Source organism: Nerophis ophidion, linkage group LG08 (genome assembly GCF_033978795.1).
Source record: "Nerophis ophidion isolate RoL-2023_Sa linkage group LG08, RoL_Noph_v1.0, whole genome shotgun sequence".
NCBI classification, from domain to species: domain Eukaryota; kingdom Metazoa; phylum Chordata; class Actinopteri; order Syngnathiformes; family Syngnathidae; genus Nerophis; species Nerophis ophidion.
Window position 1 is genome coordinate 364404 of NC_084618.1, and position 72089 is coordinate 436492.

General features: G+C 40.0%; 2 protein-coding genes across 2 annotated transcripts in view; both read right to left on the reverse strand.

The window, feature by feature from the left end:
- Positions 1 to 3371: 3371 nt before the first annotated feature.
- On the reverse strand, positions 3372 to 53932 carry ptgdsa (prostaglandin D2 synthase a). The gene is made up of 7 exons (XM_061907283.1): positions 53754 to 53932; positions 24587 to 24726; positions 24209 to 24285; positions 5239 to 5349; positions 3694 to 3795; positions 3596 to 3627; positions 3372 to 3530 (listed from the first exon to the last, which is right to left on the reverse strand). Exons 1-6 carry the CDS (start codon positions 53853 to 53855, stop codon positions 3596 to 3598), a joined length of 564 nt encoding a protein of 187 aa, XP_061763267.1. The 5' UTR covers positions 53856 to 53932; the 3' UTR covers positions 3372 to 3530.
- A 6672-nt stretch (positions 53933 to 60604) lies between these two features.
- LOC133557158 (long-chain fatty acid transport protein 4-like) overlaps positions 60605 to 72089 on the reverse strand; it is a 102557-nt gene continuing 91072 nt past the window's right edge. Inside the window, exons 11-14 of the mRNA XM_061907404.1 lie at positions 70942 to 71079; positions 70716 to 70880; positions 70506 to 70652; positions 60605 to 64800 (exon numbers count right to left, since the gene is read on the reverse strand). Coding sequence (XP_061763388.1) covers positions 64643 to 64800; positions 70506 to 70652; positions 70716 to 70880; positions 70942 to 71079 — 608 coding nt within the window. The 3' untranslated portion in view covers positions 60605 to 64642. The remainder of the gene's footprint in view (positions 64801 to 70505; positions 70653 to 70715; positions 70881 to 70941; positions 71080 to 72089) is intronic.

Consider the following 72089-nt stretch of genomic DNA (forward strand, 5'->3'; position numbering starts at 1 on the left):
TGTATTAGTGAACAAGACATGACTAACTTACACATGTGTGATGGTATGGGGGTGTATTAGTGAACAAGACATGACTAACTTACACATGTGTGATGGTATGGGGGTGTATTAGTGAACAAGACATGACTAACTTACACATGTGTGATGGTATGGGGGTGTATTAGTGAACAAGACATGGGTAACTTACACATGTGTGATGGTATGGGGGTGTATTAGTGAACAAGACATGACTAACTTACACATGTGTGATGGTATGGGGGTGTATTAGTGAACAAGACATGACTAACTTACACATGTGTGATGGTATGGGGGTGTATTAGTGAACAAGACATGACTAACTTACACATGTGTGATGGTTTGGGGGTGTATTAGTGAACAAGACATGACTAACTTACACATGTGTGATGGTATGGGGGTGTATTAGTGAACAAGACATGACTAACTTACACATGTGTGATGGTATGGGGGTGTATTAGTGAACAAGACATGACTAACTTACACATGTGTGATGGTATGGGGGTGTATTAGTGAACAAGACATGGGTAACTTACACATGTGTGATGGTATGGGGGTGTATTAGTGAACAAGACATGACTAACTTACACATGTGTGATGGTATGGGGGTGTATTAGTGAACAAGACATGACTAACTTACACATGTGTGATGGTATGGGGGTGTATTAGTGAACAAGACATGACTAACTTACACATGTGTGATGGTATGGGGGTGTATTAGTGAACAAGACATGACTAACTTACACATGTGTGATGGTATGGGGGTGTATTAGTGAACAAGACATGGGTAACTTACACATGTGTGATGGTATGGGGGTGCATTAGTGAACAAGACATGACTAACTTACACATGTGTGATGGTATGGGGGTGTATTAGTGAACAAGACATGACTAACTTACACATGTGTGATGGTATGGGGGTGTATTAGTGAACAAGACATGACTAACTTACACATGTGTGATGGTATGGGGGTGTATTAGTGAACTAGACATGGGTAACTTACACATGTGTGATGGTATGGGGGTGCATTAGTGAACAAGACATGACTAACTTACACATGTGTGATGGTATGGGGGTGCATTAGTGAACAAGACATGGGTAACTTACACATGTGTGATGGTATGGGGGTGTATTAGTGAACAAGACATGGGTAACTTACACATGTGTGATGGTATGGGGGTGTATTAGTGAACAAGACATGACTAACTTACACATGTGTGATGGTATGGGGGTGTATTAGTGAACAATACATGACTAACTTACACATGTGTGATGGTATGGGGGTGTATTAGTGAACAAGACATGGGTAACTTACACATGTGTGATGGTATGGGGGTGTACTAGTGAACAAGACATGACTAACTTACACATGTGTGATGGTATGGGGGTGTATTAGTGAACAAGACATGACTAACTTACACATGTGTGATGGTATGGGGGTGTATTAGTGAACAAGACATGGGTAACTTACACATGTGTGATGGTATGGGGGTGTATTAGTGAACAAGACATGACTAACTTACACATGTGTGATGGTATGGGGGTGTATTAGTGAACAAGACATGACTAACTTACACATGTGTGATGGTATGGGGGTGCATTAGTGAACAAGACATGACTAACTTACACATGTGTGATGGTATGGGGGTGTATTAGTGCCCAAGGCATGACTAACTTACACAAGTGTGATGGTATGGGGGTGTATTAGTGAACAAGACATGGGTAACTTACACATCTGTGATGGTATGGGGGTGTATTAGTGAACAAGACATGGGTAACTTACACATGTGTGATGGTATGGGGGTGTATTAGTGAACAAGACATGACTAACCTACACATGTGTGATGGTATGGGGGTGTATTAGTGAACAAGACATGACTAACTTACACATGTGTGATGGTATGGGGGTGTATTAGTGAACAAGACATGACTAACTTACACATGTGTGATGGTATGGGGGTGTATTAGTGCCCAAGACATGGGTAACTTACACATGTGTGATGGTATGGGGGTGTATTAGTGAACAAGACATGACTAACTTACACATGTGTGATGGTATGGGGGTGTATTAGTGAACAAGACATGACTAACTTACACATGTGTGATGGTATGGGGGTGTATTAGTGAACAAGACATGACCAACTTACACATGTGTGATGGTATGGGGGTGTATTAGTGAACAAGACATGACTAACTTACACATGTGTGATGGTATGGGGGTGTATTAGTGAACAAGACATGACTAACTTACACATGTGTGATGGTATGGGGGTGTATTAGTGAACAAGACATGACTAACTTACACATGTGTGATGGTATGGGGGTGCATTAGTGAACAAGACATGACTAACTTACACATGTGTGATGGTATGGGGGTGTATTAGTGAACAAGACATGACTAACTTACACATGTGTGATGGTATGGGGGTGTATTAGTGAACAAGACATGACTAACTTACACATGTGTGATGGTATGGGGGTGTATTAGTGAACAAGACATGACTAACTTACACATGTGTGATGGTATCGGGGTGTATTAGTGAACAAGACATGACTAACTTACACATGTGTGATGGTATGGGGGTGTATTAGTGCCCAAGACATGGGTAACTTACACATGTGTGATGGTATGGGGGTGTATTAGTGAACAAGACATGACTAACTTACACATGTGTGATGGTATGGGGGTGTATTAGTGAACAAGACATGACTAACTTACACATGTGTGATGGTATGGGGGTGTATTAGTGAACAAGACATGACCAACTTACACATGTGTGATGGTATGGGGGTGTATTAGTGAACAAGACATGACTAACTTACACATGTGTGATGGTATGGGGGTGTATTAGTGAACAAGACATGACTAACTTACACATGTGTGATGGTATAGGGGTGTATTAGTGCCCAAGACATGGGTAACTTATACATGTGTGATGGTATGGGGGTGTATTAGTGAACAAGACATGACTAACTTACACATGTGTGATGGTATGGGGGTGTATTAGTGCCCAAGACATGGGTAACTTACACATGTGTGATGGTATGGAGGTGTATTAGTGAACAAGACATGACTAACTTACACATGTGTGATGGTATGGGGGTGTATTAGTGCCCAAGACATGGGTAACTTACACATGTGTGATGGTATGGGGGTGTATTAGTGAACAAGACATGACTAACTTACACATGTGTGATGGTATGGGGGTGTATTAGTGGCCAGGGCATGGGTAACTTACACATATGTGAAGGCACCATTAATGCTGAAAGGTACATACAGAACAGGCACAACACCACTTCTTCCACCCTTGGAATGACGCACACAAGATAACAAGCAAAAGGCTGAGAAGAGACATATTGATGATAGTTTATTAGGCAGAGAAGTGACATATTGATTACAGTTTATCAGGCAGAGAAGTGACATATTGATTATAGTTTATCAGGCAGAGAAGTGACATATTGACCAGCTCTTATTGGCGTGTAAATCAATGGTGGAATATAAAAGGGGAGGGACCTATAAGAGAACACATGCATGAGATGACCTGTCAATCATATCAATAATCATATCAATAAACTCACCTAACGGCCAGATGGTGACGGAGGGCAGTTCTCTGTTGGTTTAAAAACAAAGAAAATGAAGGATTATGCACCAAAAAAAAGTATTTGGATGGCTTTACCTGCTGGAGGTGGCGTGAGAATGGCCTCTCGGGGAAATCCTCGCGACAAAGCAAAGGCTTTAAACTTTTGGATGAGATCACTTCTCAGCCTCTGAGAACGACCTACAGTATACACAGTAAGTACACTACTACGCAATCTGTGTATTATGTACATGGTAAGCACATGGAGAGTAGTACACAGTGTGTATTATGAACACAGTAAGTACAGAAGTACACAAGGTGTGTATTATGTACACAGTAAGTACAGTAGTACACAATCTGTGTATTATATACACAGTAAGTACAGTAGTGCACAATGTATGTATTATGTACACAGTTAGAACATGAATTGTAGAACACAATGTGTGTATTATGTACACAGTAAGTACTGTACATAAATAGTAGTACACAATGTGTGTTTCATGTACACAGTTAGTACATGAACAGTAGTACACAATGTATGTATTATGTACACAGTTAGTACATGAATAGTAGTACACAATGTATGTATTATGTACACAGTTAGTACATGAATAGTAGTACACAATGTGTGTATTATGTACAAAGTTAATACATGAATAGTACTACACAATGTGTGTATTATGTACACATTAGTACATGAATAGTAGTACACAATGTGTGTATTATGTACAAAGTTAATACATGAATAGTACTACACAATGTGTGTATTATGTACACATTAGTACCGTATTTTTCGGAGTATAAGTCCCACCTACCGAAAATGCATAATAAAGAAGGAAAAAAACATACATAAGTCGCACTGGAGTATAAGTTGCATTTTTGGGGTAAATGTATTTGATAAAAGCCAACAGCAAGAATAGACATTTGAAAGGCAATTTAAAATAAATAAAGAATAGTGAAGAACAGGCTGAATAAGTGTAGGTTATATGAGGCATAAATAAGCAGCTGCTATGTTAAGCTAACATATTATGGTAAGAGTCATTCTAATAACTAGAACATATAGAACATGCTATACCTTTACCAAACTATCTCTCACTCCTAATCCATAAATCTTCTTCCTGGATGTGGCTTCTAAACAACTCTGCCAACTCTGAAGGTATGTGTCGCTTCCTCTTGTCCTTTTCTGCTGCATATTTCACTACATCCAGCTTGTCATCTGCACTACATGATCTCCTTTTCAACGCCATTTTTCTTCAGCCCTTCTCACTTTTTATAAGTTACCACCAACCATGAAATAATCCATTTTAATAGCTACGGCAGTAGCATATAGCATATAGCAGTTAGCCTTCCATGACCCACAATGCACTTCTGCCATGACCCTCCCCCGCTGAATTCTTATTGGTTGACGTGTGTGTGACCATTGCTGACATTTTCTTTGTCTCTTCCGCGAATGAGATAAATAATATTATTTGATATTTTACGTTAATGTTTTAATAATTTCACACATAGGTCGTTCCTGAGTATATGTCAGCCAAACTATGAAAAAAACTGTGACTTATAGTCTGAAAAATATGGTGTAAGAATAGTTGTACACAATGTGTGTGTGTGTGTGTGTGTGTGTGTGTGTGTGTGTGTGTGTCTCACCATAGAGCGCCACCTGTGTGTACTCTCTGTTGAAAACTTTGTGTTTGAGCACCAGAGCGTATTCGCTGTAGTTGGTCTCCACAACGGTGATGTCCTTCACCATGTTGTGTCCTGACAGACATAACACTCTTCTTTAATGGGCTGACATAACATAACATAACATAACATAACATAACATAACATAACATAACATAACATAACATAACACTCTTCTTATACAAATGAACAAGCTCATGCTTACTGTTACTTTTTCATCTGCATATCATTATACAACTAAGTCAAAATATATACAAAAAAAATATTTTTATGTATATATGTATGTATATACATATATAAGACATATCTATTTTGTATGTACATATATATGTGATGGTATGGGGGTGTATTAGTGAACAAGACATGACTAACTTACACATGTGTGATGGTATGGGGGTGTATTAGTGAACAAGACATGGGTAACTTACACATGTGTGATGGTATGGGGGTGTATTAGTGAACAAGACATGACTAACTTACACATGTGTGATGGTATGGGGGTGTATTAGTGAACAAGACATGGGTAACTTACACATGTGTGATGGTATGGGGGTGTATTAGTGAACAAGACATGACTAACTTACACATGTGTGATGGTATGGAGGTGTATTAGTGAACAAGACATGACTAACTTACACATGTGTGATGGTATGGGGGTGTATTAGTGAACAAGACATGGGTAACTTACACATGTGTGATGGTATGGGGGTGTATTAGTGAACAAGACATGACTAACTTACACATGTGTGATGGTATGGGGGTGTATTAGTGAACAAGACATGACTAACTTACACATGTGTGATGGTATGGGGGTGTATTAGTGAACAAGACATGGGTAACTTACACATGTGTGATGGTATGGGGGTGTATTAGTGAACAAGACATGGGTAACTTACACATGTGTGATGGTATGGGGGTGTATTAGTGAACAAGACATGACTAACTTACACATGTGTGATGGTATGGGGGTGTATTAGTGAACAAGACATGACTAACTTACACATGTGTGATGGTATGGGGGTGTATTAGTGAACAAGACATGACTAACTTACACATGTGTGATGGTATGGGGGTGTATTAGTGAACAAGACATGACTAACTTACACATGTGTGATGGTATGGGGGTGTATTAGTGAACAAGACATGACTAACTTACACATGTGTGATGGTATGGGGGTGTATTAGTGAACAAGACATGACTAACTTACACATGTGTGATGGTATGGGGGTGTATTAGTGAACAAGACATGACTAACTTACACATGTGTGATGGTATGGGGTGTATTAGTGAACAAGACATGACTAACTTACACATGTGTGATGGTATGGGGGTGTATTAGTGCCCAAGACATGGGTAACTTACACATGTGTGATGGTATGGGGGTGTATTAGTGAACAAGACATGACTAACTTACACATGTGTGATGGTATGGGGGTGTATTAGTGAACAAGACATGACTAACTTACACATGTGTGATGGTATGGGGGTGTATTAGTGAACAAGACATGACCAACTTACACATGTGTGATGGTATGGGGGTGTATTAGTGAACAAGACATGACTAACTTACACATGTGTGATGGTATGGGGGTGTATTAGTGAACAAGACATGACTAACTTACACATGTGTGATGGTATGGAGGTGTATTAGTGAACAAGACATGACTAACTTACACATGTGTGATGGTATGGGGGTGTATTAGTGAACAAGACATGACTAACTTACACATGTGTGATGGTATGGGGGTGTATTAGTGAACAAGACATGACTAACTTACACATGTGTGATGGTATGGGGGTGTATTAGTGAACAAGACATGACTAACTTACACATGTGTGATGGTATGGGGGTGTATTAGTGAACAAGACATGGGTAACTTACACATGTGTGATGGTATGGGGGTGTATTAGTGAACAAGACATGACTAACTTACACATGTGTGATGGTATGGGGGTGCATTAGTGAACAAGACATGACTAACTTACACATGTGTGATGGTATGGGGGTGTATTAGTGAACAAGACATGACTAACTTACACATGTGTGATGGTATGGGGGTGTATTAGTGAACAAGACATGACTAACTTACACATGTGTGATGGTATGGGGGTGTATTAGTGAACAAGACATGGGTAACTTACAGATGTGTGATGGTATGGGGGTGTATTAGTGAACAAGACATGGGTAACTTACACATGTGTGATGGTATGGGGGTGTATTAGTGAACAAGACATGACTAACTTACACATGTGTGATGGTATGGGGGTGTATTAGTGAACAAGACATGACTAACTTACACATGTGTGATGGTATGGGGGTGTATTAGTGAACAAGACATGACTAACTTACACATGTGTGATGGTATGGGGGTGTATTAGTGAACAAGACATGACTAACTTACACATGTGTGATGGTATGGGGGTGTATTAGTGAACAAGACATGACTAACTTACACATGTGTGATGGTATGGGGGTGCATTAGTGAACAAGACATGACTAACTTACACATGTGTGATGGTATGGGGGTGTATTAGTGAACAAGACATGACTAACTTACACATGTGTGATGGTATGGGGGTGTATTAGTGAACAAGACATGACTAACTTACACATGTGTGATGGTATGGGGGTGTATTAGTGAACAAGACATGACTAACTTACACATGTGTGATGGTATGGGGGTGTATTAGTGAACAAGACATGACTAACTTACACATGTGTGATGGTATGGGGGTGTATTAGTGAACAAGACATGGGTAACTTACACATGTGTGATGGTATGGGGGTGTATTAGTGCCCAAGGCATGGGTAACTTACACATGTGTGATGGTATGGGGGTGTATTAGTGAACAAGACATGGGTAACTTACACATGTGTGATGGTATGGGGGTGTATTAGTGAACAAGACATGGGTAACTTACACATGTGTGATGGTATGGGGGTGTATTAGTGAACAAGACATGACTAACTTACACATGTGTGATGGTATGGGGGTGTATTAGTGAACAAGACATGACTAACTTACACATGTGTGATGGTATGGGGGTGTATTAGTGGTCAAGACATGACTAACTTACACATGTGTGATGGTATGGGGGTGTATTAGTGGTCAAGACATGACTAACTTACACATGTGTGATGGTATGGGGGTGTATTAGTGGTCAAGACATGACTAACTTACACATGTGTGATGGTATGGGGGTGTATTAGTGAACAAGACATGACTAACTTACACATGTGTGATGGTATGGGGGTGTATTAGTGGTCAAGACATGACTAACTTACACATGTGTGATGGTATGGGGGTGTATTAGTGGTCAAGACATGACTAACTTACACATGTGTGATGGTATGGGGGTGTATTAGTGGTCAAGACATGACTAACTTACACATGTGTGATGGTATGGGGGTGTATTAGTGGTCAAGACATGACTAACTTACACATGTGTGATGGTATGGGGGTGTATTAGTGAACAAGACATGACTAACTTACACATGTGTGATGGTATGGGGGTGTATTAGTGGTCAAGACATGACTAACTTACACATGTGTGATGGTATGGGGGTGTATTAGTGAACAAGACATGGGTAACTTACACATGTGTGATGGTATGGGGGTGTATTAGTGAACAAGACATGACTAACTTACACATGTGTGATGGTATGGGGGTGTATTAGTGAACAAGACATGGGTAACTTACACATGTGTGATGGTATGGGGGTGTATTGGTGAACAAGACATGGGTAACTTACACATGTGTGATGGTATGGGGGTGTATTAGTGAACAAGACATGACTAACTTACACATGTGTGATGGTATGGGGGTGTATTAGTGAACAAGACATGACTAACTTACACATGTGTGATGGTATGGGGGTGTATTAGTGAACAAGACATGACTAACTTACACATGTGTGATGGTATGGGGGTGTATTAGTGAACAAGACATGACTAACTTACACATGTGTGATGGTATGGGGGTGTATTAGTGAACAAGACATGGGTAACTTACACATGTGTGATGGTATGGGGGTGTATTAGTGAACAAGACATGACTAACTTACACATGTGTGATGGTATGGAGGTGTATTAGTGAACAAGACATGACTAACTTACACATGTGTGATGGTATGGGGGTGTATTAGTGAACAAGACATGGGTAACTTACACATGTGTGATGGTATGGGGGTGTATTAGTGAACAAGACATGACTAACTTACACATGTGTGATGGTATGGGGGTGTATTAGTGAACAAGACATGACTAACTTACACATGTGTGATGGTATGGGGGTGTATTAGTGAACAAGACATGGGTAACTTACACATGTGTGATGGTATGGGGGTGTATTAGTGAACAAGACATGGGTAACTTACACATGTGTGATGGTATGGGGGTGTATTAGTGAACAAGACATGACTAACTTACACATGTGTGATGGTATGGGGGTGTATTAGTGAACAAGACATGACTAACTTACACATGTGTGATGGTATGGGGGTGTATTAGTGAACAAGACATGACTAACTTACACATGTGTGATGGTATGGGGGTGTATTAGTGAACAAGACATGACTAACTTACACATGTGTGATGGTATGGGGGTGTATTAGTGAACAAGACATGACTAACTTACACATGTGTGATGGTATGGGGGTGTATTAGTGAACAAGACATGACTAACTTACACATGTGTGATGGTATGGGGTGTATTAGTGAACAAGACATGACTAACTTACACATGTGTGATGGTATGGGGGTGTATTAGTGCCCAAGACATGGGTAACTTACACATGTGTGATGGTATGGGGGTGTATTAGTGAACAAGACATGGGTAACTTACACATGTGTGATGGTATGGGGGTGTATTAGTGCCCAAGACATGGGTAACTTACACATGTGTGATGGTATGGGGGTGTATTAGTGAACAAGACATGACTAACTTACACATGTGTGATGGTATGGGGGTGTATTAGTGAACAAGACATGACTAACTTACACATGTGTGATGGTATGGGGGTGTATTAGTGAACAAGACATGACCAACTTACACATGTGTGATGGTATGGGGGTGTATTAGTGAACAAGACATGACTAACTTACACATGTGTGATGGTATGGGGGTGTATTAGTGAACAAGACATGACTAACTTACACATGTGTGATGGTATGGAGGTGTATTAGTGAACAAGACATGACTAACTTACACATGTGTGATGGTATGGGGGTGTATTAGTGAACAAGACACGACTAACTTACACATGTGTGATGGTATGGGGGTGTATTAGTGAACAAGACATGACTAACTTACACATGTGTGATGGTATGGGGGTGTATTAGTGAACAAGACATGACTAACTTACACATGTGTGATGGTATGGGGGTGTATTAGTGAACAAGACATGGGTAACTTACACATGTGTGATGGTATGGGGGTGTATTAGTGAACAAGACATGACTAACTTACACATGTGTGATGGTATGGGGGTGCATTAGTGAACAAGACATGACTAACTTACACATGTGTGATGGTATGGGGGTGTATTAGTGAACAAGACATGACTAACTTACACATGTGTGATGGTATGGGGGTGTATTAGTGAACAAGACATGACTAACTTACACATGTGTGATGGTATGGGGGTGTATTAGTGAACAAGACATGACTAACTTACACATGTGTGATGGTATGGGGGTGTATTAGTGAACAAGACATGACTAACTTACACATGTGTGATGGTATGGGGGTGTATTAGTGAACAAGACATGGGTAACTTACAGATGTGTGATGGTATGGGGGTGTATTAGTGAACAAGACATGGGTAACTTACACATGTGTGATGGTATGGGGGTGTATTAGTGAACAAGACATGACTAACTTACACATGTGTGATGGTATGGGGGTGTATTAGTGAACAAGACATGACTAACTTACACATGTGTGATGGTATGGGGGTGTATTAGTGAACAAGACATGACTAACTTACACATGTGTGATGGTATGGGGGTGCATTAGTGAACAAGACATGACTAACTTACACATGTGTGATGGTATGGGGGTGTATTAGTGAACAAGACATGACTAACTTACACATGTGTGATGGTATGGGGGTGTATTAGTGAACAAGACATGACTAACTTACACATGTGTGATGGTATGGGGGTGTATTAGTGAACAAGACATGACTAACTTACACATGTGTGATGGTATGGGGGTGTATTAGTGAACAAGACATGACTAACTTACACATGTGTGATGGTATGGGGGTGTATTAGTGAACAAGACATGGGTAACTTACACATGTGTGATGGTATGGGGGTGTATTAGTGCCCAAGGCATGGGTAACTTACACATGTGTGATGGTATGGGGGTGTATTAGTGAACAAGACATGGGTAACTTACACATGTGTGATGGTATGGGGGTGTATTAGTGAACAAGACATGGGTAACTTACACATGTGTGATGGTATGGGGGTGTATTAGTGAACAAGACATGACTAACTTACACATGTGTGATGGTATGGGGGTGTATTAGTGCCCAAGACATGACTAACTTACACATGTGTGATGGTATGGGGGTGTATTAGTGGTCAAGACATGACTAACTTACACATGTGTGATGGTATGGGGGTGTATTAGTGCCCAAGACATGACTAACTTACACATGTGTGATGGTATGGGGGTGTATTAGTGAACAAGACATGACTAACTTACACATGTGTGATGGTATGGGGGTGTATTAGTGGTCAAGACATGACTAACTTACACATGTGTGACGGTATGGGGGTGTATTAGTGAACAAGACATGACTAACTTACACATGTGTGATGGTATGGGGGTGTATTAGTGGTCAAGACATGACTAACTTACACATGTGTGACGGTATGGGGGTGTATTAGTGAACAAGACATGACTAACTTACACATGTGTGATGGTATGGGGGTGTATTAGTGGTCAAGACATGACTAACTTACACATGTGTGACGGTATGGGGGTGTATTAGTGAACAAGACATGACTAACTTACACATGTGTGATGGTATGGGGGTGTATTAGTGAACAAGACATGGGTAACTTACACATGTGTGATGGTATGGGGGTGTATTAGTGCCCAAGGCATGGGTAACTTACACATGTGTGATGGTATGGGGGTGTATTAGTGAACAAGACATGGGTAACTTACACATGTGTGATGGTATGGGGGTGTATTAGTGAACAAGACATGGGTAACTTACACATGTGTGATGGTATGGGGGTGTATTAGTGAACAAGACATGACTAACTTACACATGTGTGATGGTATGGGGGTGTATTAGTGCCCAAGACATGACTAACTTACACATGTGTGATGGTATGGGGGTGTATTAGTGGTCAAGACATGACTAACTTACACATGTGTGATGGTATGGGGGTGTATTAGTGCCCAAGACATGACTAACTTACACATGTGTGATGGTATGGGGGTGTATTAGTGAACAAGACATGACTAACTTACACATGTGTGATGGTATGGGGGTGTATTAGTGGTCAAGACATGACTAACTTACACATGTGTGACGGTATGGGGGTGTATTAGTGAACAAGACATGACTAACTTACACATGTGTGATGGTATGGGGGTGTATTAGTGGTCAAGACATGACTAACTTACACATGTGTGATGGTATGGGGGTGTATTAGTGGTCAAGACATGACTAACTTACACATGTGTGATGGTATGGGGGTGTATTAGTGGTCAAGACATGACTAACTTACACATGTGTGATGGTATGGGGGTGTATTAGTGAACAAGACATGACTAACTTACACATGTGTGATGGTATGGGGGTGTATTAGTGGTCAAGACATGACTAACTTACACATGTGTGATGGTATGGGGGTGTATTAGTGGTCAAGACATGACTAACTTACACATGTGTGATGGTATGGGGGTGTATTAGTGAACAAGACATGACTAACTTACACATGTGTGATGGTATGGGGGTGTATTAGTGGTCAAGACATGACTAACTTACACATGTGTGATGGTATGGGGGTGTATTAGTGGTCAAGACATGACTAACTTACACATGTGTGATGGTATGGGGGTGTATTAGTGAACAAGACATGACTAACTTACACATGTGTGATGGTATGGGGGTGTATTAGTGGTCAAGACATGACTAACTTACACATGTGTGATGGTATGGGGGTGTATTAGTGGTCAAGACATGACTAACTTACACATGTGTGATGGTATGGGGGTGTATTAGTGGTCAAGACATGACTAACTTACACATGTGTGATGGTATGGGGGTGTATTAGTGGTCAAGACATGACTAACTTACACATGTGTGATGGTATGGGGGTGTATTAGTGGTCAAGACATGACTAACTTACACATGTGTGATGGTATGGGGGTGTATTAGTGAACAAGACATGACTAACTTACACATGTGTGATGGTATGGGGGTGTATTAGTGAACAAGACATGACTAACTTACACATGTGTGATGGTATGGGGGTGTATTAGTGGTCAAGACATGACTAACTTACACATGTGTGATGGTATGGGGGTGTATTAGTGAACAAGACATGGGTAACTTACACATGTGTGATGGTATGGGGGTGTATTAGTGAACAAGACATGACTAACTTACACATGTGTGATGGTATGGGGGTGTATTAGTGAACAAGACATGACCAACTTACACATGTGTGATGGTATGGGGGTGTATTAGTGAACAAGACATGGGTAACTTACACATGTGTGATGGTATGGGGGTGTATTAGTGCCCAAGACATGACTAACTTACACATGTGTGATGGTATGGGGGTGTATTAGTGGTCAAGACATGACTAACTTACACATGTGTGATGGTATGGGGGTGTATTAGTGGTCAAGACATGACTAACTTACACATGTGTGATGGTATGGGGGTGTATTAGTGGTCAAGACATGACTAACTTACACATGTGTGATGGTATGGGGGTGTATTAGTGGTCAAGACATGACTAACTTACACATGTGTGATGGTATGGGGGTGTATTAGTGGTCAAGACATGACTAACTTACACATGTGTGATGGTATGGGGGTGTATTAGTGAACAAGACATGACTAACTTACACATGTGTGATGGTATGGGGGTGTATTAGTGAACAAGACATGACTAACTTACACATGTGTGATGGTATGGGGGTGTATTAGTGGTCAAGACATGACTAACTTACACATGTGTGATGGTATGGGGGTGTATTAGTGAACAAGACATGGGTAACTTACACATGTGTGATGGTATGGGGGTGTATTAGTGAACAAGACATGACTAACTTACACATGTGTGATGGTATGGGGGTGTATTAGTGAACAAGACATGACCAACTTACACATGTGTGATGGTATGGGGGTGTATTAGTGAACAAGACATGGGTAACTTACACATGTGTGATGGTATGGGGGTGTATTAGTGCCCAAGACATGACTAACTTACACATGTGTGATGGTATGGGGGTGTATTAGTGGTCAAGACATGACTAACTTACACATGTGTGATGGTATGGGGGTGTATTAGTGGTCAAGACATGACTAACTTACACATGTGTGATGGTATGGGGGTGTATTAGTGGTCAAGACATGACTAACTTACACATGTGTGATGGTATGGGGGTGTATTAGTGGTCAAGACATGACTAACTTACACATGTGTGATGGTATGGGGGTGTATTAGTGGTCAAGACATGACTAACTTACACATGTGTGATGGTATGGGGGTGTATTAGTGAACAAGACATGACTAACTTACACATGTGTGATGGTATGGGGGTGTATTAGTGAACAAGACATGACTAACTTACACATGTGTGATGGTATGGGGGTGTATTAGTGGTCAAGACATGACTAACTTACACATGTGTGATGGTATGGGGGTGTATTAGTGAACAAGACATGGGTAACTTACACATGTGTGATGGTATGGGGGTGTATTAGTGAACAAGACATGACTAACTTACACATGTGTGATGGTATGGGGGTGTATTAGTGAACAAGACATGACCAACTTACACATGTGTGATGGTATGGGGGTGTATTAGTGAACAAGACATGGGTAACTTACACATGTGTGATGGTATGGGGGTGTATTAGTGCCCAAGACATGACTAACTTACACATGTGTGATGGTATGGGGGTGTATTAGTGAACAAGACATGACTAACTTACACATGTGTGATGGTATGGGGGTGTATTAGTGAACAAGACATGGGTAACTTACACATGTGTGATGGTATGGGGGTGTATTAGTGAACAAGACATGACTAACTTACACATGTGTGATGGTATGGGGGTGTATTAGTGAACAAGTGAAATAAGCAGGGGCGTCCATGATAAGGTTGCTTGGATGACAACATATGTTGTTCCAAAACCTCAATGGACCATTCAGCATTAAAGGTGCCTTCACAGGTGTGTAAGTTACCCATGCCTTGGGCACTAATACACCCCCATACCATCACACATGTGTAAGTTACCCATGCCTTGGGCACTAATACACCCCCATACCATCACACATGCTGGCTTTTCAACTTCGCGCCTATAACAATCCGAAAGGTTATTTTCCTCTTTGTTCCGGAGGACACCACGTCCACAGTTTCCAAATATAACTTGAAATGTGGACTCATCAGACCACAGAACACTTTTCCACTTTGCATCAGTCCCACTTTGCATGAGTCCATCTTAGATGAGCTCGGGCCCAGCCAAGCCGGCGGCGTTCCTGGGTGTTATCATAAATGGCTTTGGCTTTGCATAGTAGAGTTTTAACTTGCACTTACAGATGTAGCAACCAACTGTAGTTACTGACAGTGGTTTTATGAAGTATTCCTGAGCCCATGTGGTGATATCCTTTACACACTGATGTTCATTTTTGATGCAGTACCGCCTGAGGGGTCAACAGTCCGTAATATCATGGCTTACGTGCAGTGATTTCTCCAGATTCTCTGAACCTTCTGATGATTTTACGGAGCGTAGATGGTAAAATCCCTAAATTCCTTGCAATAGCTCGTTGAGAAATGTTGTTGTAAAACTGTTTGACAAGTTGCTTACAAAGTGGTGACCCTCACCCCATCCTTGTTTGTGAATGACTTAGCATTTCATTTAAGCTGCTTTTATAGCCAATCATGGCACCCACCTGTTCCCAATTAGCCTGCACACCTGTGGGATGTTCCAAATAAGTGTTTGATGAGCATTCCTCAACTTTATCAGTATTTATTGCCACCTTTCCCAACTTCTTTGTCACGTGTTGCTGGCATCAAATTCTAAAGTTAATGTTTATTTGCAAAAAAAAAAATTTTTTTATGAGTTTGAACATGAAATATGTTGTCTTTGCAGCATATTCAACTGAATATGGCTTGAAAAGGATTTGCAAATCATTGTATTCTGTTTATATTTACATCTAACACCATTTCCCAACTCACATGGAAACAGGGTTTGTACGTACATATGTATATATATATACACACATACATACATATTTATGTATGTGTGTATATATATATACACACACACAAACATGCATATATACATATATATATATATATATATATATGGCAATGTCAATGGCAATCATTGAAACAATAGAGGAAATCACAAATGCCATAGACAAGAAACAATATGCAATGGGAATATTTATTGATCTAAAAAAAGCATTTGACACAATTAACCATGATATATTAATCAATAAAATGGAAAAGTATGGAATCAGGGGAGTTGTACTAGACTGGCTTAAAAGTTACTTAAATAAGAGACAACAGTTTGTGAAGTTGGGGAATTGCTGTTCATCGTGTTTGGACATTGCTTGTGGTGTCCCCCAGGGGTCAGTGTTGGGGCCAAAATTGTTCATCCTGTATATCAATGATATCTGTAAAGTGTCTACATTATTGAAATTAGTGTTATTTGCTGATGACACTAATATTTTTTGTTCAGGGGATGATTTAAATCAATTACAGGAAGTCATTATGGAAGAAATGAGTAAACTAAAAGCTTGGTTTGACTATAATAAATTGTCATTAAACCTGACTAAGACTAAGTTAATGCTGTTTGGAAAGAGGACACGTGAAACAAGGGTACAGATACAAATAGATGGGGTGGATATTGAAAGGGTTTTTGAATTAAAATTCCTTGGAGTTACAATTGATTATCAAATTAACTGGAAAGCACATATAAAACATGTACAGTCTAAGCTGTCAAGAAGCATCTCAGTAATAAATAAAGCAAAGCAGGTTCTAGATCACAAATCACTCCACATTCTCTACTGTTCATTAGTTTTACCATATTTAACCTACTGTGTGGAAGTTTGGGGGAATAATTATAAAAGCTCATTAAACTCAATAACTATACTTCAGAAAAGAGCTGTACGCATCATCAACAATGTGGGATATCTGGACCATACTCATTCACTATTCTTACAGTCAAAAATATTGAAATTTAATGATATTATTTTGTATCAAACTGCACAAATAATGTATAAAGCCAAAATAAATAAACTCCCAAGAAGCATTCAAAAATTGTTCAGCACACGAGAGGGGGATTATAATTTAAGGGGAAATTTTAATTTCAAAATGCTTAGTTGTAGAACGACCATCAAAAGTTTTTGTATTTCAGTCTGTGGAGTGAAACTATGGAATGGTTTGAATGTGGAGTTAAAGCAATGTCCAAACATAAACCAGTTTAAAAAGAAGTTTAGGTACATGGTATTCCAGAGGTACAGACATGAAGAAGGGCTTTGATATTGGGTTTCTTGTGTTACAAAAGAGTTAGGGGCTGCCCATTGAGGCACTGGTACTGCTGTTTTTTTTGTTTTTTTTGTTTTTTCATGATACTATTTCCATGAGCACTTGTGGTAACGGTGTGGCTATGTATGTGTGTAGTGTGCATATGTATGTATATATTTATCATTTATTTATATACAAGCTCATTAAGTTTGTACGTAGAGTGAACAAGGAAGTTCGAGCTCAGAGTAATTTATGATTTAAAGAAAAGGGGTGGGATTAAATAAGTGTATACTTCTTCTCACTCCTTTTCAAATATGTAAAAAAAAAAAAAAAAAAAAGTCGAATCCTCATTTGTTTTTTTTTTGTTTTTTTATTCTTCATTGTGATAATAGCCGTTAAGGCTACAGCACTGTATTGGATCATGCTTGCTCTTGTTTGTTTTTTGTTTTTGCATATTTGAAATAAAAATATATCAATCAATCAATCAATCAATCAATCAATCAATATATATATACACACATACATATACTGTATATACACACACACACATATACATATAAATACATACATACATATACACACACACATACATAAATGTATATATATATATATATATATATATATATATATATATATATATATATATATATATATATATATATATGAAAATGCTTTGGAGTTTTTTTGGATGAGCAGCTAAATAAAAAGCTAGCATGCTAACTGTCAGAGTTAGTTGTTGACGAACCCCAAGATGCAGAGATGGAGGCCGGCATTGAATAAGGAAACATGGTTTTAATATAAAATACTAGAACAAAACCAAACAAAGAGTACAAACACAAAGCGCCCACGAGGCGGATTACAAACTAAGGGAGCTAGAGAACAACAAGGAATTTAGCATGAAAGCTAGCAAATACAAAACTGAGAACAGAAGTCGTTACGTGTTGTATTAAGACAAATTGGAAGCAGGGAACAAAAAAACAGTAAGCTAAAAACATCTAACAAAATATAGCTTACCACTATGCTGCAAAGATATGACACGACAGGTAGCAACGACCAGAGTGACTTCGACAATTCAATAATCCAGCAGTGACTGGATGGGAAGACAGGTCTAAATAGGAGCGGACTGATTGACACCAGGTGTGGCCAGGTGCCAGTCAGCCGCAGCTGAGGGGGAACACAGCAGACAGGGAGAAAGACAGGAAACCAACAAAATAAGAGTGCTGACAGGAACTTAGGACAGGAAATACTAAACACACAGAGGAAAAACTAAAACACAAACAGACTGTCAGTGGCAAGCCTGACACTAACACGTTAACATTAGCATGGAGTTAGCATATACTGAGGTGTATCACGTAAAAAAAAATTTAAAAGCTTAAAATTTAAAAATGCTAAAAAAGTTCGCATCTTAGCACGCTAATGTTAGCATGCTAGTATGCTAACATTAGCGTGCACCTTTTTTGCCCATTTTGAGACCTTGCACCTCAGTTACATGACATTAGCATTCAAACAAGCTAACATTTTAGCCAATTTTAGCACCATACACCTCAGTCATACCACTTGGTACATGACACATGCTGCCAAGTTAAAGTTAAAGTTCCAACGATTGTCACACACACGCTGGGTGTGGTGAAATGTGTCCAATGCATTTGACCCATCCCCTTTTTCACCCCCTGGGAGGTGAGGGGAGCAGTGAGCAGTAGCGTGCACCGCGCTCTGGACTAATTTGGTGATTTAACCCCCAATTCCAAGCCTTGATGCTGAGTACCAAGCAGGGAGGCAATGGCTCCCATTTTTATAGTCGGCCGGGGTTTGAACTCACAAACTACCCATCTCAGGGCGGACACTCTAACCACTAGGCCACTGTACACCTCCGAGTCATATATATCATTTGGTATGTGACACTTGCTAACTGTTAGTTAACCATTTGGCACTTTACATCCCAGTCATACAACTTTGTACGTGACTCATGCTAAGTTGTATGACTCTGAGGTGTAAGTTGGCCAAATGGGCCAAAAAACTTAACTGCTAGTATGCTAACAGTTAGCAAGTGTCACATACCAAATTATGTATATATATGACTCGGAGGTGGACAGTGGTAAAATGGACAGCAAATGTCACGTATCAATGGTATGACTGAGGTGTATGGCGGTAAAATTGGCTAAAATGTTAGCGTATTAGCATGCTAATGTCATATAACTCTGAAGTGTAAGGTGGCAAAATGGGCTAAAAAAGTGTGCACGCTAATGTTAGCATACTAGCGTGTTAACTGTTAGCATGATAGCAGTAAGTGTCACGTACAAAGTTATTTGACTCTGAGGTGCAAGTTGGCAAAATTGTCTAAAAAAGTTAGCATTCCAATTGTAAGTATTACCATGTAAAAAGGTGTATAGTGGTAAAATTGGCTAAAATGTTGGCATGCTAATGTCATATGACTCTGAGGTGTAAGGTGGCCAAATGGGCTAAAAAGTGTGCATGCTAATGTTAGCATGCTAACAGTAAGTGTCACGTACATGACTGCATGACTCTGAGGTGCAAGTTGGCAACATGGCTTCAAAAAGTGATCATGCTAATTGTAAGTATTCAAATGTCCATTCATCCATCCATCATCCTCCGCTTATCCGAGGTCGGGTCGCGAGGGCAGCAGCCTAAGCAGGGAAGCCCAGACTTCCCTCTCCCCAGCCACTTCGTCTGCTCTTCCCGGGGGATCCCGAGGCGTCCCAGGCCAGCCGGGAGACATAGTCTTCCCAACGTGTCCTGGGTCTTTCCCGTGGCCTCCTACCGGTTGGACGTGCCCTAAACACCTCCCCAGGGAGGCGTTCGGGTGGCATCCTGACCAGATGCCCGAGCCACCTTATCTGGTTCCTTTCCATGTGGAGGAGCAGCGGCTTTACTTTGAGTTCCTCCCGGATGGCAGAGCTTCTCACCCTATCTCTAAGGGAGAGACCCGCCACCCAGCGGAGGAAACTCATTTGGGCCGCTTGTACCCGTGATCTTATCCTTTCGGTCATGACCCAAAGCTCATGACCATAGGTGAGGATGGGAACGTAGATCGACCGGTAAATTGAGAGCTTGGCCTTCCGGCTCAGCTCCTTCTTCGCCACAACGGATCGATACAACATCCGCATTACTGAAGACGCCGCACCGATCCGCCTGTCGATCTCACCATCCACTCTTCCCTCACTCATGAACAAGACTCCTAGGTACTTGAACTCCTCCACTTGGGGCAGGGTCTCCTCCCCAACCCGGAGATGGCACTCCACCCTTTTCCGGGCGAGAACCATGGACTCGGACTTGGACGTGCTGATTTTCATTCCGGTCGCTTCACACTCGGCTGCGAACCGATCCAGTGAGAGTTGAAGATCCGGGTCAGATGAAGCCATCAGGACCACATCATTTGCATAAAGCAGAGACCTAATCCTGCGGCCACCAAACCGGAACCCCTCAATGCCTTGACTGCGCCTAGAAATTCTGTCCATAAAAGTTCTGAACAGAATGGGTGACAAAGGGCAGCCTTGGCGGAGTCCAACCCTCACAAGAAACGTGTCCGACTTACTGCCGGCAATGTGGACCAAGCTCTGACACTGATCATATAGGGAGCGGACCGCCACAATCAGAAAGTCTGATACGCCATACTCTCTGAGCACTCCCCACAGGACTTCCCGAGGGACACGGTCGAATGCCTTCTCCAAGTCCACAAAGCACATGTAGACTGGTTCGGCAAACTCCCACGCACGCTCAAGAACCCTGCCGAGAGTATAGAGCTGGTCCACAGTTCCACGACCAGGACAAAAACCACACTGTTCCTCCTGAATCCGAGGTTGGACTATCCGGCGTAGCCTCCTCTCCAGTACATTTTAATAAACCTTACCGGGAAGGCTGAGGAGTGTGATCCCACAATATTTGGAACACACCCTCCGGTCCCCCTTCTTAAAGAGAGGGACCACCACCCCGGTCTGCCAATCCCGAGGTACCGCCCCCGATCTCCACGCGATGCTGCAGAGTCTTGTCAACCAAAGACAGCCCCACTGCATCCAGAGCCTTAAGGAACTCCGGGCGGATCTCATCCACCCCCGGGGCCTTGCCGCCGAGGAGCTTTTTAACTACCTCAGCAACCTCAGCCCCAGAAATAGGAGAGCCCACCACAGAATCCCCAGGCATCGCTTCCTCAAAGGAAGACGTGTTGGTGGGATTGAGGAGGTCTTCGAAGTATTCCCTCCACCAATTCCACAACATCCGCAGTCGAAGTCAGCAGAACACCATCCGCACCATACACGGTGTTGATAGTGCACTGCTTCCCCTTCCTGAGGCGGCGTACGGTGGTCCAGAATCGCTTCAAAGCCGTCCGGAAGTCGTTTTCCATGGCTTCCCCGAACTCTTCCTATGTCCGAGTTTTTGCCTCAGCGACGGCTGAAGCTGCACACCGCTTGGCCTGTCGGTACCTGTCCACTGCCTCCGGAGTCCTATGAGCCAAAAGGACCCGATAGGACTCCTTCTTCAGCTTGACGGCATCCCTCACCGCTGGTGGTCCACCAAGGGGTTCTAGGATTACCGCCATGACAGGCACCAACAACCATGAGGCCACAGCTCCAATCAGCCACCTCAACAATAGAGGTTCGGAACATGGTCCACTCGGACCCAATGTCCCGCACCTCCTTCGTGACATGTTCAAAGTTTTTCCGGAGGTGGGAATTGAAACTCTCTCTGACAGGAGACTCTGCCAGACGTTCCCAGCAGACCCTCACAATGCGCTTGGGCCTGCCAGGTCTGTCTGGCATCCTCCCCCACCATCGCAGCCAACTCACCACCAGGTGGTGATCGGTAGATAGCTCCGCCCCTCTCTTCACCCAAGTGTCCAAAACATGAGGCCGCAAATCCGATGACACAACTACAAAGTCGATCAGGGAACTTAACCTAGGGTGTCCTGGTGCCAAGTGCACATATGGACACCCTTATGTTTGAACATGGTGTTTGTTATGGACAATCCGTGACCAGCACAAAAGTCCAATAACAAAACACCACTCAGGTTTAGATCCGGGCGGCCATTCTTCCCAATCACGCCTCTCCAGGTTTCACTGTCGTTGCCAACATGAGCGTTGAAGTCCCCCAGTAGGACAAGGGAATCATCCGGAGGAGCACTTTCCAGTACTCCCTCGAGTGTACCCAAAAAGGGTGGGTACTCTGAACTGCTGCTTGGTGCGTAAGCACAAACAACAGTCAGGACCCGTCTCCCCACCCGAAGGCAGAGGGAGGCTACCCTTTCTGCCACTGGGTTGAACTCCAACGTGCAGGCTTTGAGCCGGGGGGCAACAAGAATTGCCACCCCAGCCCGTCGCCTCTCACTGTCGGCAACGCCAGAGTGGAAGAGAGTCCAGCCCCTCTCGAGAGAAGTGGTTCTAGAGCCTTTGCTGTGCGTCAAAGTGAGTCCGACTATATCCAACCGGAACTTCTCTACCTCGCGCACTAGCTCAGGCTCCTTCCCCCCCAGTGAGGTGACGTTCCACGTCCCAAGAGTTAGCTTCTGTAGCCGAGGATCGGACCGCCAAGTGCCCTGCCTTCGACTGCTGCCCAGCTCACATTGCACCCGACCTCTATGGCCCCTGCTATGGGTGGTGAGCCCATTGGAGGGGGGACCCACGTTGCCTCTTCGGCTGGCCCATGGGTATTCAAATGTGGAATAAGGAAATATTTTTATTTTTTTATTTTGATTAGCAGTCAAAGTTAGGATGATTACCGTATTTCCTTGAATTGCCGCCGGGGCGCTAATTAATTGAAAACCTCTTCTCACTCCTGCGCTTACCAAAGGCATGCGGTAAAAGTAAGCATGCGCTAATTATTTTAAAACTTCTTCTGACTCTGGCACTTACCAAAGGCATGCAGTAAAAATTTGAGTGTGATGTAATCTTGGACCTTAAATCCTACTGAATAGCTCTTAATTGTCTTCCCTTTATGCCATTTCAAATGACCGGTATTGAAATCAGCCTCCTCCATTTTGAAAATTATGACAGGGGAAGTGTCAGGAGTTTGACCAGACGGTAATACTAAGCATGCGCTAATTGTTTTGCCAAGCGAGTTTGACCCGGCAGTCATTCAAGGCAGGCACGTACTATATGCCCGCCGGCAATTCAAGGAAATACGGTAGTCAGAAAGTTGGCAGGAATGATAGCATGTCAGCATCCAGTTTGCACTCACGTGTGCTGAAGTAGGTCAAGTATCCTGGAACGTTGGTCTTCTCGTAGTAGTACGTCCTACTGCCGCAGCCTGTGGGCCTGACACACACACACACACACCACACACACACACACACACACACACACAGACACACACAGACACACACAGACACACACAGACACACACACACGCACACACACACACAAACACGGGGCACACACACACACACACACACACAGAGACACACAGACACACACAGACACACACACACACACACGCACACACACACACACACAGACACACACGGACACAAGTCAGAGGCGGAGAAGGTTGACCTTCCCAGAGATGTGGCGAGCGCCATCATCATCATGGCGAGGACGATGATGATGAGAGACTCACGTGGCGTCCCACATGGTGAGGTTGACGTTGCCGTTGGTTTGCACGCTGACCACGCCCACAGAGGCCCTGACTTTGTCTCTGTGAGGGACGAAGGTGGGGGAGTCGTAGGCCAGGCCCACGCGGTACCATCTCCCTGCAAACTACACACCTTCTCATCAACATCTTCTTCTTCTTCTTCTTCAAGTCACCACAATATTTGGATTAGCGTTACTTAAACATCAGCTGCTAGTTGTGCTGTTTTGCTAAGGTGATGTTCAAGGTCATTTGCATTTGTCAGCACACTCCAGGCAAACAGCAGCTCAGCACATCAAATGAGAAAAGCGCTAAACAAGCATCAAACTATGTTAGCCATGTGTTACTCAAATGTCTCCAACACCATACTTTCAGCTAAATTACAAAAATAATAAACATTGTCAACTTATAATAGCAACATGCTAAATGAACACGTTAGCAATGTGTTATTAAAACATCATCAAAGTCACGAGTCAAACATTCAGTTAAATTAGCAACATGCTAAATGAACAACCTTACACACGTTAGCAATGTGTTATTAAAACATCATCAAAGTCACGAGTTAAACATTCATTTAAATTAGCAACATGCTAAATGAACAACCTTACACACGTTAGCAATGTGTTATTAAAACATCATCAAAGCCACGAGTTAAACATTCATTTAAATTAGCAACATGCTAAATGAACAACCTTATATACGTTAGCAATGTGTTATTAAAACATCATCAAAGCCACGAGTTAAGCATTCAGTTAAATTAGCAACATGCTAAATGAACAACCTTATATACATTAGCAATGTGTTATTAAAACATCATCAAAGCCACGAGTTAAACATTCAGTTAAATTAGCAACATGCTAAATGAACAACCTTACACACGCTAGCAATGTGTTATTAAAACATCATCAAAGTCACGAGTTAAACATTCAGTTAAATTAGCAACATGCTAAATGAACAACCTTACACACGTTAGCAATGTGTTATTAAAACATCATCAAAGCCACGAGTTAAACATTCAGTTAAATTAGCAACATGCTAAATGAACAACCTTATACACGTTAGCAATGTGTTATTAAAACATCATCAAAGTCACGAGTTAAACATTCAGATAAATTAGCAACATGCTAAATGAAGAACCTTATATACGTTAGCAATGTGTTATTAAAACATCATCAAAGTCACGAGTTAAACATTCAGTTAAATTAGCAACACGCTAAATGAACAACCTTACACACGTTAGCAATTTGTTATTAAAACATCATCAAAGCTACGAGTTAAACATTCAGTTAAATTAGCAACATGCTAAATGAACAACCGTACACACGTTAGCAATTTGTTATTAAAACATCATCAAAGTCACGAGTTAAACATTCAGTTAAATTAGCAACATGCTAAATGAACAACCTTACATACATTAGCAATGTGTTATTAAAACATCATCAAAGCCACGGGTTAAACATTCAGTTAAATTAGCAACATGCTAAATGAACAACCTTATATACGTTAGCAATGTGTTATTAAAACATCATCAAAGTCACGAGTTAAACATTCAGTTAAATTAGCAACATGCTAAATGAACAACCTTACATACGTTAGCAAGGTGTTATTAAACCATCATCAAAGCTACGAGTTAAACATTCAGTTAAATTAGCAACATGCTAAATGAACAACCTTATATACGTTAGCAATGTGTTATTAAACCATCATCAAAACTACTATTTAAACATTCAGTTAAATTAGCAACATGCTAAATGAACAACCTTATATACGTTAGCAATGTGTTATTGAAACATCATCAACGCTACGAGTTAAACATTCAGTTAAATTAGCAACATGCTAAATGAACAACCTTGCACACGTTAGCAATGTGTTATTGAAACATCATCAAAGCTACGAGTTAAACATTCAGTTAAATTAGCAACATGCCAAATGAACAACACATTGCTAACAACGTTAGCAATGTGTTATTAAAACGTCTGCAGACATTTGCTGAATATACTTTCAGCTAAATTAGCAAAATGCTACACAAATATCATCAAAATATATTAGCGAGAGGCTAAATGAACAACCTCACACTACATTGGCGTTGTCTTAATAAAACGTCATCAAAGACACGTGCTAAATATACTTTTAGGCAGATTAACAACATGCTAAAGGAACATCACTAACATATGTCAGCCACGTGTCAAAGTATGTTAGCAATGTGTTTCAGTAATAAAATGTCATCACCCAAAAAACAGCTACATAAGCAACATGCTAAACGCACATCATCTAACGACATTGGCAACGTCTTAATAAAATGTCATCAAAGCCATGTACTAAACAGTTAAAGTGTGTTAGCAAAATGCTACTCAAATGTCAGACGACCTTAGCAATATAATAAACAAAGGTCATCACATTTTTAAGCACAGTTTTCTTGGAACGTCAGTAAAGCTATGCGCTAAACAGACCTTCAGCTAAATTAGCAACACACTAAACCAAAGTCAACAACTTATATTTGCGACATGCTAACTGCACATAGAACTATGTTAGCAACTTCTTAATACAATGTCATCGAAGCCATGTGCTGAATAGGTATCGTTAAAATATGTTAGCAACATGCTAAACAAATGTCATTAAACTACATTAGTCATGTGAAAAGGGACAAGCGGTAGGAAATGGATGGATGGAAACAAACATCATCAAATACGTTAGCAGTTGGTTATTCAAACACCATTAAAGCCACATGCTAAACAAAGATGCAGCTAAATTAGCAACAAACAAGCTAAACAATGTCTGCAACTTGTATTAGCGACAAACATCTTCAAACTACGTTAGCAAGGTCCTCAAAAAAGGCCATCAAACAGACGTTAAAGTATGTTAGCAACATGCTAAACAAACAGCATTAAACTACATCAGCCGTAGGAGAAAGAAGCGTCATTAAATACGTTAACAGTGTGTTTTGACTACATTAGCAACACGCTAACCCAATGTCAGCAAACAACATTGCTGACATGCTAAATGAAGATTTTCAAAGTAGCTTCCAATACATCTTGATCACAGACATGTGCTAAACACACATGGGTCAAGGTTAGGGTTCAAGGTCATTTGACTACTTAGGCAACACCAGAAACAAATGTCATCAAATTTACAATTTAGGAACTTTTTTTCCCTCTTTCACTTTTTCTTTTCTTTTATTGTAACTGGATTTGTGAGTGTTTTCTAAGTGGATGTATTTATTATTCTTTTTTACTTTCAACTTTTGAAAAGGACCACAGGAAGGCTAGCTGCGTCGGCTCATGGGGATCCTTGATAAACAAACAATAAACAATATATGTGTCATAAACTATATATATCTGTGTGTGTGTGTGTCAGTGTGGATATATATACATATATATGTACGTCACATACTGTCACCTCATACGTCACATACTGTCACCTCACACGTCACATACTGTCACCTCATACCTCACATACTGTCACCTCATACCTCACATATTGTCACCTCATACCTCACATACTGTCACCTCATACCTCACATACTGTCACCTCACACCTCACATACTGTCACCTCACACGTCACATACTGTCACCTCATACATCACATACTGTCACCTGACACGTCACATACTGTCACCTCACACGTCACATACTGTCATCTCACACGTCACATACTGTCACCTCACACGTCACATACTGTCACCTCACACGTCACATACTGTCACCTCATACGTCACATACTGTCACCTCACACGTCACATACTGTCACCTCACACGTCACATACTGTCACCTCATACGTCACATACTGTCACCTCACACGTCACATACTGTCACCTCATACGTCACATACTGTCGCCTCATACCTCACATACTGTCACCTCATACCTCACATACTGTCACCTCATACCTCACATACTGTCACCTCACACCTCACATACTGTCACCTCATACATCACATACTGTCACCTGACACGTCACATACTGTCACCTCACACGTCACATACTGTCATCTCACACGTCACATACTGTCACCTCACACGTCACATACTGTCACCTCACATGTCACATACTGTCACCTCATACGTCACATACTGTCACCTCACACGTCACATACTGTCACCTCATACGTCACATACTGTCACCTCACACGTCACATACTGTCACCTCATACCTCACATACTGTCACCTCATACGTCACATACTGTCACCTCACACCTCACATACTGTCACCGCATACGTCACATACTGTCACCTCACACGTCACATACTGTCACCTCACACCTCACATACTGTCACCTCACACCTCACATACTGTCACCTCATACCTCACATACTGTCACCTCATACGTCACATACTGTCACCTCACACCTCACATACTGTCACCGCATACGTCACATACTGTCACCTCACACGTCACATACTGTCACCTCACACCTCACATACTGTCACCTCACACCTCACATACTGTCACCTCATACCTCACATACTGTCACCTCATACGTCACATACTGTCACCTCACACCTCACATACTGTCACCGCATACGTCACATACTGTCACCTCACACGTCACATACTGTCACCTCACACCTCACATACTGTCACCTCACACCTCACATACTGTCACCTCATACCTCACATACTGTCACCTCATACGTCACATACTGTCACCTCACACCTCACATACTGTCACCTCATACGTCACATAATGTCACCTCACACGTCACATACTGTCACCTCACACGTCACATACTGTCACCTCATACGTCACATACTGTCACCTCACACGTCACATACTGTCACCTCATACGTCACATACTGTCACCTCACACGTCACATACTGTCGCCTCACACGTCACATACTGTCACCTCACACGTCACATACTGTCACCTCACACGTCACATACTGTCACCTCATACGTCACATACTGTTACCTCATACGTCACATACTGTCACCTCATACGTCACATACTGTCACCTCATACGTCACATACTGTCACCTCATACCTCACATACTGTCACCTCATACCTCACATACTGTCACCTCACACCTCACATACTGTCACCTCATACGTCACATACTGTCACCTGACACGTCACATACTGTCACCTCACACGTCACATACTGTCATCTCACACGTCACATACTGTCACCTCACACGTCACATACTGTCACCTCACATGTCACATACTGTCACCTCATACGTCACATACTGTCACCTCACACGTCACATACTGTCACCTCACACGTCACATACTGTCACCTCACACGTCACATACTTTCACCTCATACCTCACATACTGTCACCTCATACGTCACATACTGTCACCTCACACCTCACATACTGTCACCTCATACGTCACATACTGTCACCTCACACCTCACATACTGTCACCTCACACGTCACATACTGTCACCTCATACGTCACATACTGTCACCTCACACGTCACATACTGTCACCTCATACCTCACATACTGTCACCACATACCTCACATACTGTCACCTCATACCTCACATACTGTCACCTCATACCTCACATACTGTCACCTCACACCTCACATACTGTCACCTCACACGTCACATACTGTCACCTCATACGTCATATACTGTCACCTGACACGTCACATACTGTCACCTCACACGTCACATACTGTCATCTCACACGTCACATACTGTCACCTCACACGTCACATACTGTCACCTCACATGTCACATACTGTCACCTCATACGTCACATACTGTCACCTCACACGTCACATACTGTCACCTCACACGTCACATACTGTCACCTCATACGTCACATACTGTCACCTCACACGTCACATACTGTCACCTCATACGTCACATACTGTCACCTCATACCTCACATACTGTCACCTCATACCTCACATACTGTCACCTCATACCTCACATACTGTCACCTCACACCTCACATACTGTCACCTCATACGTCACATACTGTCACCTGACACGTCACATACTGTCACCTCACACGTCACATACTGTCATCTCACACGTCACATACTGTCACCTCACACGTCACATACTGTCACCTCACATGTCACATACTGTCACCTCATACGTCACATACTGTCACCTCACACGTCACATACTGTCACCTCATACGTCACATACTGTCACCTCACACGTCACATACTGTCACCTCATACCTCACATACTGTCACCTCATACGTCACATACTGTCACCTCACACCTCACATACTGTCACCTCATACGTCACATACTGTCACCTCACACGTCACATACTGTCACCTCACACCTCACATACTGTCACCTCACACCTCACATACTGTCACCTCATACCTCACATACTGTCACCTCATACGTCACATACTGTCACCTCACACCTCACATACTGTCACCTCATACGTCACATAATGTCACCTCACACGTCACATACTGTCACCTCACACGTCACATACTGTCACCTCATACGTCACATACTGTCACCTCACACGTCACATACTGTCACCTCATACGTCACATACTGTCACCTCACACGTCACATACTGTCGCCTCACACGTCACATACTGTCACCTCACACGTCACATACTGTCACCTCACACGTCACATACTGTCACCTCATACGTCACATACTGTCACCTCATACGTCACATACTGTCACCTCATACGTCACATACTGTCCCCTCATACGTCACATACTGTCACCTCACACGTCACATACTGTCACCTCACACGTCACATACTGTCACTTCATACGTCACATACTGTCACCTCACATGTCACATACTGTCACCTCAGACGTCACATACTGTCACCTCATACGTCACATACTGTCACCTCATACGTCACATACTGTCACCTCATACGTCACATACTGTCACCTCACACGTCACATACTGTCACCTCACACGTCACATCCTGTCACCTCATACGTCACATACTGTCACCTCACACGTCACATACTGTCACCTCACACGTCACATCCTGTCACCTCATACGTCACATACTGTCACCTCATACGTCACATACTGTCACCTCACACGTCACATACTGTCACCTCACACGTCACATACTGTCACCTCACACGTCACATACTGTCACCTCACACGTCACATACTGTCACCTCACACGTCACATACTGTCACCTCACACGTCACATACTGTCACCTCACACGTCACATACTGTCACCTCATACCTCACATACTGTCACCTCACACGTCACATACTGTCACCTCACACGTCACATACTGTCACCTCATACCTCACATACTGTCACCTCACACGTCACATACTGTCACCTCACACGTCACATACTGTCACCTCATACCTCACATACTGTCACCTCACACGTCACATACTGTCACCTCACACGTCACATACTGTCACCTCACACGTCACATACTGTCACCTCACACGTCACATACTGTCACCTCATACCTCACATACTGTCACCTCACACGTCACATACTGTCACCTCACACGTCACATACTGTCACCTCATACCTCACATACTGTCACCTCATACCTCACATACTGTCACCTCACACGTCACATACTGTCACCTCATACCTCACATACTGTCACCTCATACGTCACATACTGTCACCTCACAAGTCACATACTGTCACCTCACACGTCACATACTGTCACCTCACACGTCACATACTGTCACCTCACACGTCACATACTGTCACCTCACACCTCACATACTGTCACCTCACACGTCAAATACTGTCACCTCATACGTCACATACTGTCACCTCATACGTCACATACTGTCACCTCACACGTCACATACTGTCACCTCACACGTCACATACTGTCACCTCACACGTCACATACTGTCACCTCACACGTTACATACTGTCACCTCATACGTCACATACTGTCACTTCATACGTCACATACTGTCACCTCACATGTCACATACTGTCACCTCATACGTCACATACTGTCACCTCATACGTCACATACTGTCACCTCATACGTCACATACTGTCACCTCACACGTCACATACTGTCACCTCACATGTCACATACTGTCACCTCATACGTCACATACTGTCACCTCATACGTCACATACTGTCACCTCACACGTCACATACTGTCACCTCACACGTCACATACTGTCACCTCACACGTCACATACTGTCACCTCATACGTCACATACTGTCACCTCACACGTCACATACTGTCACCTCACACGTCACATACTGTCACCTCACACGTCACATACTGTCACCTCACACGTCACATACTGTCACCTCACACGTCACATACTGTCACCTCATACGTCACATACTGTCACCTCATACGTCACATACTGTCACCTCACACGTCACATACTGTCACCTCACACGTCACATACTGTCACCTGACACGTCACATACTGTCACCTCACATGTCACATACTGTCACCTCACACGTCACATACTGTCACCTGACACGTCACATACTGTCACCTCACACGTCACATACTGTCACCTCACACGTCACATACTGTCACCTCACACGTCACATACTGTCACCTCACACGTCACATACTGTCACCTCACATGTCACATACTGTCACCTCACACGTCACATACTGTCACCTCATACCTCACATACTGTCACCTCATACGTCACATACTGTCACCTCACACGTCACATACTGTCACCTCATACCTCACATACTGTCACCTCATACGTCACATACTGTCACCTCACACATCACATAAGTATATGCGCTCGCCCAGCAGAGAGGTAGCAGCTTGGCTAACGTTAGCTGTAATGCTAGCGAAACCGTGCGAGGGATGATACGAGAGAAAGAAGGTGCGGATCTAGTAAGAAATGAAGGAAGAGTTCATTCCCAAGAAAAACAGCAGGGGTCCATCGTCTGGCGGGGGTTTCGCTTCAAGTGGGAATATGTCCAACACACAACAGTAATTGGTCAAGTGTGGGGGGGGGGAAAGCGTTGCTATAAAAAGTAGCATTACTGCTAATATGTAGCATCATTTGTAAAGTCACTCGCTAGAGAATGAAGAGAATTTCATAACCTTAGTAACATACCACATAGTGAAGGACCAATACTATTTGATTTCCTGTTATGCAGCTCATTTTTATTTGACACTTCAAATGTCTCTGACAATCTTGCACTTTATGTTTTGGAAATGACTTGAATGTTTGTGCCATTGCTTAATAACTTTAATAAAAATACACTTTTGGTCAATTGACTTAGTTGTGATTTCCTTCTCTGCATGAAAGTTTAAAAGTAGCATATATGAATGCAGTGTGAAGAAGAATGTTTGAATGTAGACACTGTCATAAACATGTGCCATATAGTGAAACCACACTAAACAACACTGTCATAAACATGTGCCATATAGTGAAACCACACTAAACAACACTGTCATAAACATGTGCCATATAGTGAAACCACACTAAACAACACTGTCATAAACATGTGCCATATAGTGAAACCACACTAAACAACACTGTCATAAACATGTGCCATATAGTGAAACCACACTAAACAACACTGTCATAAACATGTGCCATATAGTGAAACCACACTAAACAACACTGTCATAAACATGTGCCATATAGTGAAACCACACTAAACAACACTGTCATAAACATGTGCCATATAGTGAAACCACACCAAACAACACTGTCATAAACATGTGCCATATAGTGAAACCACACTAAACAACACTGTCATAAACATGTGCCATATAGTGAAACCACACTAAACAACACTGTCATAAACATGTGCCATATAGTGAAACCACACTAAACAACACTGTCATAAACATGTGCCATATAGTGAAACCACACTAAACAACACTGTCATAAACATGTGCCATATAGTGAAACCACACTAAACAACACTGTCATAAACATGTGCCATATAGTGAAACCACACTAAACAACACTGTCATAAACATGTGCCATATAGTGAAACCACACTAAACAACACTGTCATAAACATGTGCCATATAGTGAAACCACACTAAACAACACTGTCATAAACATGTGCCATATAGTGAAACCACACTAAACAACACTGTCATAAACATTTGCCATATAGTGAAACCACACTAAATAACACTGTCATAAACATGTGCCATATAGTGAAACCACACTAAACAACACTGTCATAAACATGTGCCATATAGTGAAACCACACTAAACAACACTGTCATAAACATGTGCCATATAGTGAAACCACACTAAACAACACTGTCATAAACATGTGCCATATAGTGAAACCACACTAAACAACACTGTCATAAACATGTGCCATATAGTGAAACCACACTAAACAACACTGTCATAAACATGTGCCATATAGTGAAACCACACTAAACAACACTGTCATAAACATGTGCCATATAGTGAAACCACACTAAACAACACTGTCATAAACATGTGCCATATAGTGAAACCACACTAAACAACACTGTCATAAACATGTGCCATATAGTGAAACCACACTAAATAACACTGTCATAAACATGTGCCATATAGTGAAACCACACTAAACAACACTGTCATAAACATGTGCCATATAGTGAAACCACACTAAACAACACTGTCATAAACATGTGCCATATAGTGAAACCACACTAAACAACACTGTCATAAACATGTGCCATATAGTGAAACCACACCAAACAACACTGTCATAAACATGTGCCATATAGTGAAACCACACTAAACAACACTGTCATAAACATGTGCCATATAGTGAAACCACACTAAATAACACTGTCATAAACATGTGCCATATAGTGAAACCACACTAAACAACACTGTCATAAACATGTGCCATATAGTGAAACCACACTAAACAACACTGTCATAAACATGTGCCATATAGTGAAACCACACTAAACAACACTGTCATAAACATGTGCCATATAGTGAAACCACACCAAACAACACTGTCATAAACATGTGCCATATAGTGAAACCACACTAAACAACACTGTCATAAACATGTGCCATATAGTGAAACCACACTAAACAACACTGTCATAAACATGTGCCATATAGTGAAACCACACTAAACAACACTGTCATAAACATGTGCCATATAGTGAAACCACACTAAACAACACTGTCATAAACATGTGCCATATAGTGAAACCACACTAAACAACACTGTCATAAACATGTGCCATATAGTGAAACCACACTAAACAACACTGTCATAAACATGTGCCACATAGTGAAACCACACTAAACAACACTGTCATAAACATGTGCCATTTAGTGAAACCACACTAAACAACACTGTCATAAACATGTACCATATAGTGAAACCACACTAAATAACACTGTCATAAACATGTGCCATATAGTGAAACCACACTAAACAACACTGTCATAAACATGTGCCATATAGTGAAACCACACTAAACAACACTGTCATAAACATGTGCCATATAGTGAAACCACACTAAACAACACTGTCATAAACATGTGCCATATAGTGAAACCACACCAAACAACACTGTCATAAACATGTGCCATATAGTGAAACCACACTAAACAACACTGTCATAAACATGTGCCATATAGTGAAACCACACTAAATAACACTGTCATAAACATGTGCCATATAGTGAAACCACACTAAACAACACTGTCATAAACATGTGCCATATAGTGAAACCACACTAAACAACACTGTCATAAACATGTGCCATATAGTGAAACCACACTAAACAACACTGTCATAAACATGTGCCATATAGTGAAACCACACCAAACAACACTGTCGTAAACATGTGCCATATAGTGAAACCACACTAAACAACACTGTCGTAAACATGTGCCATATAGTGAAACCACACTAAACAACACTGTCGTAAACATGTGCCATATAGTGAAACCACACTAAACAACACTGTCATAAACATGTGCCATATAGTGAAACCACACTAAATAACACTGTCATAAACATGTGCCATATAGTGAAACCACACTAAACAACACTGTCATAAACATGTGCCATATAGTGAAACCACACTAAACAACACTGTCATAAACACGTGCCATATAGTGAAACCACACTAAACAACACTGTCATAAACATGTGCCATATAGTGAAACCACACCAAACAACACTGTCATAAACATGTGCCATATAGTGAAACCACACTAAACAACACTGTCATAAACATGTGCCATATAGTGAAACCACAATAAACAACAATGACAAACCAATTTTTTGGAGAATATTTGTACCACAACCCAACATTAACAGAACAGAACAAATTCCCAGAATTCCCTGCGGCACCCACTCTTCCTTGACGCTACAATATAAACAAACATGATTGGTGGATTTACACTAAACATCCACTGTGATGATACCGAGCACAGGAGTGTATCCACACTAAACATCCACTGTGATGATACCAAGCACAGGAGTGTATCTACACTAAACATCCACTGTGATGATACCAAGCACAGGAGTGTATCTACACTAAACATCCACTGTGATGATACCAAGCACAGGAGTGTATCTACACTAAACATCCACTGTGATGATACCAAGCACAGGAGTGTATCTACACTAAACATCCACTGTGATGATACCAAGCACAGGAGTGTATCTACACTAAACATCCACTGTGATGATACCAAGCACAGGAGTGTATCTACACTAAACATCCACTGTGATGATACCAAGCACAGGAGTGTATCCACACTAAACATCCACTGAGATGATACCAAGCACAGGAGTGTATCCACACTAAACATCCACTGTGATGATACCAAGCACAGGAGTGTATCCACACTAAACATCCACTGTGATGATACCGAGCACAGGAGTGTATCCACACTAAACATCCACTGTGATGATACCAAGCACAGGAGTGTATCTACACTAAACATCCACTGTGATGATACCAAGCACAGGAGTGTATCTACACTAAACATCCACTGTGATGATACCAAGCACAGGAGTGTATCTACACTAAACATCCACTGTGATGATACCAAGCACAGGAGTGTATCCACACTAAACATCCACTGAGATGATACCAAGCACAGGAGTGTATCCACACTAAACATCCACTGTGATGATACCAAGCACAGGAGTGTATCCACACTAAACATCCACTGTGATGATACCAAGCACAGGAGTGTATCCACACTAAACATCCACTGTGATGATACCAAGCACAGGAGTGTATCTACACTAAACATCCACTGTGATGATACCAAGCACAGGAGTGTATCTACACTAAACATCCACTGTGATGATACCAAGCACAGGAGTGTATCTACACTAAACATCCACTGTGATGATACCAAGCACAGGAGTGTATCTACACTAAACATCCACTGTGATGATACCAAGCACAGGAGTGTATCTACACTAAACATCCACTGTGATGATACCAAGCACAGGAGTGTATCTACACTAAACATCCACTGTGATGATACCAAGCACAGGAGTGTATCTACACTAAACATCCACTGTGATGATACCAAGCACAGGAGTGTATCTACACTAAACATCCACTGTGATGATACCAAGCACAGGAGTGTATCTACACTAAACATCCACTGTGATGATACCAAGCACAGGAGTGTATCTACACTAAACATCCACTGTGATGATACCAAGCACAGGAGTGTATCTACACTAAACATCCACTGTGATGATACCAAGCACAGGAGTGTATCTACACTAAACATCCACTGTGATGATACCAAGCACAGGAGTGTATCTACACTAAACATCCACTGTGATGATACCAAGCACAGGAGTGTATCCACACTAAACATCCACTGAGATGATACCAAGCACAGGAGTGTATCCACACTAAACATCCACTGTGATGATACCAAGCACAGGAGTGTATCCACACTAAACATCCACTGTGATGATACCAAGCACAGGAGTGTATCTACACTAAACATCCACTGTGATGATACCAAGCACAGGAGTGTATCTACACTAAACATCCACTGTGATGATACCAAGCACAGGAGTGTATCTACACTAAACATCCACTGTGATGATACCAAGCACAGGAGTGTATCTACACTAAACATCCACTGTGATGATACCAAGCACAGGAGTGTATCTACACTAAACATCCACTGTGATGATACCAAGCACAGGAGTGTATCTACACTAAACATCCACTGTGATGATACCAAGCACAGGAGTGTATCCACACTAAACATCCACTGAGATGATACCAAGCACAGGAGTGTATCCACACTAAACATCCACTGTGATGATACCAAGCACAGGAGTGTATCCACACTAAACATCCACTGTGATGATACCAAGCACAGGAGTGTATCTACACTAAACATCCACTGTGATGATACCAAGCACAGGAGTGTATCTACACTAAACATCCACTGTGATGATACCAAGCACAGGAGTGTATCTACACTAAACATCCACTGTGATGATACCAAGCACAGGAGTGTATCTACACTAAACATCCACTGTGATGATACCAAGCACAGGAGTGTATCTACACTAAACATCCACTGTGATGATACCAAGCACAGGAGTGTATCTAGTCCATTGCACTATCTTTACATCCATATTTTTTAGCATCACAACATCTTATTTCCTTGTTTTAAAAAATATATATATTATGTTCATAAAGTCTTGAAATACGTCCCTGGACACATGAGGACTTTGTTGTGTTATGTGTGACCATGTGTGTTGTGTTATGTGTGACCATGTGTGTTGTGTTATGGTGACCATGTGTGTTGACTTCTTGTTGTGTTATGTGTGACCATGTGTGTTGACTTCTTGTTGTGTTATGCGTGACCATGTGTGTTGTGTTATGTGTGACCATGTGTGTTGACTTCTTGTTGTGTTATGTGTGACCATGTGTGTTGACTTTTGTTGTGTTATGTGCGACCATGTGTGTTGACTTCATATTGTGTTAAGTGTGACCATGTGTGTTGACTTCTTGTGTTATGTGTGACCATGTGTGTTGACTTCTTGTTGTGTTATGTGTGATCATTTGTGTTGACTTCTTGTTGTGTTAAGTGTGACCATGTGTGTTGACTTCTTGTTGTGTTGTGTGTGATCATTTGTGTTGACTTCTTGTTGTGTTAAGTGTGACCATGTGTGTTGACTTCTTGTTGTGTTGTGTGTGACCATGTGTGTTGACTTCTTGTTGTGTTGTGTGTGATCATTTGTGTTGACTTCTTGTTGTGTTAAGTGTGACCATGTGTGTTGACTTCTTGTTGTGTTAAGTGTGACCATGTGTGTTGACTTCTTGTTGTGTTATGTGTGATCATTTGTGTTGACTTCTTGATGTGTTAAGTGTGACCATGTGTGTTGACTTCTTGTTGTGTTATGTGTGATCATTTGTGTTGACTTCTTGTTGTGTTAAGTGTGACCATGTGTGTTGACTTCTTGTTGTGTTATGTGTGATCATTTGTGTTGACTTCTTGTTGTGTTAAGTGTGACCATGTGTGTTGACTTCTTGTTGTGTTATGTGTGATCATTTGTGTTGACTTCTTGTTGTGTTAAGTGTGACCATGTGTGTTGACTTCTTGTTGTGTTATGTGTGATCATTTGTGTTGACTTCTTGTTGTGTTAAGTGTGACCATGTGTGTTGACTTCTTGTTGTGTTAAGTGTGACCATGTGTGTTGACTTCTTGTTGTGTTATGTGTGATCATTTGTGTTGACTTCTTGTTGTGTTAAGTGTGACCATGTGTGTTGACTTCTTGTTGTGTTATGTGTGATCATTTGTGTTGACTTCTTGTTGTGTTAAGTGTGACCATGTGTGTTGACTTCTTGTTGTGTTGTGTGTGATCATTTGTGTTGACTTCTTGTTGTGTTAAGTGTGACCATGTGTGTTGACTTCTTGTTGTGTTATGTGTGATCATTTGTGTTGACTTCTTGATGTGTTAAGTGTGACCATGTGTGTTGACTTCTTGTTGTGTTATGTGTGATCATTTGTGTTGACTTCTTGTTGTGTTAAGTGTGACCATGTGTGTTGACTTCTTGTTGTGTTATGTGTGACCATGTGTGTTGACTTCTTGTTGTTATATGTGTGATCATGTGTGTTGACTTCTTGTTGTGTTAAGTGTGACCATGTGTGTTGACTTCTTGTTGTTATATGTGTGATCATGTGTGTTGACTTCTTGTTGTGTTATGTGTGATCATTTGTGTAGACTTCTTGTTGTGTTAAGTGTGACCATGTGTGTCGACTTCTTGTTGTGTTATGTGTGACCATGTGTGTTGACTTCTTGTTGTGTTAAGTGTGACCATGTGTGTTGACTTCTTGTTGTGTTAAGTGTGACCATGTGTGTTGACTTCTTGTTGTGTTGTGTGTGATCATTTGTGTTGACTTCTTGTTGTGTTAAGTGTGACCATGTGTGTTGACTTCTTGTTGTGTTATGTGTGATCATTTGTGTTGACTTCTTGATGTGTTAAGTGTGACCATGTGTGTTGACTTCTTGTTGTGTTATGTGTGATCATTTGTGTTGACTTCTTGTTGTGTTAAGTGTGACCATGTGTGTTGACTTCTTGTTGTGTTATGTGTGATCATTTGTGTTGACTTCTTGTTGTGTTAAGTGTGACCATGTGTGTTGACTTCTTGTTGTGTTATGTGTGATCATTTGTGTTGACTTCTTGTTGTGTTAAGTGTGACCATGTGTGTTGACTTCTTGTTGTGTTATGTGTGATCATTTGTGTTGACTTCTTGTTGTGTTAAGTGTGACCATGTGTGTTGACTTCTTGTTGTGTTAAGTGTGACCATGTGTGTTGACTTCTTGTTGTGTTATGTGTGATCATTTGTGTTGACTTCTTGTTGTGTTAAGTGTGACCATGTGTGTTGACTTCTTGTTGTGTTATGTGTGATCATTTGTGTTGACTTCTTGTTGTGTTAAGTGTGACCATGTGTGTTGACTTCTTGTTGTGTTGTGTGTGATCATTTGTGTTGACTTCGTTGACTTCTTGTTGTGTTGTGTGTGATCATTTGTGTTGACTTCTTGTTGTGTTAAGTGTGACCATGTGTGTTGACTTCTTGTTGTGTTATGTGTGATCATTTGTGTTGACTTCTTGATGTGTTAAGTGTGACCATGTGTGTTGACTTCTTGTTGTGTTATGTGTGATCATTTGTGTTGACTTCTTGTTGTGTTAAGTGTGACCATGTGTGTTGACTTCTTGTTGTGTTATGTGTGATCATTTGTGTTGACTTCTTGTTGTGTTAAGTGTGACCATGTGTGTTGACTTCTTGTTGTGTTAAGTGTGACCATGTGTGTTGACTTCTTGTTGTGTTATGTGTGATCATTTGTGTTGACTTCTTGTTGTGTTAAGTGTGACCATGTGTGTTGACTTCTTGTTGTGTTATGTGCGACCATGTGTGTTGACTTCTTGTTGTGTTATGTGTGATCATGTGTGTTGACTTGTTGTTGTGTTATGTGTGATCATTTGTGTTGACTTCTTGTTGTGTTAAGTGTGACCATGTGTGTTGACTTCTTGTTGTGTTATGCGTGACCATGTGTGTTGTGTTATGTGTGACCATGTGTGTTGACTTCTTGTTGTGTTATGTGTGACCATGTGTGTTGACTTTTGTTGTGTTATGTGCGACCATGTGTGTTGACTTCATATTGTGTTAAGTGTGACCATGTGTGTTGACTTCTTGTTGTGTTATGTGTGATCATTTGTGTTGACTTCTTGTTGTGTTAAGTGTGACCATGTGTGTTGACTTCTTGTTGTGTTGTGTGTGATCATTTGTGTTGACTTCTTGTTGTGTTAAGTGTGACCATGTGTGTTGACTTCTTGTTGTGTTATGTGTGATCATTTGTGTTGACTTCTTGATGTGTTAAGTGTGACCATGTGTGTTGACTTCTTGTTGTGTTATGTGTGATCATTTGTGTTGACTTCTTGTTGTGTTAAGTGTGACCATGTGTGTTGACTTCTTGTTGTGTTATGTGTGATCATTTGTGTTGACTTCTTGTTGTGTTAAGTGTGACCATGTGTGTTGACTTCTTGTTGTGTTATGTGTGATCATTTGTGTTGACTTCTTGTTGTGTTAAGTGTGACCATGTGTGTTGACTTCTTGTTGTGTTATGTGTGATCATTTGTGTTGACTTCTTGTTGTGTTAAGTGTGACCATGTGTGTTGACTTCTTGTTGTGTTAAGTGTGACCATGTGTGTTGACTTCTTGTTGTGTTATGTGTGATCATTTGTGTTGACTTCTTGTTGTGTTAAGTGTGACCATGTGTGTTGACTTCTTGTTGTGTTATGTGTGATCATTTGTGTTGACTTCTTGTTGTGTTAAGTGTGACCATGTGTGTTGACTTCTTGTTGTGTTGTGTGTGATCATTTGTGTTGACTTCTTGTTGTGTTAAGTGTGACCATGTGTGTTGACTTCTTGTTGTGTTATGTGTGATCATTTGTGTTGACTTCTTGATGTGTTAAGTGTGACCATGTGTGTTGACTTCTTGTTGTGTTATGTGTGATCATTTGTGTTGACTTCTTGTTGTGTTAAGTGTGACCATGTGTGTTGACTTCTTGTTGTGTTATGTGTGACCATGTGTGTTGACTTCTTGTTGTTATATGTGTGATCATGTGTGTTGACTTCTTGTTGTGTTAAGTGTGACCATGTGTGTTGACTTCTTGTTGTTATATGTGTGATCATGTGTGTTGACTTCTTGTTGTGTTATGTGTGATCATTTGTGTAGACTTCTTGTTGTGTTAAGTGTGACCATGTGTGTCGACTTCTTGTTGTGTTATGTGTGACCATGTGTGTTGACTTCTTGTTGTGTTAAGTGTGACCATGTGTGTTGACTTCTTGTTGTGTTAAGTGTGACCATGTGTGTTGACTTCTTGTTGTGTTGTGTGTGATCATTTGTGTTGACTTCTTGTTGTGTTAAGTGTGACCATGTGTGTTGACTTCTTGTTGTGTTATGTGTGATCATTTGTGTTGACTTCTTGATGTGTTAAGTGTGACCATGTGTGTTGACTTCTTGTTGTGTTATGTGTGATCATTTGTGTTGACTTCTTGTTGTGTTAAGTGTGACCATGTGTGTTGACTTCTTGTTGTGTTATGTGTGATCATTTGTGTTGACTTCTTGTTGTGTTAAGTGTGACCATGTGTGTTGACTTCTTGTTGTGTTATGTGTGATCATTTGTGTTGACTTCTTGTTGTGTTAAGTGTGACCATGTGTGTTGACTTCTTGTTGTGTTGTGTGTGATCATTTGTGTTGACTTCTTGTTGTGTTAAGTGTGACCATGTGTGTTGACTTCTTGTTGTGTTATGTGTGATCATTTGTGTTGACTTCTTGATGTGTTAAGTGTGACCATGTGTGTTGACTTCTTGTTGTGTTATGTGTGATCATTTGTGTTGACTTCTTGTTGTGTTAAGTGTGACCATGTGTGTTGACTTCTTGTTGTGTTATGTGTGATCATTTGTGTTGACTTCTTGTTGTGTTAAGTGTGACCATGTGTGTTGACTTCTTGTTGTGTTAAGTGTGACCATGTGTGTTGACTTCTTGTTGTGTTATGTGTGATCATTTGTGTTGACTTCTTGTTGTGTTAAGTGTGACCATGTGTGTTGACTTCTTGTTGTGTTATGTGCGACCATGTGTGTTGACTTCTTGTTGTGTTATGTGTGATCATGTGTGTTGACTTGTTGTTGTGTTATGTGTGATCATTTGTGTTGACTTCTTGTTGTGTTAAGTGTGACCATGTGTGTTGACTTCTTGTTGTGTTATGCGTGACCATGTGTGTTGTGTTATGTGTGACCATGTGTGTTGACTTCTTGTTGTGTTATGTGTGACCATGTGTGTTGACTTTTGTTGTGTTATGTGCGACCATGTGTGTTGACTTCATATTGTGTTAAGTGTGACCATGTGTGTTGACTTCTTGTTGTGTTATGTGTGATCATTTGTGTTGACTTCTTGTTGTGTTAAGTGTGACCATGTGTGTTGACTTCTTGTTGTGTTGTGTGTGATCATTTGTGTTGACTTCTTGTTGTGTTAAGTGTGACCATGTGTGTTGACTTCTTGTTGTGTTATGTGTGATCATTTGTGTTGACTTCTTGATGTGTTAAGTGTGACCATGTGTGTTGACTTCTTGTTGTGTTATGTGTGATCATTTGTGTTGACTTCTTGTTGTGTTAAGTGTGACCATGTGTGTTGACTTCTTGTTGTGTTATGTGTGATCATTTGTGTTGACTTCTTGTTGTGTTAAGTGTGACCATGTGTGTTGACTTCTTGTTGTGTTATGTGTGATCATTTGTGTTGACTTCTTGTTGTGTTAAGTGTGACCATGTGTGTTGACTTCTTGTTGTGTTATGTGTGATCATTTGTGTTGACTTCTTGTTGTGTTAAGTGTGACCATGTGTGTTGACTTCTTGTTGTGTTAAGTGTGACCATGTGTGTTGACTTCTTGTTGTGTTATGTGTGATCATTTGTGTTGACTTCTTGTTGTGTTAAGTGTGACCATGTGTGTTGACTTCTTGTTGTGTTATGTGTGATCATTTGTGTTGACTTCTTGTTGTGTTAAGTGTGACCATGTGTGTTGACTTCTTGTTGTGTTGTGTGTGATCATTTGTGTTGACTTCTTGTTGTGTTAAGTGTGACCATGTGTGTTGACTTCTTGTTGTGTTATGTGTGATCATTTGTGTTGACTTCTTGATGTGTTAAGTGTGACCATGTGTGTTGACTTCTTGTTGTGTTATGTGTGATCATTTGTGTTGACTTCTTGTTGTGTTAAGTGTGACCATGTGTGTTGACTTCTTGTTGTGTTATGTGTGACCATGTGTGTTGACTTCTTGTTGTTATATGTGTGATCATGTGTGTTGACTTCTTGTTGTGTTAAGTGTGACCATGTGTGTTGACTTCTTGTTGTTATATGTGTGATCATGTGTGTTGACTTCTTGTTGTGTTATGTGTGATCATTTGTGTAGACTTCTTGTTGTGTTAAGTGTGACCATGTGTGTCGACTTCTTGTTGTGTTATGTGTGACCATGTGTGTTGACTTCTTGTTGTGTTAAGTGTGACCATGTGTGTTGACTTCTTGTTGTGTTAAGTGTGACCATGTGTGTTGACTTCTTGTTGTGTTGTGTGTGATCATTTGTGTTGACTTCTTGTTGTGTTAAGTGTGACCATGTGTGTTGACTTCTTGTTGTGTTATGTGTGATCATTTGTGTTGACTTCTTGATGTGTTAAGTGTGACCATGTGTGTTGACTTCTTGTTGTGTTATGTGTGATCATTTGTGTTGACTTCTTGTTGTGTTAAGTGTGAACATGTGTGTTGACTTCTTGTTGTGTTATGTGTGATCATTTGTGTTGACTTCTTGTTGTGTTAAGTGTGACCATGTGTGTTGACTTCTTGTTGTGTTATGTGTGATCATTTGTGTTGACTTCTTGTTGTGTTAAGTGTGACCATGTGTGTTGACTTCTTGTTGTGTTATGTGTGATCATTTGTGTTGACTTCTTGTTGTGTTAAGTGTGACCATGTGTGTTGACTTCTTGTTGTGTTAAGTGTGACCATGTGTGTTGACTTCTTGTTGTGTTATGTGTGATCATTTGTGTTGACTTCTTGTTGTGTTAAGTGTGACCATGTGTGTTGACTTCTTGTTGTGTTATGTGTGATCATTTGTGTTGACTTCTTGTTGTGTTAAGTGTGACCATGTGTGTTGACTTCTTGTTGTGTTGTGTGTGATCATTTGTGTTGACTTCTTGTTGTGTTAAGTGTGACCATGTGTGTTGACTTCTTGTTGTGTTATGTGTGATCATTTGTGTTGACTTCTTGATGTGTTAAGTGTGACCATGTGTGTTGACTTCTTGTTGTGTTATGTGTGATCATTTGTGTTGACTTCTTGTTGTGTTAAGTGTGACCATGTGTGTTGACTTCTTGTTGTGTTATGTGTGATCATTTGTGTTGACTTCTTGTTGTGTTAAGTGTGACCATGTGTGTTGACTTCTTGTTGTGTTAAGTGTGACCATGTGTGTTGACTTCTTGTTGTGTTATGTGTGATCATTTGTGTTGACTTCTTGTTGTGTTAAGTGTGACCATGTGTGTTGACTTCTTGTTGTGTTATGTGCGACCATGTGTGTTGACTTCTTGTTGTGTTATGTGTGATCATGTGTGTTGACTTGTTGTTGTGTTATGTGTGATCATTTGTGTTGACTTCTTGTTGTGTTAAGTGTGACCATGTGTGTTGACTTCTTGTTGTGTTATGCGTGACCATGTGTGTTGTGTTATGTGTGACCATGTGTGTTGACTTCTTGTTGTGTTATGTGTGACCATGTGTGTTGACTTTTGTTGTGTTATGTGCGACCATGTGTGTTGACTTCATATTGTGTTAAGTGTGACCATGTGTGTTGACTTCTTGTTGTGTTATGTGTGATCATTTGTGTTGACTTCTTGTTGTGTTAAGTGTGACCATGTGTGTTGACTTCTTGTTGTGTTGTGTGTGATCATTTGTGTTGACTTCTTGTTGTGTTAAGTGTGACCATGTGTGTTGACTTCTTGTTGTGTTATGTGTGATCATTTGTGTTGACTTCTTGATGTGTTAAGTGTGACCATGTGTGTTGACTTCTTGTTGTGTTATGTGTGATCATTTGTGTTGACTTCTTGTTGTGTTAAGTGTGACCATGTGTGTTGACTTCTTGTTGTGTTATGTGTGATCATTTGTGTTGACTTCTTGTTGTGTTAAGTGTGACCATGTGTGTTGACTTCTTGTTGTGTTATGTGTGATCATTTGTGTTGACTTCTTGTTGTGTTAAGTGTGACCATGTGTGTTGACTTCTTGTTGTGTTATGTGTGATCATTTGTGTTGACTTCTTGTTGTGTTAAGTGTGACCATGTGTGTTGACTTCTTGTTGTGTTAAGTGTGACCATGTGTGTTGACTTCTTGTTGTGTTATGTGTGATCATTTGTGTTGACTTCTTGTTGTGTTAAGTGTGACCATGTGTGTTGACTTCTTGTTGTGTTATGTGTGATCATTTGTGTTGACTTCTTGTTGTGTTAAGTGTGACCATGTGTGTTGACTTCTTGTTGTGTTGTGTGTGATCATTTGTGTTGACTTCTTGTTGTGTTAAGTGTGACCATGTGTGTTGACTTCTTGTTGTGTTATGTGTGATCATTTGTGTTGACTTCTTGATGTGTTAAGTGTGACCATGTGTGTTGACTTCTTGTTGTGTTATGTGTGATCATTTGTGTTGACTTCTTGTTGTGTTAAGTGTGACCATGTGTGTTGACTTCTTGTTGTGTTATGTGTGATCATTTGTGTTGACTTCTTGTTGTGTTAAGTGTGACCATGTGTGTTGACTTCTTGTTGTGTTGTGTGTGATCATTTGTGTTGACTTCTTGTTGTGTTAAGTGTGACCATGTGTGTTGACTTCTTGTTGTGTTATGTGTGATCATTTGTGTTGACTTCTTGATGTGTTAAGTGACCATGTGTGTTGACTTCTTGTTGTGTTATGTGTGATCATTTGTGTTGACTTCTTGTTGTGTTAAGTGTGACCATGTGTGTTGACTTCTTGTTGTGTTATGTGTGATCATTTGTGTTGACTTCTTGTTGTGTTAAGTGTGACCATGTGTGTTGACTTCTTGTTGTGTTAAGTGTGACCATGTGTGTTGACTTCTTGTTGTGTTATGTGTGATCATTTGTGTTGACTTCTTGTTGTGTTAAGTGTGACCATGTGTGTTGACTTCTTGTTGTGTTATGTGCGACCATGTGTGTTGACTTCTTGTTGTGTTATGTGTGATCATTTGTGTTGACTTCTTGTTGTGTTAAGTGTGACCATGTGTGTTGACTTCTTGTTGTGTTATGTGTGATCATTTGTGTTGACTTCTTGTTGTGTTAAGTGTGACCATGTGTGTTGACTTCTTGTTGTGTTGTGTGTGATCATTTGTGTTGACTTCTTGTTGTGTTAAGTGTGACCATGTGTGTTGACTTCTTGTTGTGTTATGTGTGATCATTTGTGTTGACTTCTTGATGTGTTAAGTGACCATGTGTGTTGACTTCTTGTTGTGTTATGTGTGATCATTTGTGTTGACTTCTTGTTGTGTTAAGTGTGACCATGTGTGTTGACTTCTTGTTGTGTTATGTGTGATCATTTGTGTTGACTTCTTGTTGTGTTAAGTGTGACCATGTGTGTTGACTTCTTGTTGTGTTAAGTGTGACCATGTGTGTTGACTTCTTGTTGTGTTGTGTGATCATTTGTGTTGACTTCTTGTTGTGTTAAGTGTGACCATGTGTGTTGACTTCTTGTTGTGTTATGTGCGACCATGTGTGTTGACTTCTTGTTGTGTTATGTGTGATCATGTGTGTTGACTTCTTGTTGTGTTATGTGTGATCATTTGTGTTGACTTCTTGTTGTGTTAAGTGTGACCATGTGTGTTGACTTCTTGTTGTGTTATGTGTGACCATGTGTGTTGACTTCTTGTTGTTATATGTGTGATCATGTGTGTTGACTTCTTGTTGTGTTAAGTGTGACCATGTGTGTTGACTTCTTGTTGTTATATGTGTGATCATGTGTGTTGACTTCTTGTTGTGTTATGTGTGATCATTTGTGTAGACTTCTTGTTGTGTTAAGTGTGACCATGTGTGTTGACTTCTTGTTGTGTTATGTGTGATCATTTGTGTTGACTTCTTGTTGTGTTAAGTGTGACCATGTGTGTTGACTTGTTGTGTTATGTGTGATCATTTGTGTTGACTTCTTGTTGTGTTATGTGTGACCATGTGTGTTGACTTTTGTTGTGTTATGTGTGACCATGTGTGTTGTGTTATGTGTGACCATGTGTGTTGACTTTTGTTGTGTTATGTGTGACCATGTGTGTTGACTTTTTGTTGTGTTATGTGTGACCATGTGTGTTGACTTCTTGTTGTGTTAAGTGTGACCATGTGTGTTGACTTCTTGTTGTGTTATGTGTGACCATGTGTGTTGACTTTTGTTGTGTTATGTGCCATGAGTGGGGAAGGTTGTTTGGATTGGGTCATATAGAAACATGCTGTGCTGTGTACACTTCAATGTGCAACTCATGGTCATTAAGCTGAAGTACTCTTGTTGTCCTTAAGATGGCAGCAAACGTGCAATGGTCCCACTTGAAGTTATTTCAGATGAAGTTGATTCCTTATTAAATTAAATTAAATTAAATTAAATTAAATTAAAATGTTTTTGGGCCGCAGTTGTTTTAGTATTTCATACAAACATGCTAACAAGTCAAGACACTGTTAGCATTAGCAAGTTAGCATGTCACTGCAAGTGGATGAATAGGACAAGAAGGACTGGCAGCTGTTTGAAAACACATCAGGCTCCGAGTACGTACTAGACCACATGTCTCACAAGGAAGACACATCTCTATCTACATACACTATATATATATACACACACACACACACATATATATATATATATATATATATATATATATATATATATATATATATATATATATATATTTGTATGTACTGTATATATATAAATATATACAGTAGGTATTTGTGTATATGTCTCACACTCCTGTATATATGTGTACTACTGTATGTTGTGTATATATACACATCTATATTTGAGTACTACTGTATGTTGTATATATAGTAGGGCAAAAGAGTATTTAGTCAGCCAGCGATTGTGCAAGTTCTCCCACTTAAAGTCCTACTGAAAGATAGTAGAAACTACAATTTAAAGTCCTACTGAAAGATAGTAGAAACTACAATTTAAAGTCCTACTGAAAGATAGTAGAAACTACAATTTAAAGTCCTACTGAAAGATAGTAGAAACTACAATTTAAAGTCCTACTGAAAGATAGTAGAAACTACAATTTAAAGTCCTACTGAAAGATAGTAGAAACTACAATTTAAAGTCCTACTGAAAGATAGTAGAAACTACAATTTAAAGTCCTACTGAAAGATAGTAGAAACTACAATTTAAAGTCCTACTGAAAGATAGTAGAAACTACAATTTAAAGTCCTACTGAAAGATAGTAGAAACTACAGTTTAAAGTCCTACTGAAAGATAGTAGAAACTACAATTTAAAGTCCTACTGAAAGCCACTACTAGCGACCACGCAGTCTGATAGTTTATATATCAATGATGAAATATTAACATTGCAACACATGCCAATACGGCCACTTTACTTTACTAAATTGCATCTATATTTGTGTACTACTGTATCTTGTGTACTACACACATCTATATTTGTGTACTACTGTATCTTGTGTACTACACACATCTATATTTGTGTACTACTGTATCTTGTGTACTACACACATCTATATTTGTGTACTACTGTATCTTGTGTACTACACACATCTATATTTGTGTACTACTGTATCTTGTGTACTACACACATCTATATTTGTGTACTACTGTATCTTGTGTACTACACACATCTATATTTGTGTACTACTGTATCTTGTGTACTACACACATCTATATTTGTGTACTACTGTATCTTGTGTACTACACACATCTATATTTGTGTACTACTGTATCTTGTGTACTACACACATCTATATTTGTGTACTAATGTATCTCGTGTACTACACACATCTATATTTGTGTACTACTGTATGTTGTGTATATATACATGTATATTTGTGTACTACTGTATGTTGTGTATATATAAATGTATATTTGTGTACTACTGTATGTTGTGTATATATAAATGTATATTTGTGTACTACTGTATGTTGTGTACTACACACATCTATATTTGTGTACTACTGTATGTTGTGTATATATAAATGTATATTTGTGTACTACTGTATGTTGTGTAAATATTAATGTATATTTGTGTACTACCGTATGTTTTGTATATATACATCTATATTTGTGTACTACTGTATCTTGTGTACTACACACATCTATATTTGTGTACTACTGTATCTTGTGTACTACACACATCTATATTTGTGTACTACTGTATCTTGTGTACTACACACATCTATATTTGTGTACTACTGTATCTTGTGTACTACACACATCTATATTTGTGTACTACTGTATCTTGTGTACTACACACATCTATATTTGTGTACTAATGTATCTCGTGTACTACACACATCTATATTTGTGTACTACTGTATGTTGTGTATATATAAATGTATATTTGTGTACTACTGTATGTTGTGTATATATAAATGTATATTTGTGTACTACTGTATGTTGTGTATATATAAATGTATATTTGTGTACTACTGTATGTTGTGTACTACACACATCTATATTTGTGTACTACTGTATGTTGTGTATATATAAATGTATATTTGTGTACTACTGTATGTTGTGTAAATATTAATGTATATTTGTGTACTACCGTATGTTTTGTATATATACATGTATATTTGTGTACTACTGTATGTTGTGTATATATACATGTATATTTATGTACTACTGTATGTTGTGTATATATACATGTATATTTGTGTACTACTGTATGTTGTGTATATATAAATGTATATTTGTGTACTACTGTATGTTGTGTATATATACATGTATATTTGTGTACTACACACATCTATATTTGTGTACTACTGTATGTTGTGTATATATACATGTATATTTGTGTACTACTGTATGTTGTGTATATATAAATGTATATTTGTGTACTACTGTATGGTGTGTAAATATAAATGTATATTTGTGTACTGCTGTATGTTGTGTATATATACATGTATATTTGTGTACTACTGTATGTTGTGTATATATACATGTATATTTGTGTACTACTGTATGTTGTGTATATATACATGTATATTTGTGTACTACTGTATGTTGTGTATATATACATGTATATTTGTGTACTACTGTATGTTGTGTATATATACATGTATATTTGTGTACTAATGTATGTTGTGTATATATAAATGTATATTTTTGTACTACTGTATGTTGTGTATATATACGTGTATATTTGTGTACTACTGTATGTTGTGTATATATAAGTGTATATTTGTGTACTACTGTATGTTGTGTATATATACATGTATATTTGTGTACTACTGTATGTTGTGTATATATACATGTATATTTATGTACTACTGTATGTTGTTTATATATACATGTATATTTGTGTACTACTGTATGTTGTGTATATATACATGTATATTTGTGTACTACTGTATGTTGTGTATATATACATGTATATTTGTGTACTACTGTATGTTGTGTATATATACATGTATATTTGTGTACTACTGTATGTTGTGTATATATACATGTATATTTGTGTTCTGCTGTATGTTGTGTATATATACATGTATATTTGTGTACTACTGTATGTTGTGTATATATACATGTATATTTGTGTACTGCTGTATGTTGTGTATATATACATGTATATTTGTGTACTGCTGTATGTTGTGTATATATACATGTATATTTGTGTACTACACACATCTATATTTGTGTACTACTGTATGTTGTGTATATATACATGTATATTTGTGTACTACACACATCTATATTTGTGTACTACTGTATGTTGTGTATATATACATGTATATTTGTGTATTACTGTATGTTGTGTACTACACACATCTATATTTGTGTACTACTGTATGTTGTGTATATATAAATGTATATTTGTGTACTACTGTATGTTGTGTATATATACATGTATATTTGTGTACTACTGTATGTTGTGTATATATACATGTATATTTGTGTACTACTGTATGTTGTGTATATATACATGTATATTTGTGTACTACTGTATGTTGTGTATATATACATGTATATTTGTGTACTGCTGTATGTTGTGTATATATACATGTATATTTGTGTACTACTGTATGTTGTGTATATATACATGTATATTTGTGTACTGCTGTATGTTGTGTATATATACATGTATATTTGTGTACTGCTGTATGTTGTGTATATATACATGTATATTTGTGTACTACACACATCTATATTTGTGTACTACTGTATGTTGTGTATATATACATGTATATTTGTGTACTACACACATCTATATTTGTGTACTACTGTATGTTGTGTATATATACATGTATATTTGTGTATTACTGTATGTTGTGTACTACACACATCTATATTTGTGTACTACTGTATGTTGTGTATATATAAATGTATATTTGTGTACTACTGTATGTTGTGTATATATACATGTATATTTGTGTACTACTGTATGTTGTGTATATATAAATGTATATTTGTATGAAAAAGTCTAAAAAGCTGTCTGCTACTAGAAAGTTCCACCTACCCTCTGCAGGCTGAAGTCCCGCTGAGGCCTGACGTCGGCGTGCGGCGTGGCTGTGGCCGTGGCCAGCATCGCCATGACAACGGGCAGCACGGCGCTCCTCATCACGCCGGCCAAGGAAGACAGGAGTGACCTTCTGGACGACCTTGTTGCCAGTGTCCCGCTGCAGTTTAGTCCCAGCAGCAATATTTGTCCTCCACCCACCTGTGGCTCGGCCAATGGGAGCGCGGGGGCGGGGCTGCCAACACTGGCCAAGTGTGTGTTGCCAAAAGCAGCATCTGCTAAATGTTAGCTTTGTGCTTTGCTGCGTCAGCTGAGAGTTCATGTGAGGAAGCAGGAGTTCATCACGCGCACTTCCAACTTCACACTTCTTCTTCTGAGAAAAACTGGGCCTCAGCACATTGTGTCACATATTTCACTATCCTGCTAAAAAAGTGCATGAAAATGAAAAGTTAGCACATTATGGCACTCTGGAGTAAACGCTTACAAAATTGGCCAAAACAGTTTGCATGCTAACAGTTGGCATGTGTCATGTAGCAAGTTGTGACACTCCTGAGGTGACAAAAACATTGGCTAATAAAGTTGGCATGCTAGCATGCTAACAGTTGGCATGTGTCATGTAGCAAGTTGTGACACTCCTGAGGTGACAAAAACATTGGCTAATAAAGTTGGCATGCTAGCATGCTAACAGTTGGCATGTGTCATGTACCAAGTTGTGAGAATCCTGAGGTGACAAAAACATTGGCTAATAAAGTTGGCATGCTAGCATGCTAACAGTTGGCATGTGTCATGTAGCAAGTTGTGACACTCCTGAGGTGACAAAAACATTGGCTAATAAAGTTGGCATGCTAGCATGCTAACAGTTGGCATGTGTCATGTACCAAGTTGTGAGAATCCTGAGGTGACAAAAACATTGGCTAATAAAGTTGGCATGCTAGCATGCTAACAGTTGGCATGTGTCATGTAGCAAGTTGTGACACTCCTGAGGTGACAAAAACATTGGCTAATAAAGTTGGCATGCTAGCATGCTAACAGTTGGCATGTGTCATGTAGCAAGTTGTGACACTCCTGAGGTGACAAAAACATTGGCTAATAAAGTTGGCATGCTAGCATGCTAACAGTTGGCATGTGTCATGTAGCAAGTTGTGACACTCCTGAGGTGACAAAAACATTGGCTAATAAAGTTGGCATGCTAGCATGCTAACAGTTGGCATGTGTCATGTACCAAGTTGTGAGAATCCTGAGGTGACAAAAACATTGGCTAATAAAGTTGGCATGCTAGCATGCTAACAGTTGGCATGTGTCATGTAGCAAGTTGTGACACTCCTGAGGTGACAAAAACATTGGCTAATAAAGTTGGCATGCTAGCATGCTAACAGTTGGCATGTGTCATGTACCAAGTTGTGAGAATCCTGAGGTGACAAAAACATTGGCTAATAAAGTTGGCATGCTAGCATGCTAACAGTTGGCATGTGTCATGTAGCAAGTTGTGACACTCCTGAGGTGACAAAAACATTGGCTAATAAAGTTGGCATGCTAGCATGCTAACAGTTGGCATGTGTCATGTACCAAGTTGTGAGAATCCTGAGGTGACAAAAACATTGGCTAATAAAGTTGGCATGCTAGCATGCTAACAGTTGGCATGTGTCATGTAGCAAGTTGTGACACTCCTGAGGTGACAAAAACATTGGCTAATAAAGTTGGCATGCTAGCATGCTAACAGTTGGCATGTGTCATGTAGCAAGTTGTGACACTCCTGAGGTGACAAAAACATTGGCTAATAAAGTTGGCATGCTAGCATGCTAACAGTTGGCATGTGTCATGTAGCAAGTTGTGACACTCCTGAGGTGACAAAAACATTGGCTAATAAAGTTGGCATGCTAGCATGCTAACAGTTGGCATGTGTCATGTACCAAGTTGTGAGAATCCTGAGGTGACAAAAACATTGGCTAATAAAGTTGGCATGCTAGCATGCTAACAGTTGGCATGTGTCATGTACCAAGTTGTGACACTCCTGAGGTGACAAAAACATTGGCTAATAAAGTTGGCATGCCAGCATGCTAACAGTTGGCATGTGTCATGTACCAAGTTGTGACACTCCTGAGGTGACAAAAACATTGGCTAATAAAGTTGGCATGCTAGCATGCTAACAGTTGGCATGTGTCATGTACCAAGTTGTGACACTCCTGAGGTGACAAAAACATTGGCTAATAAAGTTGGCATGCTAGCATGCTAACAGTTGGCATGTGTCATGTACCAAGTTGTGACACTCCTGAGGTGACAAAAACATTGGCTAATAAAGTTGGCATGCTAGCATGCTAACAGTTGGCATGTGTCATGTACCAAGTTGTGACACTCCTGAGGTGACAAAAACATTGGCTAATAAAGTTGGCATGCCAGCATGCTAACAGTTGGCATGTGTCATGTACCAAGTTGTGACACTCCTGAGGTGACAAAAACATTGGCTAATAAAGTTGGCATGCTAGCATGCTAACAGTTGGCATGTGTCATGTACCAAGTTGTGACACTCCTGAGGTGACAAAAACATTGGCTAATAAAGTTGGCATGCTAGCATGCTAACAGTTGGCATGTGTCATGTAGCAAGTTGTGAGACTCCTGAGGTGACAAAAACATTGGCTAATAAAGTTGGCATGCTAGCATGCTAACAGTTGGCATGTGTCATGTACCAAGTTGTGTCACTCCTGAGGTGACAAAAACATTGGCTAATAAAGTTGGCATGCTAGCATGCTAACAGTTGGCATGTGTCATGTACCAAGTTGTGTCACTCCTGAGGTGACAAAAACATTGGCTAATAAAGTTGGCATGCTAGCATGCTAACAGTTGGCATGTGTCATGTACCAAGTTGTGAGAATCCTGAGGTGACAAAAACATTGGCTAATAAAGTTGGCATGCTAGCATGCTAACAGTTGGCATGTGTCATGTACCAAGTTGTGAGAATCCTGAGGTGACAAAAACATTGGCTAATAAAGTTGGCATGCTAGCATGCTAACAGTTGGCATGTGTCATGTACCAAGTTGTGACACTCCTGAGGTGACAAAAACATTGGCTAATAAAGTTGGCATGCCAGCATGCTAACAGTTGGCATGTGTCATGTACCAAGTTGTGACACTCCTGAGGTGACAAAAACATTGGCTAATAAAGTTGGCATGCTAGCATGCTAACAGTTGGCATGTGTCATGTACCAAGTTGTGACACTCCTGAGGTGACAAAAACATTGGCTAATAAAGTTGGCATGCTAGCATGCTAACAGTTGGCATGTGTCATGTACCAAGTTGTGACACTCCTGAGGTGACAAAAACATTGGCTAATAAAGTTGGCATGCTAGCATGCTAACAGTTGGCATGTGTCATGTACCAAGTTGTGACACTCCTGAGGTGACAAAAACATTGGCTAATAAAGTTGGCATGCCAGCATGCTAACAGTTGGCATGTGTCATGTACCAAGTTGTGACACTCCTGAGGTGACAAAAACATTGGCTAATAAAGTTGGCATGCTAGCATGCTAACAGTTGGCATGTGTCATGTACCAAGTTGTGACACTCCTGAGGTGACAAAAACATTGGCTAATAAAGTTGGCATGCTAGCATGCTAACAGTTGGCATGTGTCATGTAGCAAGTTGTGAGACTCCTGAGGTGACAAAAACATTGGCTAATAAAGTTGGCATGCTAGCATGCTAACAGTTGGCATGTGTCATGTACCAAGTTGTGTCACTCCTGAGGTGACAAAAACATTGGCTAATAAAGTTGGCATGCTAGCATGCTAACAGTTGGCATGTGTCATGTACCAAGTTGTGTCACTCCTGAGGTGACAAAAACATTGGCTAATAAAGTTGGCATGCTAGCATGCTAACAGTTGTCATGTGTCATGTACCAAGTTGTGAGAATCCTGAGGTGACAAAAACATTGGCTAATAAAGTTGGCATGCTAGCATGCTAACAGTTGGCATGTGTCATGTACCAAGTTGTGACACTCCTGAGGTGACAAAAACATTGGCTAATAAAGTTGGCATGCCAGCATGCTAACAGTTGGCATGTGTCATGTACCAAGTTGTGACACTCCTGAGGTGACAAAAACATTGGCTAATAAAGTTGGCATGCTAGCATGCTAACAGTTGGCATGTGTCATGTACCAAGTTGTGACACTCCTGAGGTGACAAAAACATTGGCTAATAAAGTTGGCATGCTAGCATGCTAACAGTTGGCATGTGTCATGTACCAAGTTGTGACACTCCTGAGGTGACAAAAACATTGGCTAATAAAGTTGGCATGCTAGCATGCTAACAGTTGGCATGTGTCATGTACCAAGTTGTGACACTCCTGAGGTGACAAAAACATTGGCTAATAAAGTTGGCATGCCAGCATGCTAACAGTTGGCATGTGTCATGTACCAAGTTGTGACACTCCTGAGGTGACAAAAACATTGGCTAATAAAGTTGGCATGCTAGCATGCTAACAGTTGGCATGTGTCATGTACCAAGTTGTGACACTCCTGAGGTGACAAAAACATTGGCTAATAAAGTTGGCATGCTAGCATGCTAACAGTTGGCATGTGTCATGTAGCAAGTTGTGAGACTCCTGAGGTGACAAAAACATTGGCTAATAAAGTTGGCATGCTAGCATGCTAACAGTTGGCATGTGTCATGTACCAAGTTGTGTCACTCCTGAGGTGACAAAAACATTGGCTAATAAAGTTGGCATGCTAGCATGCTAACAGTTGGCATGTGTCATGTACCAAGTTGTGTCACTCCTGAGGTGACAAAAACATTGGCTAATAAAGTTGGCATGCTAGCATGCTAACAGTTGGCATGTGTCATGTACCAAGTTGTGAGAATCCTGAGGTGACAAAAACATTGGCTAATAAAGTTGGCATGCTAGCATGCTAACAGTTGGCATGTGTCATGTACCAAGTTGTGAGAATCCTGAGGTGACAAAAACATTGGCTAATAAAGTTGGCATGCTAGCATGCTAACAGTTGGCATGTGTCATGTACCAAGTTGTGACACTCCTGAGGTGACAAAAACATTGGCTAATAAAGTTGGCATGCCAGCATGCTAACAGTTGGCATGTGTCATGTACCAAGTTGTGACACTCCTGAGGTGACAAAAACATTGGCTAATAAAGTTGGCATGCTAGCATGCTAACAGTTGGCATGTGTCATGTACCAAGTTGTGACACTCCTGAGGTGACAAAAACATTGGCTAATAAAGTTGGCATGCTAGCATGCTAACAGTTGGCATGTGTCATGTACCAAGTTGTGACACTCCTGAGGTGACAAAAACATTGGCTAATAAAGTTGGCATGCTAGCATGCTAACAGTTGGCATGTGTCATGTACCAAGTTGTGACACTCCTGAGGTGACAAAAACATTGGCTAATAAAGTTGGCATGCCAGCATGCTAACAGTTGGCATGTGTCATGTACCAAGTTGTGACACTCCTGAGGTGACAAAAACATTGGCTAATAAAGTTGGCATGCTAGCATGCTAACAGTTGGCATGTGTCATGTACCAAGTTGTGACACTCCTGAGGTGACAAAAACATTGGCTAATAAAGTTGGCATGCTAGCATGCTAACAGTTGGCATGTGTCATGTAGCAAGTTGTGAGACTCCTGAGGTGACAAAAACATTGGCTAATAAAGTTGGCATGCTAGCATGCTAACAGTTGGCATGTGTCATGTACCAAGTTGTGTCACTCCTGAGGTGACAAAAACATTGGCTAATAAAGTTGGCATGCTAGCATGCTAACAGTTGGCATGTGTCATGTACCAAGTTGTGTCACTCCTGAGGTGACAAAAACATTGGCTAATAAAGTTGGCATGCTAGCATGCTAACAGTTGGCATGTGTCATGTAGCAAGTTGTGAGACTCCTGAGGCGACTTTACTAATACCCTCCTCCATTCACATCCCATCTCCCTGGATTATAAACAACTCAAATGTACTTCTAATGTATATACTTGTTCTTATGCTATGTGAACTCACTATGTTCTCTGCTGGCTGTACATATCCTACTAAATAAGACCTACACTGTTTCAATGTCCACATTTCTGTGTTGATGCAATTGTTGATGACTGAAGTACTGATATCAACCAAAGTTCCTCATTCCACCCCCCGGATTGTAAATAATGTAAATAATTCAATGTACATACTATGATGATTAACTTGTGTGATGACTGTATTATGTTGATAGTATATATTTGTACCATGAATTGATTAACGTGGACCCCGACTTAAACAAGTTATTAGGGTGTTACCATTTAGTGGTCAATTGTAGGGAATATGTACTGTACTGTGCAATCTACTAATAAAAGTATCAATCAATCAATCAAAAATCCTTATTTGGGGACAGCCGCTCTCACTACATTGGCTTTTTTTTTTAATAGTTATATTGCTTTTAAGCAACAATTTTATTACATTTAAATATATTTACCACTCGGGTCCATTACATAAACTTTTTTTTTTAAATACCAAAAACCTTAAATACATTTAAGGACAACACCTTATCTTTTCGACGACTAAGTACATTATCAATTTGTTTACAAATATCAGCTTTTTATCATTATAACCGATAGTTTTTTTTTTTTTTCTTACATTTTCACTGTTTTTTTATGTTATTATTTCAAAAAGACAACGTGATAGCAGAAATATATTTGCTCATCGCCGATACCAGCCTGAATTGTTCCCGGTATCGGATGAGAAAGACATCAGCTGTATCGCACATGACGAGTCACAGGGCAGACTGTGGTGTGTTAGGGTTAACTCCAACTCTAACTGATGATGTCGCGTCAAATCTTTGTCACTTCTTTTTCAGAGAGTGTAAATAAATCATTTAGGAGGCAGTTTCATGATCAGGAAACAATTTATGGCTCCAGATTGTCGCACAAACAATGACGTCATACAAGCAGAATGGAAAGTGGGCTGCTGTTGAAGTCACACGCCGCCTGGTGGTCACTCGAAGAAGCATCATTAACAGCTTGACAGCACTTCATACATTTCACTTTTTCATTCTGGTTTTTCAAATAACTACTTTGACGAGGACAATGGACATGAAAGAAGAACATTGACAAGGACAATGGACATGAAAGAAGAACATTGACGAGGACAATGGACATGAAAGAAGAACATTGACGAGGACAATGGACATGAAAGAAGAACATTGACGAGGACAATGGACATGAAAGAAGAACAATGACGAGGACAATGGACATGAAAGAAGAACATTGACAAGGACAATGGACATGAAAGAAGAACATTGACGAGGACAATGGACATGAAAGAAGAACATTGACAAGGACAATGGACATGAAAGAAGAACATTGACGAGGACAATGGACATGAAAGAAGAACATTGACGAGGACAATGGACATGAAAGAAGAACATTGACGAGGACAATGGACATGAAAGAAGAACAATGACGAGGACAATGGACATGAAAGAAGAACATTGACAAGGACAATGGACATGAAAGAAGAACATTGACGAGGACAATGGACATGAAAGAAGAACATTGACAAGGACAATGGACATGAAAGAAGAACATTGACGAGGACAATGGACATGAAAGAAGAACATTGACGAGGACAATGGACATGAAAGAAGAACATTGACGAGGACAATGGACATGAAAGAAGAACATTGACGAGGACAATGGACATGAAAGAAGAACATTGACGAGGACAATGGACATGAAAGAAGAACAATGACGAGGACAATGGACATGAAAGAAGAACATTGACGAGGACAATGGACATGAAAGAAGAACAATGACGAGGACAATGGACATGAAATAAGAACAATGACGAGGACAATGGACATGAAAGAAGAACAATGACGAGGACAATGGACATGAAATAAGAACAATGACGAGGACAATGGACATGAAAGAAGACAAAAGAATGCAAACATAAACCATCGCGTGACATGCGACAACCATGTGACATCGTTCTCTCCTCTCATTGGCCGAGGAAAGGTAAACAGGAAGTAGGTTTGCTGTCTGGATTGTTGTGTTTGTGACGTGTGTCAGTTTGTGGTGCGTTCAAAGAACATTTGACTTTTTAACCGCATCATATTCTTCTCCTAAAGTGTCTGTTAAATGTAAAAGACCTTTTATGCTCAAACAGCACCTCGGTTTTCATGCACGCCGATTTAAATGGGCGGCATTTCAACAAAGAATTGTTTATTCGAAGAGTTGGGACACAATTGTGCGTTGAATGTGTACATAGGACCGTGAACACAACTGTCAGGAGTGGTGTCTGTTTTGTGCGGGGCGTTCAAGCGCACTGCGTAACTCTGAGTGTTGGGCCAAGAGGAGGAAAAGGCCTCCAAAAAGGGCCACCGTGGTGCCAAAGTGCCTGCACTTTGATGAAAAAGGTGAGTAGCACTATGCTTGTGGTTTTGGAATATTGGATACAGATCTTTATTTCACATTGTTGTCTGCATGTAAAACTTGACAAATCTCTCAACAAAAATTAGCTTTAGATCAGATGTTTTTAACATGCCTGTGAGCGAATGGAAAATACACGACGCACACGGGGAGTGTGTGTGTGTGTGTGTGTGTGTGTGTGTGTGTGTGAGACAGTAAGGCACAGTACTCTGCTAAAACTCCATGACGCTCATCACAAACTGACAAACATCACACAAACATCAGATGGACTTTCACAAATTTCACAACCTTTTAGATTCTTTCGGCTCAACTGTGTGTGTGTGTGTGTGTGTGTGTGTGTGTGTGTGTGTGTGTGTGTGTGTGTGTGTGTGCGTGCGTGCGTGCGTGCGTGTGACTTTAATTCTTCTTCAAAGAAACACGTAGTAAAGAATGAAGTTATTTGTAAAGGAGTATTATCACCCACCTGCAGTGCAAATCTATAAGAATGCAGTCTTAGGGTTACAAGGAAGAGTTGTAATGTCAGAATAAAAGTCAGAATGTTAGAATAAAAGTCATGTTAGAACAAAAGTCGTAATGTAATAAAAATCGTCATGTAAGAATAAAAAGTCGTAATGTAGGAATAATAGTCGCAATATTATAATAAAAGTCGCAATGTAAGAACTGCAAGTCGTAATGCAGGAATAAAAGTCGTAATGTTAGAATAAGTCATAATGTAAGAATTCAAGTCGTAATGTAGGAATAAAAGTCGTAATGTTAGAATAAGTCATAATGTAAGAATTCAAGTTGTAGTGTAGGAATAAAAGTCGTGATTTTATAACATAAGTCGTGATTTAGGAATTAAGGTCGTAATGTAAAAGTCCAATTGTTAGTAGAATAATGTAAAAGTAAAGTGTTACTAAGAATATAATAAAAATGTAGGAATAAAAGTTGTAATGAGTAAAAAAGGCCCGTCATGACTAAAAGCAGAATAAGGTTGTAATGTCAAATAATTGTAATATTGTGCCTTTATTTTCAGAGTACATATATTTTTCTTACCAGATTTGTTGGTCCACTCGTTCATTTTGCAGCTTTATTTGCATCATTTGTTCTTACTTATGCACCATTTTACCAGTAAAATGACAATGCTAGTTTCTTTTAAGAAGCGTGCTTGTAATTTGATGATTACCTGGGCCATTTTTCATGTCTCTCATATTGTCAAAATCAGATTCAGCTCATTAATATATTTTGCATGGAACTACTGAGAATTCTGGACTATAAGCTTCTACTTTTTCCCAACGCTTTTAACCCTGCGACTTATAAAACGGTGTTTTTTCTTGAATGCAAAGTTTTCATGAAATACAAGCAAAACACTGAAATGGTGTTTATTGTTTGTGCTATGGCGCCACCTTTTGGACAAGTTTGCTCACTGCAGGTGCTGCAGTGGCTTCATTGCCCTTCTGTTTAGACTGAACTTTCAACCGGAAGTACAAGAGCATTTCTACTCATATGTGATCTTCATTCATCATTCAAACAAGGTTTGCACGTTTTACAATATAACTACAACAATCCTTACTTACTAAAGCGTCCCATGTGTGATGTCTGTAGGAGTGTTTTCATGCAAATTTGTACGTGCTATCTTAATGTAATGATGCTAGTACCGTTTGCAATAGCTAATATGCCAACAGGTTTATGAGTGTGTGTGTTAGCATTATTAACTTACAATTGGACTCTTTTTGTTGTTTCACGTTCACAAATTCCTCAGTAAATTCACCCAAGTTATTGAGTCTGTTTAGCTGATTGGAGAGCTAGCTTGCGCAGCTAGTGGGTCCATGACTAAGATTTCTGTTTTGTTTGATCAGCCGTTTTACTGCCCTGTTACAGACACTGTTTGGAAACAATGGAGATATGTAAATAAACATGTAGAGAATATTTCTGTGTAAATAAGTCATTCCACAACCAATATATCTGCCACTTCTAGTCCGGTGCGACTTGTATATGGAAAAAGGTTTCTTTTTCCTTCAATTTAGTGGGCGAGGCTTACAGTATATATCCGAGCGCTTTATAGTCGGGAAAATACAGTCATTCTATTTGTGGCTCTGGGAAATGCACACTAAGTCAGGTTTGGGAGCAATTAGCCAGAGGTTTTGATCAAATGAGTCTTTTCACCTGGTGGCTCTAATACTCCTTTCAAATAGACTTGATGTATTTTCTGTAGCACACAAATGTCGACGATTAAAAAATAAAGACAAGCGTTTAGTTTTCGTAGCGCAGGACAAACATAAATAACACAAATGATTCCTCAAATATGTTCATTAAATATATTTGGTGTGAGTTTTGATTGATATCAGCTGCGGTGATTGGTGTTTTTCTGCAGGGAAGATGAAAGTTGTCTTTTAGTGCAGCAGCTGCTCTTCAAGTCCTGTGTGTGTGTGTGTGTGTGTGTGTGTGTGTGTGTGTGTGTGTGTGAGCTGAGGTAGCCAGAGAGCATTGCCACTACTTCCCTTCTCACTTCAGCTCACAACTTAAGTTTCCCTGAAAGTATGGAGCAGTACATCTCCTGGTCCAGCCGCACGTAGCGCCCCCTGCTGGAGTCCAGGAAGTACAGACGGTCCGACACCACCGTGGGGTCGAAGCCTTGGTGGCGGAGCTCCGTCTTCTGGAACTTAAAGGTTCCTGGGGTGAGAAGCACATGTGGTTGGAGAAAAGACAAACAGGAAGTCAAGTTAGCACATTATTTCCAGCTTGCAGTGTCTTCAAACACATTGAGTTAACAAAAATATTATTCAGCCATTTTACAAGATTGACAACAAAGGACTTGTTTACATCTTCTTGTTAAAAGTAGGATTGTGAAAATAATCACACTCTTTCATTGCTGGGAATTGTTGTCTTGCTTTGGTCCACAAGACTTGACTTCAAATGTCTCTCTGTCTTATTCTTTACATCAGCTGTTTAATTCAAACACAACTACTCTCACTAAACGTCCTAATGTCCTCTTATACAACTACTTACATGTCCTAATGTCCTCTTATACAACTACTTACATGTCCTAATGTCCTCTTATACAACTACTTACATGTCCTAATGTCCTCTTATACAACTACTTACATGTCCTAATGTCCTCTTATACAACTACTTACATGTCCTCTTATACAACTACTCTCACTACACGTCCTAATGTCCTCTTATACAACTACTTACATGTCCTAATGTCCTCTTATACAACTACTTACATGTCCTAATGTCCTCTTATACAACTACTCTCACTACACGTCCTAATGTCCTCTTATACAACTACTTACATGTCCTAATGTCCTCTTATACAACTACTTACATTTCCTCTTATACAACTACTTACATGTCCTAATGTCCTCTTATACAACTACTTACATGTCCTAATGTCCTCTTATACAACTACTTACATGTCCTAATGTCCTCTTATACAACTACTTACATGTCCTAATGTCCTCTTATACAACTACTTACATGTCCTAATGTCCTCTTATACAACTACTTACATGTCCTCTTATACAACTACTCTCACTACACGTCCTAATGTCCTCTTATACAACTACTTACATGTCCTAATGTCCTCTTATACAACTACTCTCACTACACGTCCTAATGTCCTCTTATACAACTACTTACATGTCCTAATGTCCTCTTATACAACTACTTACATTTCCTCTTATACAACTACTTACATGTCCTAATGTCCTCTTATACAACTACTTACATTTCCTCTTATACAACTACTTACATGTCCTAATGTCCTCTTATACAACTACTTACATGTCCTAATGTCCTCTTATACAACTACTTACATGTCCTAATGTCCTCTTATACAACTACTTACATGTCCTAATGTCCTCTTATACAACTACTTACATTTCCTCTTATACAACTACTTACATGTCCTAATGTCCTCTTATACAACTACTTACATGTCCTAATGTCCTCTTATACAACTACTTACATGTCCTAATGTCCTCTTATACAACTACTCTCACTACACGTCCTAATGTCTTCTTATACAACTACTCTCACTACACGTCCTAATGTCCTCTTATACAACTACTCTCACTACACGTCCTAATGTCTTCTTATACAACTACTCTCACTACACGTCCTAATGTCCTCTTATACAACTACTTACATGTCTTCTTATACAACTACTCTCACTACACGTCCTAATGTCCTCTTATACAACTACTTACATGTCCTCTTATACAACTACTTACATGTCCTAATGTCCTCTTATACAACTACTTACATGTCCTCTTACACAACTACTCTCACTACACGTCCTAATGTCCTCTTATACAACTACTTACATGTCCTAATGTCCTCTTATACAACTACTTACATGTCCTCTTATACAACTACTTACATGTCCTAATGTCCTCTTATACAACTACTTACATGTCCTCTTACACAACTACTCTCACTACACGTCCTAATGTCCTCTTATACAACTACTTACATGTCCTAATGTCCTCTTATACAACTACTTACATGTCCTCTTACACAACTACTCTCACTACACGTCCTAATGTCCTCTTATACAACTACTCTCACTACACGTCCTAATGTCTTCTTATACAACTACTCTCACTACACGTCCTAATGTCTTCTTATACAACTACTCTCACTACACGTCCTAATGTCTTCTTATACAACTACTCTCACTACACGTCCTAATGTCTTCTTATACAACTACTCTCACTACACGTCCTAATGTCTTCTTATACAACTACTCTCACTACACGTCCTAATGTCTTCTTATACAACTACTCTCACTACACGTCCTAATGTCCTCTTATACAACTACTTACATGTCCTCTTATACAAGTACTCTCACTACACGTCCTAATGTCTTCTTATACAACTACTCTCACTACACGTCCTAATGTCCTCTTATACAACTACTTACATGTCCTAATGTCCTCTTATACAACTACTTACATGTCCTAATGTCCTCTTATACAACTACTTACATGTCCTCTTATACAACTACTCTCACTACACGTCCTAATGTCCTCTTATACAACTACTTACATGTCCTAATGTCCTCTTATACAACTACTTACATGTCCTAATGTCCTCTTATACAACTACTCTCACTACACGTCCTAATGTCCTCTTATACAACTACTTACATGTCCTAATGTCCTCTTATACAACTACTTACATTTCCTCTTATACAACTACTTACATGTCCTAATGTCCTCTTATACAACTACTTACATGTCCTAATGTCCTCTTATACAACTACTTACATGTCCTAATGTCCTCTTATACAACTACTTACATGTCCTAATGTCCTCTTATACAACTACTTACATGTCCTAATGTCCTCTTATACAACTACTTACATGTCCTCTTATACAACTACTCTCACTACACGTCCTAATGTCCTCTTATACAACTACTTACATGTCCTAATGTCCTCTTATACAACTACTCTCACTACACGTCCTAATGTCCTCTTATACAACTACTTACATGTCCTAATGTCCTCTTATACAACTACTTACATTTCCTCTTATACAACTACTTACATGTCCTAATGTCCTCTTATACAACTACTTACATTTCCTCTTATACAACTACTTACATGTCCTAATGTCCTCTTATACAACTACTTACATGTCCTAATGTCCTCTTATACAACTACTTACATGTCCTAATGTCCTCTTATACAACTACTTACATGTCCTAATGTCCTCTTATACAACTACTTACATTTCCTCTTATACAACTACTTACATGTCCTAATGTCCTCTTATACAACTACTTACATGTCCTAATGTCCTCTTATACAACTACTTACATGTCCTAATGTCCTCTTATACAACTACTCTCACTACACGTCCTAATGTCTTCTTATACAACTACTCTCACTACACGTCCTAATGTCCTCTTATACAACTACTCTCACTACACGTCCTAATGTCTTCTTATACAACTACTCTCACTACACGTCCTAATGTCCTCTTATACAACTACTTACATGTCTTCTTATACAACTACTCTCACTACACGTCCTAATGTCCTCTTATACAACTACTTACATGTCCTCTTATACAACTACTTACATGTCCTCTTATACAACTACTTACATGTCCTAATGTCCTCTTATACAACTACTTACATGTCCTCTTACACAACTACTCTCACTACACGTCCTAATGTCCTCTTATACAACTACTTACATGTCCTCTTATACAACTACTTACATGTCCTAATGTCCTCTTATACAACTACTTACATGTCCTCTTACACAACTACTCTCACTACACGTCCTAATGTCCTCTTATACAACTACTCTCACTACACGTCCTAATGTCTTCTTATACAACTACTCTCACTACACGTCCTAATGTCTTCTTATACAACTACTCTCACTACACGTCCTAATGTCTTCTTATACAACTACTCTCACTACACGTCCTAATGTCTTCTTATACAACTACTCTCACTACACGTCCTAATGTCTTCTTATACAACTACTCTCACTACACGTCCTAATGTCCTCTTATACAACTACTTACATGTCCTCTTATACAAGTACTCTCACTACACGTCCTAATGTCTTCTTATACAACTACTCTCACTACACGTCCTAATGTCCTCTTATACAACTACTTACATGTCCTCTTATACAACTACTTACATGTCCTAATGTCCTCTTATACAACTACTTACATGTCCTAATGTCCTCTTATACAACTACTTACATGTCCTAATGTCCTCTTATACAACTACTCTCACTACACAACCTAATGTCCTCTTATACAACTACTCTCAATACACAACCTAATGTCCTCTTATACAACTACTTACATGTCCTAATGTCCTCTTATACAACTACTTACATGTCCTAATGTCCTCTTATACAACTACTTACATGTCCTCTTATACAACTACTCTCACTACACAACCTAATGTCCTCTTATACAACTATTCTCACTACACAACCTAATGTCCTCTTAAAGACCTAGTTTGACCACACGTCCTAATGTCTTCTTGTAGAACCAGTTTCACTACACGTCCTAATGTCTTCTTCTAGGACCAGTTTCACTACACGTCCTAATGTCTTCTTCTAGAACCAGTTTCACTACACGTCCTAATGTCTTCTTCTAGAACCAGTTTCACTACACGTCCTAATGTCCTCTTATACAACTACTCTCACTACACAACCTAATGTCCTCTTATAGACCTAGTTTGACCACACGTCCTAATGTCTTCTTGTAGACCCAGTTTCACTACACGTCCTAATGTCCTCTTCTAGAACCAGTTTCCCTACATGTCCTAATGTCTTCTTGTAGAACCAGTTTCACTACATGTCCTAATGTCCTCTTCTAGAACCAGTTTCCCTACACGTCCTAATGTCCTCTTATACAACTACTCTCACTACACAACCTAATGTCCTCTTATAGACCTAGTTTGACCACACGTCCTAATGTCTTCTTGTAGACCCAGTTTCACTACACGTCCTAATGTCCTCTTCTAGAACCAGTTTCCCTACATGTCCTAATGTCTTCTTGTAGAACCAGTTTCACTACATGTCCTAATGTCCTCTTCTAGAACCAGTTTCCCTACACGTCCTAATGTCCTCATATACAACTACTCTCACTACACAACCTAATGTCCTCTTATAGACCTAGTTTGACTACACGTCCTAATGTCTTCTTGTAGAACCAGTTACACTCCACGTCCTAATGTCCTCTTCTAGAACCAGTTTAACTACATGTCCTAATGTCCTCTTATACAACTACCCTCACTACACAACCTAATGTCCTCTTATAGACCTAGTTTGACTACACGTCCTAATGTCTTCTTGTAGAACCAGTTACACTCCACGTCCTAATGTCCTCTTCTAGAACCAGTTACACTCCACGTCCTAATGTCCTCTTCTAGAACCAGTTTCACTACACGTCCTAATGTCTTTTTCTAGAACCAGTTTCACTACACGTCCTAATGTCTTCTTCTAGAACCAGTTTCACCACACGTCCTAATGTCTTCTTGTAGAAGCAGTTTCACTACACGTCCTAATGTCCTCTTCTAGAAGCAGTTTCACTACACGTCCTAATGTCTTTTTCTAGAACCAGTTTCACTACACGTCCTAATGTCCTCTTCCAGAAGCAGTTTCACTACACGTCCTAATGTCCTCTTCTAGAAGCAGTTTCACTACACGTCCTAATGTCTTCTTCTAGAAGCAGTTTCACTACACGTCCTAATGTCCTCTTCTAGAAGCAGTTTCACTACACGTCCTAATGTCCTCTTCTAGAAGCAGTTTCACTACACGTCCTAATGTCTTCTTCTAGACCTAGTTTGACTACGCGTCCTAAAAGGTCCAGAGGAAGACTCGATGTTACCCGTCTTGTTGACTTCGGGGAGGAAGCGCAGGAAGACAGGTCGGGCGTAGGGAGGAAGAGCGTTGTCCAGGTCCTTGGCAAACTTGTCCAGGTCTGAGGACTGTGAGGGATCAGCGATGGCGGCCATCCCCGCTTTCCCTTCGGCGCCTGAAGACGGCAGGAAGAGCGAGTCAAGGGCTGATGTGTCCAGGTGTGTGTGAAGGTGTTTACCAGGTACTTCCACTCCATAGACCACCACGTCTTTCATGTCCAGCAGCCTGCTGAGGGTGCCCTCCACCTCGGTGGTGGACACGTTCTCTCCTTTCCAGCGAAAGGTGTCTCCGGTCCTGTCCTTGAAGTACATGTGTCCGTACTCGTCCATGATCAGCACGTCACCTGCCAGAGCAGCTCAGAGTCAGCAGGAAGTTGCTGTCCTTCACCATCCATGTCCACCAACCAGAAAGATAAGCGCTGTCTCCCTTCTTGAAGACACTGTGGGAGATCTTCTTGCTGGTGGCGGACTGGTTGACGTAGCCGTCGAATCTCCGTAAAGGATCGTTCTGAATGATCCTGCCCACCAGCTGACCGGGCTCGCCTGAGGAGACAGTGGCCAAGTTCTACCGTCAATGGAAGCCTTCAGAAACACAACCTCTAGCCTTTCTCACAACTCCTGCTTTCATTCGGGGGGACCATCCAAAGAGGACGTACTACTCTGCGTGTGAGCTACTAGACCAGGACTACAATCAAGAAGGTGAAAAGTGCTGCAAGATGTGGCCATGGAAACACTCATTTCTCGCCACTTCTATTGTTTGGTGCAGCCGGGCCGCAGTAGGAGGGGATAGAAAGAGAAGTAAAGGTAGACGGAGGGACACAAGACAGAAACAACAACAACAGCAAATAGGAAATGTACAAATATGGTAGTAAAAGTGATGTTAGTCAAGGAAATATTAGTAACAGAAATGACCATGAACATTATTACATTACAAATGGAGAAATACCAATAGCAATAGTAGAAAAATAATGAATAATTACCTCTTTTATCAACAATACTATAGTTTCAGATGCAACAATATATATATATATATATGTATATATATATATATATATATATGTATATATATATATATATATATATATGTATATATATATATATATGTATATATATATGTATATATATATATATATATATATGTATATATGTATATATATATATATATATATATATATATATATATGTATATATATATATATATATGTATATATATATATATATATATATATATATATATATATCTATATCATCATGGCGCCCATCAAGGCTGCCTCGGTGCTCTTGTGCACGTTCTTTTGTTTGTTTTTGTGCCTAAATAGTGTGTCCTGTTGCTCTTACACACGTGAAGAGCGACTGAACATCAGCTCTATCAGACTTATCAGCAGGTCTATCACCCCTACAGACTTATCAGCAGGTCTATCACCCCTACAGACTTATTAGCAGGTCTATCACCCCTACAGACTTATCAGCAGGTCTATCACCCCTACAGACTTATCAGCAGGTCTATCACCCCTACAGACTTATCAGCAGGTCTATCACCCCTACAGACTTAT

What these genes read in the sequence shown, in the direction of transcription:
- ptgdsa (XM_061907283.1), bottom strand. Translation starts at nt 53,855, where the DNA reads ATGAGGAGCGCCGTGCTGCCCGTTGTCATGGCGATGCTGGCCACGGCC. An exon ending in GGGACTTCAGCCTGCAGAGG is followed by an intron (nt 24,727 to 53,753) that starts GTAGGTGGAACT and finishes GAAGGTGTGTAG; the next exon opens with TTTGCAGGGAGATGGTACCG. An exon ending in CACACAGGTGGCGCTCTATG is followed by an intron (nt 3,796 to 5,238) that starts GTGAGACACACA and finishes TGTATACTGTAG; the next exon opens with GTCGTTCTCAGAGGCTGAGA.